Source organism: Platalea leucorodia (genome assembly GCF_965183815.1).
Source record: "Platalea leucorodia genome assembly, chromosome: 19".
In the NCBI taxonomy this organism is placed as follows: domain Eukaryota; kingdom Metazoa; phylum Chordata; class Aves; order Pelecaniformes; family Threskiornithidae; genus Platalea; species Platalea leucorodia.
In genome coordinates this window covers 2,421,226-2,490,364 of record NC_138841.1, presented here as the reverse complement: position 1 = coordinate 2,490,364, position 69,139 = coordinate 2,421,226, and the positions used below count along the sequence as shown (strand labels likewise).

At 48.6% G+C, this 69,139-nt stretch overlaps 3 protein-coding genes across 7 annotated transcripts in view; all 3 read left to right on the top strand.

Moving 5' to 3' along the window:
• The window catches only part of RAB29 (RAB29, member RAS oncogene family), a 9,532-nt gene extending 6,273 nt beyond the window's left edge, over window positions 1-3,259 (top strand). For both annotated transcript variants that reach the window (XM_082330215.1, XM_082330214.1), the window contains exon 5: window positions 1-3,259. This exon is cut by the window's left edge and continues 232 nt beyond it. The gene's annotated coding sequence lies outside the window, so the exon portion shown is untranslated.
• A 2,247-nt stretch (window positions 3,260-5,506) lies between these two features.
• Window positions 5,507-24,308, top strand: NUCKS1 (nuclear casein kinase and cyclin dependent kinase substrate 1). Of its 4 annotated transcripts, XR_014230196.1 has the most exons (9): window positions 5,507-5,780; window positions 13,817-13,866; window positions 14,910-15,015; window positions 17,052-17,107; window positions 17,423-17,575; window positions 17,825-17,977; window positions 18,756-18,905; window positions 19,609-22,862; window positions 23,111-24,307. XR_014230196.1 is itself a non-coding variant. In XM_082330283.1 (8 exons), the coding sequence occupies exons 1-8, from the start codon at window positions 5,764-5,766 to the stop codon at window positions 19,806-19,808; spliced, it is 885 nt and encodes a 294-aa protein (XP_082186409.1). In that variant the 5' UTR covers window positions 5,507-5,763; the 3' UTR covers window positions 19,809-24,308. The 4 variants fall into 4 exon arrangements, 3 of the variants coding, with proteins under 3 accessions (XP_082186409.1, XP_082186411.1, XP_082186410.1); XM_082330283.1 differs by having other exon boundaries at window positions 19,609-24,308; XM_082330284.1 differs by having other exon boundaries at window positions 5,508-5,780; window positions 18,759-18,905; window positions 19,609-24,308.
• A 16,671-nt stretch (window positions 24,309-40,979) lies between these two features.
• On the top strand, window positions 40,980-67,233 carry SLC45A3 (solute carrier family 45 member 3). Its single transcript, XM_082330121.1, has 5 exons — window positions 40,980-41,044; window positions 59,771-60,197; window positions 60,462-61,295; window positions 62,819-63,084; window positions 66,658-67,233. The coding sequence occupies exons 2-5, from the start codon at window positions 60,026-60,028 to the stop codon at window positions 67,114-67,116; spliced, it is 1,731 nt and encodes a 576-aa protein (XP_082186247.1). The 5' UTR covers window positions 40,980-41,044; window positions 59,771-60,025; the 3' UTR covers window positions 67,117-67,233.
• Window positions 67,234-69,139: the final 1,906 nt, after the last annotated feature.

The window sequence follows — 69,139 nt, the reverse complement described above, 5'->3', positions numbered from 1 at the left end:
CGTGAACTGTCTTCTGTTTAGTGCCTATTCGTTCTCAGTAGAGCATTGCTACAATGACTTGGAGTGAGGAGTGGACAGAAGAGAGGAGGGAGAAGATTCCTCTTTCTTCTAGTGTAGTAGCAACTGGGAGCTCTGCTGCCGGTAATGTAGCACAGTCCGTGTTCAAGCACATGCTTGGATTATTTTTTTTTTTAATTTTGAGCACTTCATCTTCTGACATGTGATGGCCTGTCTCGGGCAGGATGAAGGATGTCGAAGGTATATTTTTAATATTGTTGCACCTTTTATTCCCCACTGCCTGCACCCACCATACACAGAGGCACCAGTCCAACGTGTTACAGTGACCTTCATCTGATGCACGCAGAGTTCAAGCGGTCTCTCTGCGCCTGTGGATTCCCAGCGTGGGATTACAGCAAACTCTTTACTTCGTGCTCTGGAACTACATACCTCTGCTTACGTGTCCTGGAGGGACCAACACATCTCATCATTGCCACTAATTGTCCTTAAGATGCGAAGCCAGGTGTGGATTAGCACGGTGTCCCACATAACCAGACCTGTAAAATGATCAGTGTGAAGCTGAGAGACGGTGCAGCACAGCCCTGCCTTACGTCTGTACTGACTGCGGCGCTTGACAGCAGAGACCTCAGTGTTTTGTCAAGAATTGCCCAGTCGCTTTCTGCTCGTTCCTTCTCGCTCACCCTCTGCCTAGCACAATCCTATGTATTCTGTTCTGCTGCCACTTTATTAGGGCACCGAGAGCTGAATGAGGAGTAGGTTGTAAACTCCTTTGTACGACAGAACAACAGTCCTTTTCACTTTTAGAACACCCTGTATCCTACCATCTCAAATAGCTTTGCAACTGCTGCTGAATTGCCTTCCCACAATTATTCTGTAGCGATGAGTGAACTTGGTAGCAGGGATGGTGCAGGAACGGCGGCGCTCTGAAAGCCCACCTGCTGGGTTTAGTGGTGCAAGGGGGAAGCAACGGAGAAGACGTTGCAGGACAAAAGGAAACGAAGAGAACTGCTCCCCGCTTGCCTTTTGATGCCCGCTTTCCCTGACACGTCCCCAGGTACTCAGTGTTGCGAACAGTTCTTGCCAACAACAACAAAAAATGCGTAAAAGCAGACCGGATAGTTATCTCGGAAGAGTTAATCGGAAGCTGAGTCTGTAGGGCTGGAGGCGGAGAGCGTTGCGTGCATTTCACGGCAGCATGCGATGCTGTAGGATCGTCTTGCCCATCTTTTAGGGTAGGATTTGAACAAGCGGTCTTCAATAACGTTTTTTGCTTCTCAAGTGGTTTAATTTGAAAACAGGGCTATGAATTGGTTTGTCCTGATTCCTGCTGAATTAGGACTGCTTTTCTTTGGCAAAGTATTCCTTCTGTCTGCCTTTTCTTACTTTATATCCTCTGTGGAGGGAGAAGGACAGGAACTGATTGCCTTCGCTAAGCGCAAAAAATTCTGCGTTTTCCTTCTCTGGAGTTGAAAAGGATTGATCAGTAAACAGTAAGGGCTAAGAAATTTAGAACTAGTATTGTGTTCCACTGTTTTAAGTAAAAGCTAAAATGTCTGGGCTGGGATTCTGTTGTGCAAAGATTGCCAAATTTGGTTTTCTAGGTGCTTAAATATACCCTTTTCTGCGCCACTGGATTCACTGTAGAAACATGTGAAATGTAGAACTGGTTAGCAACAAAACTGAACTGTCTCGTTGAATTTTACTTCCTAAACGTTGTGTTAAAAAAAAGTAAAAGAAAAAAGTTGGTTTTTTTTAATCGTATAAATATTTCTAGTTCTTTACGGAACATGGGGAGAAGGGTCTAGTTTTTTAAAGGATCTGTCACAAAACCATTAAGATTCGTGTGTTATTTATTGATTTCTGTATATGCACCTGAAAGCGTTTCAGCAGAGGGCGAGCGCTAGAGCCGTCCTTACAGATGGAGAAACTGAGGCACGCGGTGGAAATTTCTGCCCAGGACCAAGCAACTGCTCAAGTCAGTAAGAGCTTGGCCCTGAAAGGAAAACGGCTAATTCCTGTTTCGATGGCCTGGCTGCCAGGCCACAAATCTTGCAGGAAGGGAGCTTTACACCTTTTGCATCTCAGTTTGCTATCTACCAGTGCCTGTTTGGTGCCTGGACCTCTTAATCTGGACCTCTTTTTCCTAAGTGCCTCTCAGAAACAAGCAAAAAGCCAAAGGAAGGTCTCTGAAGGTTTTCTTCTATTATACATCATTTCTGTTCTGCCCAGTGGTTTCCGGCACCGGTGTATGCCTTGGGTTTTTTTTTTCCACACTGCTTACTGCTCGTTAACATCTTAATAGACACAGTAGACAAGTGTCGAAAACCAAGCCTGCACAACAGAAACAGTCGTTGCCTGAGATCGGTATAAAAACCCAACCAGACAGGAAAACGATTTTACTGTGCAGATGTGTGTGTTTTTTCAGAGCTTGCTCTGTGGCACACAAGCTGCTTAAAAAAGCAAAACAACATTAAAAACCACCCTTGATTTAGTCCTGTAAACCAAACTGATTCAGTGTGTCAAGAACGGTTGCCTGTGAAATGGATTGTGCCCGGCTCGCGCTAGCCGAAGTCATTCTCGTTTTTAAAACAACTGAAAGGGAAAAGACAACTTGAGTGAAGCAGTTTCTAAGAAGTATTTTAAACAAAGTCAAGTCTCACTCAATCAGACCGATAAAAACTTGAATCTTTCAAATACCAATCAGAAAAGCCTTGTCTGTATTCTGACGAACTGCGCTTCACTGGTGCCCGTGTCAGGAATAACCTGGTTTGAGAATGAAGGCGCTTGGTTTTCCCTTCTGCAGTGGCGACTTTGTACTCTTTGTGTGACTCTGGGCCAACTGTACCTATTTCACTCTTCCACGTGTTGTTTCTCATTCCTCCAACTTTAATTTGTGGTCATGGGACTCAAAACCACAAGGGAGTTTAACAGTGTATTTTATATGTTGATGAGAGCACGCTGTGGGTCCACATAGCTGGAAATTTCTACTGCAATAGAATTTGAAATCATGAGGGCAGACTATAGTTCAGAAATAAGTCAACAATATCAAAACTTAGCTTTTTTTTTTTTAAAACCGCTTGCCGTTACACAGAAGTATTTTAGAGATGGGGTTCTGATTAACGTTGCAGTATTATGTTTATATAAAGAGAAGAAACTGCTGGGAGGTTTTCTCCATATCGATCGGTGACTAATGCAGTATTGCAAAAGTTTGAAATAAAAGTTTGACATTGCTTGTGTAGTAGTTGTGGTTGTTGTTTTCCTGTCTCAACAGCCCTAACAAATGGGTTCACAAGTTCAAACTAGAAACAGTCTTGCTGTCAATAATGGGCGATGTATAAAGCGTACAGTGTGAACTGCCCTGTTGCCAGCAAAACAAATTAGATCCTTTTCACCGAAACATCTTGCTGTCTCAATTATTGTAGTCTTGCTGACCTACAAGCGGGACGTAAGCATGCAAAACTTTCGCATGTGTGAGTCAGTCATAGTGGCTTTTAATCCAATATATCCAGCTAAGAGGAGAAAGAAAAGAATTCCTTGATGTGGTTGGTTGTTAATACGCCTTCCTCCTTATGGCTCATTAATTCACACAGTGTATTTTGGGGCTGGCTACGCAGGCAGGCAGTTGCTCTGAATGCCCCTCTTTCTTTCCTGATCGGCTTGATTTTCATGAGTATTGACTTGCACGAAGGACAGGGCACATCTGAATTGATCAGAAAAATGGCAGCAATTCCAAAGGAGACAAATTAAGCTCAAGCAAGGCATTAAATGAAAAACTACTCCTGTAATTAGGTAAAAAGCTGACCATATTTGTATTGTCAAACCAGTCTTCTCAGATAACCCAACATATAAAAAAAATGGTTTTAAGTACTGTTTTGAATAAAATGGAGTCTAAAGATTCAAGTGCAAAGCAAAAGCGACTTGCTGTTGCCGAAGCTGCCATTTTAATGGACTGTGAAATACATTTGATTTTCCCATGGCAAAAGCAGCTCCTTTTCTAAACCAAATGAGTGATTTTGGGTTTCTAGGGAATTTAAAGTCTAATGAACCAAACACCTTCCCTGGACTTTCTTGTGTCTTACAGAAGTTGTGCATGTTCTTTGTATCTGCTGGCTGGTAGAGGGAAAAGCGGTGGTAATGAAATCGGTACTGATAATGAAATCGGTACCGGTAATGAAATCAGTACTGATAACGAAATCTCCACCCGCTGAAATTAATTTTCTGTGTTTCTTCATAAGTATTTCAAACCGAATCTAGGGCTGACCAGTGTAACAAAAACAACCAAAAAAAAGTGATGTGCTGTAGAAACGTGAAAGCACGTAGATTTATTGCAAACCCCATCGCACAACACGACCTAACCCGGTGCGGGGGCTCCCTTCGGAGCACAGAGGTGCTGTCGGAGCGAGCGGGAATGAACGACGTGGGATTTCACCGCGTCCCTGTGTCAGGGGCTGGGTATAAACCGCCCCGGGCGCTCCCGTCCCTGGCAGCTCGGCGGCAGCCGCCGGGCCGGGCCCGTTTGTGTATTGCCCCCGGCAGCCCCCTCTGAAGTCCGGCCCTGAATGGCGGCTCCCTTACATGACAAAGGGGCCGTGCCCGGAGGAAGGGCGCCGGCATCGCCCTCTCGGGCCCTAACCTCCCTTCCTAAGCCCCGATAAGCACGGCGCGCCCCGGGGGCACGGCAGGCCCGCCGCCGGCCCCGCACACACCCCAGCCCCCCGGGGCCACCGTGGCGGCGGGGGAACCCTGCGCCGGGCCGCTCTGAGGGGAGCCGGCGGGGCCCTGTAGGCCCTGCCCGTGGGGCCGCCTGGGCCGGGCCCTGAGGCCACGGGGCTCCGCGGGCCCCCGTGGGGCGCCCAAGCGGGGCCGCCGGGGCCGGGCAGCCGCGGCAGGGCAGCGCCGGGGGAGCGGCGCTGCCGGGCGGGCCCGGGGGCTGCGCTGCGGGGCCCTCGACGCCCCCGGGGGCCGCTGCGAGGCGGCGGCGCCGCTTCCCCGCGTTTTCCCTCCAAAACCACGCCAGGCCCCGCGCGGCGAATCTGCGGGTCGGGCCCCGCCGCCCCGCCGGCCCCCGTGCGCCCCGGGGAAAATCCGGGCCGGGTACCGGCGGTGGCAGGTGGGCTCGGCGGGGCGGGACGGAGCGGCCCGGCGCGGGGCGGCGGCTGCGGGGGCACCGGGAGCCGGTGGCGAATCTGCCGGCAGCGCCGCGGCCCGCTCTGTCGCTCACAGCAGCTTGAGCGTGTGGGGCGTCCTCGCCCCCCTCCCCTCCCCGCGGGGAGAGTGGGCAGGGTCAGCCCCGCCGTGATGGTTCGAACTAGCCAATGGGGCGCGGCGAGCCGCCCGCCGCGGCCAATGAGCGGGGGAGGAGGTGGTGCCAGCGGGGTAGGCTGCACCGCCCCCCGCTCGCATCCTCTCGGCGGTGCGAACGCGACCATTTTGCGGGGGGGATCGGCGAGCGGCGGCGACCGCGGCGGCGGCGGAGCGGTGACCGGGGGCGGGGGGGGCCGCGCGGCCCACGCAGAGCAGCGGGCGTCTCCCGCGGCGGGGCGCGGGCCGGCGGCGGCGGCGGCAGCGCCTGAGGGGGAAGAGGCGGCTCCGGAGGCGCGGCCTGAGGCGCTGGGCCCAGGGCTCCCGCTCGCGCCGGGGAGGGGACGGGCGACGCCGAGCCCGCACCAGGCGACCGTTTTTTTTTCCTCCTTCCCCTCAGCGCTGGGCGACGTCCCCCGGGCCGGGCCCGAGCAGCCGGGGAAAATGTCCAGGCCTGTCAGGTGAGTCCTTGGCGGAGCGCGGAGGCCCCGCTCCCGCCTCTCCTCCCACCCGCGGCGCCAGCGCTGCCTCCCTCCCTCCCTCCCTCCCTCCTCCCGGGCCCGGCCCCCGCCGGCGGCCCGGCCGTGTAGGCCCTCCCGCCCGCCCCGCAGCAGCAGGCCTCGCCGCAGGCCGTGCCCGGGGCAGCGGCAGCCCGAGGCGGGCCGGGCCCGGCCGAGGCGCGGAGGGGCGGGGAGGACAGGACGGTGCAGGCTCGCTGGAGGGCAGGCGTGCGGCCGGGCTCCCGCGGGGCGAGGGGCGGCTGCGTGGCCGTGGGGAGGGGGCAGGGAGGCCGCGCGGATGCAGCATGGGCCGTTTTCTCGTCTATCCCCCCTCCCGCTTTTTTTTTTTTTCTTACAACTTTTTATATTTTTTTTTTTTTTAATTTGCTGGCCTGGCGTGGGGTGATGTGCATCGCCCCGGGCTTGCTGGCGGAGCGGGGAGGCGGCAGCGCCTTTCGCTGCGCCCTTACGGGGGTGCAAAGGAGGAGGCCTTGGGAGAGGCTGCGTGCGGCCGTCCCACATTTTGTAACGGGAAAAAAAAGTGAATCTTTGCCATCCCCCGTGACCCACTTGGTGCAGGGCGGGCGGGTGAGAGGCGGTGTTGGCCAGCAGGCCTCTGTCGCAGCCCCCCCGCACCCCCTTGCAGGAGAGGGGGAAGGGGGGGCAGAGCAGAGCACGCCGTGCGGGCTGGGGGAGGGGACACGCATGCAATACGCCGTGACCAGCGAGGGTCTGGAGGAGAGGGGCTGTACATACAAGTTAAACCACGTTTAGGGGAGGAGTTCGGAGGAGCCGCCCCCTCTGGTGGGAACAGCACTGAACACACGCCCTTTTCCTCCTGCCCGGTAGCTAACTGCTCTCCCCGGGTCGGTTTCCTACTGGTGTTTCCCCCCTTTCCTCCCCCCCACCCCGAGAGGGCTGATTTTAGGTCGTGGGGAGGAGGAAACCGTGGGCCATTTAGCTGAACGGGCTGTGCTCTCCCCAGCAGTATAGGAGGTATAGGAGGAGGTCGTGGTGTTTATGTCTTCAGTTAACCAGCGTTGGACCTGGAGTTGCAGGGGAATCTTAGCTACGTTGTTGAATCGTGATCACTTTGAAAATCCACAGCATAGAGAACTTGCCATGCATCTGGAAGTTTACTGAGGGGGGAGGTGTGTATTCTTTTTTATTTTTCTCTGGAAAGTACTCGGAGTGTGAACTTGTAATTTAAATTGTCTGTATAGAAAAGGTAAGAGGTTTCATAAAGTATTCTTAGAATGCCCTGAATTTTTTTCATTCTCAAGATTCTTTATGTAACTGGTTGTAGTTTTATTCCCAGTAAGCCTGATCTGGTGTGTGGATCCTAGGTATTTTGGATCTTTTGGAATAATAAATATGAAATTAATTGAGGCTATAAAAGTTACATATATACATTTATAGGTGATAGCCTTCATATTTAAGTAATATCTCTAGTACGTGACAGTTTAAAAAATAGATGGAAACTAGGACTACTTTGCTAAGTAGGGAGGACTGGCACAGTGATTAGTGAAACAGTTGGGTCTTCATAGGTCTTTTTTTGACCAGTAGTGTATTCCTGCATGCAAAGGTAAGGGTAAATAAAGCTCAAAGTTCCAGTCTTAGGGAATTGTCTCGGGTGCCAAAGGTGGGTTAACAGGAGTGGGTATCCCCTGCTCTGAAGCATCAGGCTTTGGCCTTTTGCAAGGCAGGATGTTGGACTAGAGGGACTAGTGGCCTGATCCTGAATGACAGTGCCTGCGCTCTGGAATACCGTGGTGATGTGACTTTGCTGCTCAGGGTGACACTTCAGTGTGTGTTCTGCTGGTGATTTACTTGCCAGCACTGGAGTCTTGCTACAGGTAAGGAAAGTGGTGTACCTTTAAAAGTATAGCTTCTAAGGTTTCTGGTATTAAGTAACTTCGTAAGCAATCATTTCTAAAAAATAATTTGAAAAAATCTGTAAAATCCTGCAGTGTTGTGAAAGATCTGATTTGTCTTACCCTCAGTTGACAGGCACTGGTCTGCAGGAAAATTAAGTGCCAAAGTCCAGCAGGCCGTTAGTAGCAGAAAACCTTTTGGCATGTGTCAGGAATAGATCCAGCAGTCCGCTATCTGGCTGTATTTAATAGCCCTTTCAGGGGGGAAAAAGTAAATATTCAGTGGCTAGTACATGATATTGCTCTACTTGGTAGTAACTGGAGAACTCTCCTAATAGATTTAAATCTAAAACTTTTAAAATTGTGTCATATTTTTTTTTTTACTGAATATCTTAGCTTTGTGTTGGTAATAGGGAAGTCTGGTGAAAGGTTCCTCATCTGAATAAGATTTAGTGTTGGAAAGGTTTTCCTCTATTCAGTGGTCTTTGAATTAATTTATTACATCTGCTAGTTTCTAGGGAATATATACGCACCTAAAACAATGAACTTTATAGAATCCAACAAATATCCCCAGTTTCTACTCTACTTGTCGGTGGAAGACTGCCTTAAGACTGAGTCTGGCTGTTGAAGTCAGTTTCTTAAAATTGTTGAGAAGTAGTAATAAAGTTCCAGTACTTACAGGCTTCATGTGCCTGGCACTCAGAGCCAAGGACTTTCTACGCAATTAAACTTCTCCTGGGTGGATAGTGATGGTATCTGCACTATTGTTAGAAAATGGCAAGAAGTAAAAAGTAAAGGAACCTGCAGTTATTGAACCTCTGCATCTTGTGGCTAACTCTTCTGAAGTACTGCAAAGAGCATTTGGAGTTGGTGGTTATATTATTATGTCCCTATTTATTCTTGAATGCAAATGAAATAAACCATGTTGAGCTACTATTTTTATATGCAGCATCAATTCTTGTGTTTTAAGAAAGAATTTTGACTTTAAATTTGATGGAGCTTGCTTCTGCTTTTCCTCTCTGGTCACTTTCACTTGCTGGTACTCCTCTCCTGCAGGCATTGCAAAATGAAAGAGTGCGTGCAGGTACGGAAATCACAGGGGTTTTTCGGTTGTTCATTTTCAGATTAAAGCCAGTTATTAATTGATCTATCTCAGTGCTTCGAGGCTTTACGTGCTTAGTTTTTCTTTATTGGCAACTCTTGAATCCCAGCCTTGCATTGACATTACAGTGGAAGGGTGGTCCTTTGAAATTTTAGTTGCAGGAAGAAATGTATTTATTAAATATAACGTGTCTTGTTGCCAGTGTTGTACCTGGACGATGCAAAGTACAAATATTGTGATTCTGGAAAACTTCCATGGGGTAGCAGGAAAGCAACACTTTGCTGGGGACTGGCATTTGACTTGAGTAATAGTGTGTGGTGGTGTCCAGAGATAAGCTATAGACACTTTCCAGATAAGTAAGAAGATATGATCCTTGCTCTGAAAACTTTCAATCTAAAGAGAAACAAAGAGCAAGGTAGAGGTACAATAAAAATCAAAATGCCAGGAACAACACAGGTTGCAGAACTGATTTGTGTGTGTGTGTGTGTTTTGGGGTTTGGTTTTTCCCCCCTGCTCTGCATCAGAACATTTCTATATTGTATTTTTAAACCTTCTCAATTGTAGTTAGGTTCAAATGGAGGATGGGCACAAGACTGCTTAAACTGTTGCTGCATAAATCATTTAATTGTTTTATGGAGTTTCAAGTCATGTGTATCCCTAAAAATTCTGCAGATACCATGAGCAGTGCCTAGTCGTTTGGAGTTACACCAAGTCCAGACCCAAACAATGACCTCTGTAATTGGGAACCTCTAGTCGGTGAGTCTTGTCTGAGTACAGTTGTGCCAATTTTTAAATAGACTAACACCATAGTGACGTGGTTTAGGTACATAACTGTCACGAGGCTTCGATGTTTCAACTTCTGATGCGTAATTGTAAGTGGATGTCTGTTCATTGAAGGCCTAAATCTAGCACTGCATATTTGTTTTGCACAACTTTGAAAATACCTATAAGAAATATTTCCTATCTGTCTTTTTTCCTGTCTGTGTATAAAAAAGGCACCAAAGGGGGGGCTTTTAATGGCAATATTTATTGATAATGTGTTGACCTCAAAGTGGGACACCTTTACCAACTGGAATGAGAACCAGAAAGTGAAACTGACCACTCTGTGCCAGACCTGCACCACGCCCTTCAGGTGAAGAAAGGTCCCTGACTTCTTTCGCCAGTGCTTAGTTTGATGGTTGTATTGGTTAAATGCTGTAGTTGTTAAAAAAACAAACAAACAAAAAAACCCCCTCAGTAACCATTTAATCTGTCCTTCATTTTACTTGCCATATTGTATGAGAGGATAGGTTGTGACTTCTGCTGGTAATCATTTGACCTAAACATTCCTCTTCAGTGCATGATGAGATCAGTTACTAGCTTTTTGAAGACTCCTCCTAGCATTGCTTTTCAGTAGTCTATGTATTTTTTTAAACTTGGACATTATCTGTGGATTTTAATGCCTGTGAAAATATCTGGGGATCTAAGCATTCCCTTTTAACAAAACAAAAGCTTTCTAACTGATTGTTAGTTTGTATTCTGACATGTTGACTTACAAAGACTGAGGGTTTAGGGACCTCACTAGCTGAAGACGTGGTATTACTATACAATCTTTATTCAGTTGTATAGGCATGTAGTGATCCTTTTAAATGTTAATATTGCTTTCCATGATTTCAACATTTCAGTTTGATAGGCCTTGAGTATGGGTTGTAAGAATTACTGAGTTCTTATTAAATTACTCAAGTATTACTTTGCTAAGTAAGTGCTTCCAACGTAACGTGCTGATGACTTACTCTTTATTCCAGAAATATTGGACTGACAGCTGTTACTAAAAAATTAGGCTATCGGGACCTCTCTATACCTTTCCTCCCCCAGTTCCTTCTCGCATGCACTTTAAATGTTAAGTTGAATTACCAAGTAAGTTATCTTCAAATTTCAGTGCATATTTTAAACCAGATTGAACAATATCCATCCCAGATGTCTACTAGACTGCCTTTTTATGCTCAGTCTAAGTGAATTTAACAAATAGTTTATTTTTATGTCTGGTTGCTTGCCTTAACATCTTCTAGTTTTTGCTAGTGGCAAAGAGATACTCTTCATTGACAACACCAGCAATATTTTTTTTCTGGCTCTTAACTCCAGTGAACTTATCTACTGTGTTTTATCACCTTGGTGTAATAAAAGATGCAGTCTCTCTTTGCAGACTCATAGTTATTAAGCATTGCACATCAGCGCTGTTGACAGTTCTAAAGAAAAACATAAGTTGATCTGAATGGGGTGAATGGTGAGCATAGAGTGAGGAGAATGGCAGATGCAAGAGCAGTTTGTTTGATGTCTCTGCTGTTGTGAGCTTCCCTAGTTCTGTTGGGAAGACTTGGAAGTTTCTATCTTCAGTAATATCAGTGTAGATATTCCTTCTTTCCTCCACCCTTCTCCTTGCCCTGCAAAATAACATAAAGCAAGCCAAACAGTCTTCTCTCGTTTTCTTGTGCCAAAGTGATTTTTTTTTTTTTGATACAAATATCACTACTCCTGTTCACCAGGTAATGAGAGCCTAGCAGGATTAACTTTCTAGCTGAAAACATAGGGTACAGTGCTTAGAAAGAGGAAGGAGATAGATAGACAATGTTTTCTGTTAATGTTTTATTTGACTGTCTTATGTTTTCACTACGTGATTTAATGTGGGTCTCTGACTGAAATAAGCAAGATGAAACTGTGTATGACCAGCTTACTACAAGGTGGCAATATTGCAATTTTTATCTTGCTGGTTAGATAAGTGATGTTAGAAACCATTTTTTTACAAAGCTGCTAGAACAGAATACGTGGCAATCCTACTTTTTTTTCCCTCTTTATGCTTTTAGAGGGAAGAAAACCCTAATACCTGATACTTACACCAAATCAAACATCTTATTTAGTAACTATTGTTCTTCAGATGCTAACCAGAATAAAATTAGTGTTTTCACCCATGTGAGATGGGTCAGGAGGCAATCTTCAGGAAGATTACCTGTTGGAACAGGCATTTGAGTCCCTGGACGGTACACCATAACAAACCTTGCCAATAGTTGTATCCCTAAATTGGTATTTTACCATATTTGGACTGCGAGTGAGTGAGCAGTGCGCTGTAGCACGTTGCTGTTGTACTTTGTTCCACTCACGCGTACTCTGAAGCTTGGATGGGATTCAGCCTGTAGAAATCTAATGACTGGTCTTGCCTTCCTTTTGCTTGTTTGTTTTTTTTGTTGAGGGGTTGGGGATTTTTTTTTTGGAGTTTTTTTTTTTAAGAAGCTTGGTGTAGGGTTGAAATAAAATAATTATGCTCCTTCGTCTTTTGAAGGCTGCTGCTGTAAGCCATGTATAGAGGTACATGTACAGGAGGGCGACTTATAATTGATTTCAAAAGGCTCAACAGCCAGAACACAACAATGACTTTTGGGGTATCTTTCAACTAAACAGTCTTCATCAGCAACACATGATGTTGATGACAAAGTGCAGCTCAGTTATGGGAACGGACTGTGAAATTCAACAGTCACGCTCTGCAGTGCAGGAGAGGGGAAGGGCAGTGTGGTTCGTGTGCTGGATGGGGCTTGTGCTGGCTTCTCTTTGCAGCAGTCCTCAAGTCTGCGATGCTGGGTAGGTCACTTACTCTATCGCTTGCCTGACTTCTCCAGCTGTAAAAGTGAGTTCACGTGATGATTGCTACAAAATCAAGTTCATCATTGGCTTTGGGTCAAAGGGATTGTAAGTGTGTGTGGAGGGGTGTCTGAATCTCTGGTGCCTTTTTCAGCTGTGCCTCCTCTTCCCATTGCATGTCAGCCCTAAGAGGTGGATGTTTGGAGTCTGAGTTTGGCTGAGGCGTTATCAGCTCAAACTCAAATATAATTCAGTTATGTAGCTGTCTTGGTTCCCTTCAGCAGCTGTATTACAGGGCAGTTCTGTCTCGTCAATACAGTAGTTGGGACAGGTGCTGAGAAAGTAGCCAGCAATTACTTATATTTCGGTTTTTTAGGTTTCGGTAAGTTAGAGAAACAGATCTAATTTTGTTGGCAAATGAGGCATTGGTTTCAGTAATAGCTGCTTGTGTAGTTAACTAATTTTGTCTAGAATTGGCCATTGCGTTTGCACTCTTAATGATGCCTCGTTACCTGCGCTACTTTCAGTTTGGTTAGAGAGCAGAGAAGGTGCTGATGAGGTGAAGACACTATGGGTCCGTGCTCACTTGCTGTCCAAAAGCATAGCTTGGGTGAAATGCATTTCTTCTTCGTTGTTCTGCCTAGTGATGCAATTAAGCATTGTAACCGCTCTCTTGCATCTTGTTAGAGCATCAAAGTAACTAATTGAGAAAGCTCCTAGAAGCCCCTGGTGAAAACTTAAAATGCTTTAAAAACAGGGATCACGTGGGAAAAAAAAATCTCGAGGGGAAAGGTGTGACAGCAAGCATGATTAGATAGAGCTGTGAGAAGCAGAAATTCAAAAAAGAGCAGTTAGGAAATGTTTATCTAATTCGTGATAATATTTGTGGACTTGTTTTATACCTGGAATCCTAGTCTTAAGTATCACAGCTTTGAGACAGGGAGTTAGGGGGAGCTCTGGCTTAAAGTTCAGGCTGATTCATTCTTTAAATGTGTCTTTAATCTCGGGGCACAGATACTGCTTTAAAATAGTGCTTTCACTAGTATAGTTGTAATAACGATAGATGTATAGTTTTAATAATGAAAGAACCACGTAGCGTAGGTTAAGATGGCTCTTCCTCACTGCGCTCGTGAGCCATAAGAGAGTGCTACCTATCAAAAAGCACTTTCAAATTCCGAGAATATAATCCAGGCTATGATAGTAACTCCTTAAGAAAATGCTAGAGTATACCGTGTGTTCCTATCTGACTTCAGAGGTATAGGTGGCTTATTTATGAGTTTTCTTGGGATGGTTTTGGGCTACAAATCCTGCACTGGAAGCAAGGATATGGAACTTTCTTGTTACTTGAAGAAAGCTTTTATGTCTCTGAGATTATGAATTGCTAATTTCCCCCCTCCCCTGCTTTTTAACAGGAACAGGAAGGTGGTCGATTACTCCCAGTTTCAGGAATCAGATGATGCTGGTAAATGACTTTTTTCTTAACAATATAATGTTCTTGGGCTAGAGCTGTTCATTTATTGCTTGGCATATTAATTGTTTTGCTTCTAGTCACATCTTTAACTTAAATTCTAAGGCGTTTCTGCTCTTCAGTCTCTGAACTGTTAATAAGTACTTGAAAATATAATGATTCTCATATGTTTTGTATTAAACAAACAATGGTGATAGAAATCTTATTATTTAACGCTTGTATTGTTGTAGTGCCTTGAGGCTGTTGGCAGCAACTGTCTTCTTCCTTGGTCTATGTTATGTTCTGTGGCAGAATCTCCCCGATGCCACTTTTTTCTACAGTAAAATATGTTTTCAATTTATTTTAGCGGACTCTAATTAATCCCATAATGTCAGGCATTTTTGTGAATTGCATCTAAAAAAAAAAAAAAAATCTTTGTATGTTCTGTGTGAATTAGTGAAATATTTCTGGAAGCCATATGGAATATGTTTTGTTTCCTTAGAAAATAGACATACTGCTACTGTTTGCTAAGTGAGGTTGCACTGATAATTAATGGAAACAAATATGCATAATTCTTAATTGTAGTCCTGTTACTCATATTGTATAAGGGATTGTGTAATAGTTGTAAAAAGTTACACTGTAAACTACTATAGAATGACATACTTTTTCTCATCATAGGACAGTAAATAAAGTGTTTGCTGTTAAAAGCCTGTAGAAATATGTATGGATGTTAACTTTTAATAACTGTTTCTGACTAGCTGTAAAATTAAGATACTGTGTCCTCTTGAGAGGTTTTTTGTATGTTTTCTAATACTCCTGTGTCAGACTTGATTGTACACGGCATTTTTATTGTGCTGTTGGCAGCACAAAAGGTAAATCACTAGTTTAAGACAGGACTTTGCTTCTATAAAGTTTTGTTTGAAGCTTTGTGATCTTTTTTTTTTTGAAGGGCTTCTTTTTGATGTGCATGAAATGGTCAGTTTAAGTTATAGCTGAGGAAGTCAGTTTGCTGGGAACTAGGAGTTTGATTCAAAACCATTTTGTACTGTCCCGTCCAGATGAAGATTATGGAAGAGATTCAGGTCCCCCATCCAAGAAAATCCGTTCGTCTCCCCGGGAGGCTAAAAATAAGAGGCGATCTGGGAAGAATTCTCAGGAGGACAGGTAAAAGAAGCACTGCGTCTGTTACAAACATGTCTCCAAACCTTGTCCTGTATGTGGGGAGCAGTATCTAAGAGGAATGATTGTAAGTGGAATTCAAGGTCTGCAGTGTAAGACAGAGAGCTCTTAATCGCAAAGCTTGCATAACCAGCTTGGACATTGAGGTGGTTCTTATTCGAGTAGACAGAGAAATCACGTATCAAGTACTTGTCACTAGTACTTTGTTATTAAAATAGCTTTCCAGAGCTAGACAGTTGGAATGGGAAGGAATAGGATCTGAGTTACAAAAATTGGCCACCAGTGCAATTATCCAGGTGAGTTAGTGTCAAGGTGCATTTCATTTTCCATGGTTTTTCGGTACGTTCAGAGCATTCCTGTGGTTAAAGATTAAATGGGACGGTACAGTGGCAGTTAGGAGCAGGGGCCATTTGTTAGTTTTGTGGTTCTTTGTTTCCCATTTCCTGTTTTGTCTAATTTGGAAACAAAGTAACTTGGTTTGATAATTGAGCTGCTCCAACATAGTGAAAGGACTGGGTTCTCAGTGATGCCCTACTGAACAGTGAAAGTCTGTCCTGTAGAGTGAAGGTATCTTCCCTTTTACAGTAACTGTGGTCAGCAAATGATTGCCATAAGAGCTATTAAGTCAATTGACTGCTTTCATGACAGCTTCAGGGATGGAGGTTCTGCCAGCTGGTTCTTATTCTGTAAGCCCGAGGTGTCTCTTTCTTCTGTCGCACTGTTTGCTGGAATATAGGTAACTCCCAGCAGGTACGCGTGAGAGGCTTCCCCATCACGCTCCTGTTCTATAAGGTGGAAGCTGAATGTAGGCATGGGCATATTTGCATGGTCCACCTGCTGTTGTGAACTGAGAGGGAGAGACTGTTTTCATGCTGGCAAATGCCTGTAACACCTGAAATCAAAGATTTAACGGGTATGACATGTAAAGAAATTGGGCTAGGCAGCTCCCAAAGCAACTAAATAGTTGACCTTCATGTCCTGTTAGCTTTGGGGATTTTTAAGTACGTAAGAACACTTCTATGTGCATCACAAACATTGCAGAGGGCTTGCATGTAAAACAAACTCACGTATTTAAGTGATTGAAATCCACGGTTGTCTGTGTAAGACTGAAGACACATGGGCCTGAGGGGCTGTAATGTGACAATTTATCTAAACTATTAGAGTCCTTGAGAAAAGTTGTGTGTCAGCTCCAACTGCCAAATTTGAAAGTAGCAAAGGTTTGATCTATTGTATTTCTTGACCGTGGCAAGCTCTGCAGTTCAGCCATTCCTGAAGCATATGCTGTACATCGGTGGCCCTCAACAGAGTATGCACCATTCCTGTTTAAAACACTGATTTACTCTCTGGTTGGAGTGCGTATTCTTACATGCTGGAAGGAAAACCCTCTCCGGACAGTGGTAATGCCTGATAGGGTTTGGATAAGAACAGAACATTGGTACCTGCCTGATAGGGATACCCTCTGAGGAGGACTGAAACCACTGGAAGGGAGTGGTGAAACTCCATCAGAGATGACATCATTTGGGAGCTTGTAGACCAAATATGTGCTAGTTAATGGCTACACGGCAATGTACACAGAGTGAAGGATTCCAGAGAAAACAATGACATAAAGACAAGCGATGACTATAAATCTATTGAGAATAAAACTTTATTCCATTTATAGACTCAGCCATGCATTAGCATATAAAACTTCAAAATTCTAACTGTAAAGTGGAAGACATCTGGATTATTGGTAGGTCTCAGAGCGAAGTGCGTGATTGATCTCAACCTTACTATTTCCTGGTTGGTTCACTTGACTCCGTGTAAGTTTGTAAGTGATTCAGAGTTTGAATGTTATCTTTCCAACCATGATAACCACATACACAGCTGAGTAACCCTGAAGTATAGCATGGTAATGTCCAGGAAAAATGCATATTCCCAGCCTAGAGATCAGTTTGCTTTCTGAAAATGGGTAATTTCCATATAGCAGTGACTGAAATCAGAGTTAAAACAGCAGTCAAACCCTGTCTTTCTCTCATTTTCAGTGAGGATTCAGAAGAAAAAGATGTGAAGACTAAGAAAGACGATTCACACTCGGCAGGTAACTAACTACATTGTACTGATAGTGTATCTTCAAAATAAAGACCAGTTTGTAAGAGTTAATAGGAGTAGGATTGGGCATAGGAAGGAAATTGTTCTCAGTAGAGAAGCATGCTCTTACCTTAAGCCAGATGCTGCCTCTACTGCTGTTACTTCTGGCCCTGGTTTGGGATAACAGATACTTTTTGTGTAATGTGATGCTGCTATAAAGTTTTTCTTCACAGGTAGATAGGTGTGTGTTAAACTCTTCCTTGTAGTTCTCATCCATATTTCAGAATGATACAAGAAACTTCATGCTCGTACCTTTTCCTTCCAGATGAAGATTTTGGCAGTGAAGATGATGACTTAGGAGCAGATGATGGCAAAGCTGACAGTGACTATGAGAGCTCTCAAAAAAGCAAAAAAGGAAAAAAGGCTAAACCAGAAAAGAATAAGAGAGCAGCCTCTAAATCCAGGAAAAGGCCTGCAGGTAAAAAAAATAAGGCTTGCTAGTCTTTGCAGAGAAAGATGCTGCACGTGGTCATTCTTGGGTGACTACAGAAACGTGCTTATTGGGTTGAATGTGACCGTGTTCTCCTCCCAGCTCAGTTATTCAGCGAGTGTCCTGATTAACTTTCTTATGAATGGCTTGACCTTTGTCTTGCCCACGTGCTACCTCAAGACAGTTAGGTGGTCTGTATTCTGTATCTTCATTATAACTTGGTGACTTTTGCTGCAGAGGACAGTGAGGACGAGAAAGAAGACCACAAAAATGTGCGTCAGCAGCGACAGGCAGCATCCAAAGCAGCTTCTAAACAACGAGAGATGCTTATGGATGATGTGGGGAGCGAGGAGGAAGAACAAGAGGATGATGAGGCACAATTCCAGGAGAGTGAGTAAATGAGATTGTAAAAAGTTAAAATCAATGTGACATGGGTATAGAACCAGCCATGAGTTTATGGGTCTGGCCAGACAGCAAAAGGAACGCAGTTTTTGACTGTGACAATGAAGACCTAAGTTGTCCTTCTCAGTAACTTATTTGATACTGCATATCTGTCCAACAGGCCAAGCTTGCGTTTTTCACATCTAGAATTTTTGTTCGAAGTTTGCAGCAAAGATACATGTCTTTACAATAATCCTTTAGGGCTGCTTATAAAGTTCGTAATGCTTTTTGCTGCTTCTTGCTATCCCATTGGTTTTGAGGCATTGATGCTACTTTCAGGTGATGTAAAAGTACTTTATCATTGATGGAACAAAGTAGGACAGTAGTACAGAAAGAGGTGGGTTCAGCTGGTAATGAACTGGAGTAAGTTCCTCAAATACTGAGTACAAACATGATTTCAGAATGGAGTGAGAGTACCATTGAAAAGATCGCTTTACTCCTCCCTGTCAAGAGATTCTCTTTATTTTGAGGGGGGTTACTTATTCAGGAGACGGAGCATATTTTGAGGACCTCAAAACACTTGCCTGTTTCATCATACTAGTGCTTTATCCCCACCAGTGTGAAATCATTGCTATGCACATTTCTTAAGCACAGCAGACAGGGGGAAGCTCGTAAGCTCGCAGAGTCCTAGTTTCCTGTCTCTGCAGTTTAACTGGCAGATTTCTCAACTGTATCTTCGGCTCCCTTTCCTTTTTTCCAAAAAACTTAAATTTCTGTGCGCTTTCAGCAGATTCAGGAAGTGATGAGGATTTCCTCATGGAAGATGATGATGATAGCGACTATGGCAGTTCAAAAAAGAAAAATAAAAAGGTCTCCAAGAAATCCAAGCCAGAGAGGAAAGAAAAGAAAATGCCCAAACCCAGGCTAAAGGCTACAGGTGAGTCTACGCAAAGAAAGTTATGCGGTTTGCTTTAGAGGCTAGTTATTTTCTTTTTCTGTTATAGAAGACGCAGTGGAAGTCTTGGGGTCAGTAAGCATTCACATATAATGTTGAAGGGCTAATTCATGTAGCTTGCCACGATTTAAAGCAGCGCTATGAAATAATAAGGTGGCCTTAATTCTTACTTAATTAAGAGATTGAATTAGTATCTATGTCTTGTTGGCAAAAACTGCACAGATTGCAAAACCTTCCCTACTGAGATGCTGCAGCCTGGCTTGCTGACTATCATAGCCAAATAATATAATTTGTGGCTTTGTTTGGGACTCACGGACTTCGTGATGTTTTCAGGGTGGAGGAAGGTGGAGAAATCTGAACCAAAGGAAAATTTGATGCATTTCTGCAGGAGGTCTAAAATCATAATAGCAACGTATGTACTGGTTTGACAAGAGGCTAGCTGTGTTAGTTTATGACGCCATATCCAGTAATTAGTCAGGACTGGCAATTGAATAGTTTTAAAATCTTGTTAGCTCACTTTTCAGTTCAGCTTTACTAATATGGAGTGCAAAAAACACCACGTGTGTGGTACGGTCAAAGCAAAATGAAACCTGCTATTGAAGTGTCTTGTAAATCCTGTTTGTGTAAAGCCATATGACTTTTTTTGTCTTTGATCATAACTTTTATAAGCTTTTTCTTTTTTCAGTGACCCCCAGTCCAGTGAAAGGCAAAGGGAAGGCAGGCCGCCCCACAGCTTCCAAGGCAACAAAAGAAAAGACCCCATCCCCCAAAGAAGAGGATGAAGAGCCTGAAAGTCCCCCAGAAAAGAAAAAATCAGCCAGCCCTCCACCAGAGAAGTCAGGGGATGAGGGATCTGAAGACGAAGCACCCTCTGGTGAAGATTAAATGGCAGTTGAGGAAATCTTTGTTTAAAAAAAAAAAAGAAAAAAAAGAAAAAGGAAAAGAAAACATACTTAGGGGTAGAACACGGTTTTGGCTGTGGCTTGACTCATGGGCTTTGAATGCTGTCTTTACTTTCAGCTGTTTAATACAGTGTATCCTTTTTTTAATGAGAGGAAACCCTTATACAGTAATATTTTGAAGTCAATGTTCTCTGTTGGCCATTCCGTTCTCCCTCCCCCACCAAATCTGAAAGCCATTTGAGGCAAATTAACAGACCGTTTAAATATATATTTTTTTCAAGGGATACTGCAGTTGTGAAGCAATAAGGTTTGAGACTGATACGTGGAAACCATACTTACAAATCGTTAAGTAGAATAGATTTCCCAGTGCTGGTAAGAGTTCTTTAAAACTATTATTCTGTATTTGAATATGTGGAAAAAATGAACCTATGCTTTAACAGACTTTTGTTGATACAAGTTCACTCTCAGAAAAAATGTAGTTGATATGAATTCCAATTGAGGAAGAGGAAACATGGGGAGAAAACCTGTGTTTCTTGGATTCAGGCATGTTTTTCATGGAAAGCAATCAAGAGACTTGTAGATGGTCCACTGTCTTTTATTTAGAAAAGACCCTCCAATTAGGTTGCGAGATCTTTTGTCTTTGCTGGATAGAATACTATTCTGCTTTAGGCAAATTGCAGTTCATTCTATACAAATTCAGATATACAACCTACAAGCTTCTCACATCCATTAACTCTATTTTGTTTCTTCCAAGGTTGGCTATAGGTGGGCAGAATAGGGAAGAGAAATTGAAAACAGTTTTTAAAACTCTGGTTTCCATTTGGTATTGTGGAAAATGTCTTTCAATTTTTTCCAAGGAAAAAAATTAATGGATAGTAAAACTAAATTCTTTAGCTTTTGGGGCGAGGGATGTCCTTTTATAAATGTGAAGCAAAGGATTCCTGTAATGCTCTGGTCAGTCTCGGATCCCATGAGTCACGCTTAAGTGTTTCTCTTCTCTCCCTCCATCTGTCCTCAGAAAGGCTACGTAGTCATACCTCTCAGCCTCTCCAGCTACAGTGTTGGACAGACTTCCATCGATAGCGAACATCTCCCCGATCCCACTTCCATTTCTTCATCCTTCCATCCTATAGCGTGGGAGGCTTTGCTCCCACATCGACATGTCTGCTTCTAACTGTTGGTCATCGTTCTGCTCCCTAAGCCTAAGAAGTGCTGAATAGGGAACGGTGTTAAAGGATGAAGCTGGGATGAAGCGGAGTTTGGAAGCAGTGTAGTAGGGCTATCATTTTATAATAAAAGCAGGATGTTCCTCTAAATGCGAGACACTTCAGATGTGTGTGGTGGCATTTTAATGTGTTTTTATCAAAGCAGCCATATCCTTTTTTAAACTTTAATTAAAATACACAAGCCTTGGTTTTCAAACCCTAATACAGAGGTTGCTGCCATGTTTTGTTGGTGGAAATATTGAAAACTGGACCTGCCGTTTTTCTTTCTTTTTTTTTTTTTCTTAAACCCTTTGTGCTTTCTGTATGTTGCTCACAGTTATAGCTGACAAGCTTTGCATCTTTTCTTTGTCACAGAAGTACACGTTTTGTAACCAGCCTCTCGAAGGTAACATAAGGCAGCTAATTAGTTGGATTTCTGGTGCACATGCTACCAGATTTTTAATCCTGTTTGGATTTTAGAGAGCTTTTAGATGTGATACACTAATATGACCAGGAAGGACACTTGGCTGAATGGCATAGGGAGTGTGAAGATGCTGAGCACAGTGTGGAGCCTAAAATGTGGAACGGAATATTAATATAACAGCCGAGTGATTGTCTTGTGTGATTCATAGCCATGGATTTTATTGAGGCTGGTAAATTACTTTACCTTGGCTTATAAAAATTTAAGTTCTCTAACATTCTTTACTATAATGAAACTACTGTTGCCGTTACAATAAAGATGATCAGTGTTTCCATTGTAAATCTTTTTTTTTTTTTAAAGTGGTTTAATTTTGCAGAACAGCTTAAGGCTGGAGGGAAGTATCAGTCTTGAAGCGAATGTAATCCCCTCTCCTCTCCCACACCTCTTCCCACCTTCCAGATCTCTGGGAGAGCGGAGTCTCTTGCATTCCCTCCACTCCTAGTCCAGTGCTTCTTGGGTAATATGGGAAAATAAATGGCCAAGTTTTAAAAAAGTTGGATTAAATTTGGGGGTAGCATACACTTTTGTGAATGTCTGGTCCACATAGTTGTTCCCCTTCAGTCCAGACTGATTCAAGCTTTCTTGTCTATTGGGTTCTTAGGGTTTTTTTGGTATTAAAATGTACAAGGATTACTTAAACATAGAATACCTCTGGCTGATCTGCTTAAACAGCTGTTTCTTTACCTGCTAGACCAGATTTTTTCTGACTAGTGTATTTTGTAAGTTCCACTTAATTTTTTTTTTTTTTTTTTCCCTCCTAACAGAGTTAACTAAAGTTACGGCTGTGAAAAATACCTTTCTGTTGTTCTCAGTTCAGGTTTTGGACTGGATTATTTTATGCCTGGCATTTTTGGCCCTTTATCTTACAAAACTGTTCTGCTTTCTCATGTGTTCATCTCTAATGGCTGTTACAGGCTGCACGATGCTTATCTTTGAGTTTGTCACAACCCAAACACTATATAAATCCTGTACTACTACTGGGATTTTGTAACTTTTTCTATATCTTACTGTTTTGCTGATTTGTGCAAACACTAAGCCCTAATGGTCTCTTGGTTACTCTATTAGAAATGCAGCAGTTTACATTTTTACAGATAGAAGAAAATTGTGAAGGTTAATATTTTTTTTTTTTAGTACACAACATTTTTCAGTAGCAGCAGACTTAACATTTTTAAATGTCCTTTTAAATTACTTTGCATTAAGCATTCTGATTTCTTGAAGGAAAGCTGTAAAAATGCCTTTCTTTAGGAGCATGAATAGTTCTTCACGGAGCAGAAAGTTTCATTCACAGAAGAAAGCTTTGAAAAGATTGTCTTCTGTTACACAGCTGTAGTTTTGGAGCCTTTGCAGAGAGGTAAATGGATTTATTCCCAAATTCAGTTAATCCAGTGCCCTGCCCTGGTCTTACTCTTAAAATGGTAGCTCATCACTAACTTCCATTGTATATCCTTTCATACGCTCTGTTTCTGAATCCACACCACCACGTTCAGTTTTGCAGTTATATGCCAATATTACTGCCTTTAACTGATGATCAGTAAAAATTTGCAACTTCAGTTGGAGTTTCATACTAAAGATTATTTGCTTTGGTTTCTGTTTCATCAGCATGAGAAAGCCAAACGTGTCAAGCTAAATGGGTTTCAGAATGGATCATGGGTGAGAGCAAGGCTTAGAAATGGGGCAGCCAAGAAGCTTTTAATTTTGTTGTTTTAACTTCGTCAAAGCAGAAGAGCGTGGGGAGAGAAGCAGCACACCTTGGGTGACTTCTGCTAGGGAACCTCACCGCCGCCAGGTAACGGTTCTGAGCGTGCTCAGCTCCTGTGCCACCGCTCGGCTGCATCCGCAGGTGATGGGCTGCCAGGGTAGCGGCAGAAGATGTGCTTGAATTCCTTTTTTTCTTTTTTTCTTTTTTTTTTTTTTTTTCTTCCCCTCTGCTGGTGATGGTCACAAAGGTACCATAGACACTGAGGCACCCAGGTTAAGGAGGGAGGGAAGTAAACTGTAACATGCTGGAAGCTTTTGAGCTGTAGAAACTGGTGCTTTGCTTTATGTAATTTGTTTGTGAAGTGTTTATTTTTATAACAGATCATATTGTTGAACACGTGGTTCTTAAAAACTACAAACTGATCCATGAGTTTAATATTTGAGAAGTGGATGTTCATCTGTTGGGGGAGGCAGGATATGGAAGTGTAAGCAGATGGATATTTAAAGGGACACTGTCACAAAATAGTTGCTGGCATATAGGATATGGTAGTTTGGGGGACTCACATCTATATGTAGAAATTATATATTCTATATGTATATGATCAAATAGAAAATTTTCCCTGAACTTTGAATATTTTCCTACAGTTTTGGGAGGCTTAAATATAAGTTCTGCTAATGAAGCTAGGAAGCAAAACTAACTGTTGTGTTCTTACTGTCCAAGATGACTTTTTGGGTTTGTTTAAAGTACGATGAGGAACACCAGAGCTCTGAAAGATGACAGTGTCCTTTCGAGACCTCCCCAAATCAAGTGTATCCTCGTTTTAGACTTCCCACTTCAGTAGATGACTGGCATTTGAATGTCTTTTCATTGAACTCTTTCTATTAAAAAGAACACAAATATTTCGAAGTCTAGTCAAGTTCTCACGATGTGCTGACTCTGTGTATCGACCACTATAGGAGGTGACTCTCTAGACTGCCTGCCCCCTTCAGCCGCGGTGAATCGAGTGGGTCCATCGGTCTGAGCATGCTCAGTGTGACTGCAAACACCATTGTGCATATGCTTTGTATATTGGGGCAAGGGTTTTTTATATATATATTTTGGGAGGGGTAGTGGGTGGGATGGAGAAATACTCAATCAGCTTAAGCCAGAATAATGTGTGTAAAAGCCCCTGAAGTATTTTGTGTGTGAGTGCGCGGGTGTGAGTGCGCGCATGGGAGTGTCTGACATCTTATTCCCTTTGTGTTCTGAAGATTTGTGAGTTTTACTTTTTTTTTTTTCTGCAGAAGCAATTGTTACAAAAAATTGTAAATAAGAGCTACATAATTTTTGTTTAACCATGAACATCATGTCACAGCAGACCCTGAATAATCTCTTTGAAGGTAGAGGAGGAGACTCCAGGTAGGGCCTTGGGCCTTTGGCTATCAGCAAGGCATCATTATATGGTATGCAATGACTATTTGTCTTGAGTATTTGCAATCCCCTGTTGAGCTTTTCTAAAAATCAGGCTCTTTGCAGTTCCCCTCCCCGTCCCATTTAATTTTTTTTTTAATCTCAAGAGCAGACAGAAGAAGGGGCAGCTGCAAACAGCGTTCAGTGCTGCTGGCCCGTGGCCGGGGTGTGTGCAGGCGTGGCTGTCCTCGCTGGGCCCGATAGGGTTGGCGGCTCTTGCAATGCCTTGACAATACTGAGATCTACCGCATGGTACTAGGAGTTAAGTCTGAATGTAACATTAATGCTTTATTTAAAATAAAAACAACACTTTTTTTTTTAAGGGGTTGAAGTGAACATGACTGTTGACCATGTTCGTGAATTTATAGATGCAACATACATTGGTAGAATTGTGTGATGGTCTTTTGTGCTACTTAATTTTACATATTCCAGTCTCTGTATGTACCTGCAAAGAAAGGAAAAAAAAAAAAATAACAAAACCCTGCTTTGCTTTTATTGAAGGGTTCCCAGGACTGCATACCTGCTCCTGAGCTCTGTTTTAAGTATGTGTATCCTTCGCTTGTATTTTGTATTAAAAAAAAACACAAGGAAAAAGAATCCTTTATTGTTCAGCATGTTGGAATTGTGTCCCCTCTTTTATTTTTCTCCTTTTTGGAATATATTAAGCAACTCATTCTTCTGTATCTTTTATTTTCTTTTGTAAACTTTTTGGTTTTGTTTAAAAATGGCTTTATAAAAGGGCTTTTATAACCCATAAACATGACTTGTGTAATTTTTCTGCTCTTCAAAGGTATTATTCTTCTGCGGTTGCTTTTTGTTTTGCGAATGTGAGATGTAAAAACGTGTTCATCTTTCACCGTGTCTGATAGTTTGGGGATTAATTCCTTTGCGGAGCTCCTGCTTTCTCTGGGGAGGATAGGTCAGGTTTTGGCCAGAGGAGTTCGGCCAGTATGACCTTCCCATTGCTACCTGTGAGTTGAGGGGAAGATCTAAAGACTTGAGTCATGTTGGCCGTAAAGAACGCAGTCCTGGGTTTCGCAGGCTGTTCCACGAGAGAGTTGTGAGTTGAGGTGGTCAGGTTCCAAACCAATTACAAAAATCAATGACGAGGAGAGACAAAGCCTTTTGCACGTCACGCTCGCCTCCGTCAGCTTTCCCTCAGCGATCGATAGCCTTTCTGCTTTGCCATGTGTGCCCCGGCAATGACAATACGTACACAGCCTGTTCTTTGCGGGTATCGCACGAGAGAGGACGCGGGTGCTCACCAGGAATGTGCGCGGAATCGTCGCCAGCTGGTGCTCATTTCCAACGCAGAGGAATTGGCAGAGGTTGCTTTCTCGACGCGTTCTCCCGTGCGCTTTGTTTGTGCTTTTAAGAAATGCATTGCAGCCCATTTCACCTACCCCCCCGCGGAATCGCCAGCTCCGCAGTTTTTTACCAGCCTTTGCTCGGTTTTGGGGTTCCCCGCGCGCTCCCCTCCCCGTCGCCCCCGGCTCGCTCCGCGCTGCGCCGCCAGGGGGCGCCCCTGCGGCGGGAGGGGCCTGGGCCCCCCCCCCGGCCGCGCCCGGCGAGCGCCGCGCCGCGGGGTCGGGCCGGTGTCGGCACGGTGAAACCCCAGCTCCCCTCGTTACCGGTGGCGTTTTGCTCGTGTGCGGGTCTGCGCCGAAAAGTGAGGTTATGGCTCTTCAGGCTGAACACCCGAAAGCGTTTGTTTCTAATGGGGTTTAGGATAAATCTTCTCGGATCCTAAGAGACCGTTCGGTACGGCAAAACGCGCTTGTGACCTTACTGAGCCAGGGATTTCGGCATGTCTTCTACTCGCCCCAGTTCAGCAGCACGCTCAACACTGGTCTCGGAGACATTTAGCGCTCGATGCAATTGGACAGAAGTCCAGGTTGCCATTGCGCCCAGCTGCAGCGCAGGACGGCCGATGTATTTGTTTGCAGAGGTTGTTTTGGGTACTTTGTGAAGTGCCATCGCTGTTGCCCAGCGCAAAATCCCGTACGCTTATTGACGGCTGGAAGCTGGTGCCTGGCTGCAGATTCTGCTTCCCTACCCGTTCTGCTTGTTTTGTTCCATAGTGCGGTAAATTGAGGTTATTGCGACATAGGCGTGTTTGGTGTCGGACAGCAATGCTCTTCTGGAACGGAGAGGTTTAATAATGCAGCTTATGGCATTCCTCCCTTTTCTTTTGAAACGCACCAGACAATTAACCTTGGCAGGCATTTCTGCGTCGCTACTACGGTATCTGCAGTTACATGCTGCAGTCTTGACATAGGTTCTTTATCTGGAGCAGCTGTAGAGTTACCTTCAGGTACTGCTACACTATTTCAGTTTTAGGACTGATTAGCACTTAGCAGGTGGGGCACTTCTTTTGTCCCCACAAATAAACACTATTTAAGAAATGGTGCAAGACGAGGATCTGTGAACTCTTTTTCAAGAGCTGCTGCTCTTCCCCACTGCCGCTACTCTTCGAACGTCCTGTGAGCATGCGCAGCCTTTGGCCGCTTTCCTCCTCAGTATTGATATTTTGAACCCAGTGTATTTACTGACCGCACAGTCCTGTAGGCAGATGCCCTGCCAACACAAGTTAAAAGTTCCCATTGGCTTTGTAGTAGTATTTACAGGGAATTAATACCAGAAACAAATTATTTGTGTTTCCATTTAATGGATGTGCGTTGGAGAAGTGGACACACATCGGCTTTTGTTACTACAGCGAGCGCTGCCAAACCGGGGGGATAAGATTCCCTTGGCAAAGAATACGAGCTGTCAAGTTTTAATCTGATAGAATTTTGCCTTAGGAATATCCTGTTTGTGTTTCTTTTGGTACTATTTGGTTACGGGATGAAAATAAAGTCAAAAGGTGGAGTTCAAGATTAGATCAGTTTTCTGCAGTACAGCTTGTTTTGGCTTTATAGGTGGCCTTGAAAGAGTAAGTAAATGGGACGAAGTTGATTTAAAGAGCTGCTGGTCTGTTCTTGCCCAACTTGCACATTGAAGGAAACCTGGAAAAATTGTGGAAATGGAAAGATTTCCTAGCAAATTCTCTGCACTTTAAAAGCGTGGTTTTAGGTATAGTTTTGATGCAGCAAACCACCAAGTGAACAGGGTTTGTTTGGTTTGGTTTTGGGTTTTTTTTTTTTTTACTTCTTTCACTGGTATTTGGGGTCTATGTACCATGCAATGTGATAGATCAAGTATAGAAGGGTATCACTGATCACCTGAACTCCTGCGGAGCTGGTACAAAGGCTGTCCCGGGGGTGCAGGGTGAGGAGAGCACAGAGCTCTGAAAGGCGCCTGTTCATCGTGCGTTGATTGAAAAGCACCAAACGCCTGTAGCGTGTGGTAAGTTAGACTTGAATTTGATCTGGGAGTGCTGCTTGTTAGCCCAGGTTGTGGTTAGGAACTAATACACACGTCTTCAGCTTCGGAGTTTTATGTAGACCAGGAAATGATTTTGTGTGTTTTGGGTTTTTTCCCTCTTTCCATAGATACAGGTCAAGTTCAAGTGCTGTTATCCCACTGTGGGCAGGCATCGGAATGGACTCTCCCCCTATGGATGAGAAAGACCAGTAAGGGATAGCTCCTTTTTAAGTCAATGCTGAATTAAAGTCCCTAGGTCAAATTCAGCCCTTGGCCTTAAACCGTGGTTTGGTCTCCTGCGTCTGCGTGTGTTTTGATGGACCACAAATGAAAACAATATCTTACACAAAGTCAAAGCCGTTTCCCGTTCTCTTCAATAATATTTCATTTACCCTTCAAAGTGATAAGTTTGGGTTTATATTCAAGGGTTTGCTTTATATTCGCTTGCAAATTCTGTAGCTCGAAAAGAGGCTGGTATTTTATTTGAATAATCTCTTGTCTTTCAGGTTGAATAACATTTGTGTTTTGAGCAGATAAGATAACAGTTCCACCAGCAATAAATTTCCTGTTGTCACACTATCTTTTTTCCTTAAGCATTTCTAACTAAGCAGTTGGCCCTCTTAGGAGGTTTTGGTTAGCTTTATCAATTAGTGGCTTTCCTTAACAGTGGGGTCTGTTAGCTTTGTTAATTACAAACATTTTCAAACATTTTTGATTAATTGGAGTGGTTTATGTCTGAGAACTTCTGTCCTCCTCTTCTTGTGAGCTGAAGTTAGTACTCATTTCTAAAAACAATTATCTCTTTCTGCTTGGATTTTTTTTTTTTTTTTTTAGCTAAATGGTCTTCTAAATGTTTTATAAAGAGGATTTTATTGTAGCCTCTCCCAAAGCATGCACTGTGTTTCTGCTTCACTTCCTGAGAAACGAATGAAGGGAAGGAATAGTTTGAGTATAGTCCTGTTTATTATATAGAGCCATCATTTCTTTTTCCCTAAAGTGGCTTTTTTTTTTATTTTACTTCACTGCTGATTATGATCACTGCATTTGAAACAGTTCTTTCTGTTGCCAGAAACAGTTCAGTACATTAGTTTCAAACGAATAGGTGACCTGTTTCTCAAAGGCAAACCTAGGTCTCGTATTTGGAGGTGACTCGGGTTCTTTCAGTCTCATTCACATTAAACTGGTTTTGCACCTTTAAATGCATAATCTCACTTAAGTGACTTTTTAAACATTTTTCCCATTTCCTTCTTTTGCTGAGCAAGGGTGCCAAAAGGAAAAAGAAAATATCCTTGGGTGCAGGTCCTTGTTCTCACTCTTGCATCTGCTTCTCCCCACATCACCAAGGGCTTTTAAGTGTAGAAGACCAAGTCACAGAGTTTAACAACTTGTGTTACCTCTTGTATTTCATTTTCCTAAGTCAGTTAAATGCAAACACAAATATTCTTGACATTAATAGATCACTTTGAAAGAGAGAGCTGTTGTATGAGTGCTAAATATTGCTCTCTTGGCTCAGATCTAAGGTGAGCTTGTTGGATATTTGTTTCTTTCCAGAAGTAAGTCTTCAGTCTGCTTTAAATTCACGGGCTCTGCCTTCCACTGGCCAGGTCTCTGCTGGGCGGCTGCGCCGAGTGTAGGTGAGGACAGAAGCTATGAAGTCTCCTGCAAGAGGGGCCCAAGCCATGTCACAGCTGGGACCCCAGGACGGTCTGGGGAGGAGCAGCCACCTCCCTTGACCCCTGGCGAATCTGACTGGCCGAAGGCTAACTCCTTCCCTCTTAGTATTGCTTCCCCAGGTGCGACTTTATGTAGATGCCCCTGAAGCAGTACTCCGTTTTGCTGGAAAGAGAGCAACTGGGACCAGTGTGCCCGACAAGCGCCGCGTGGGAAGTAGCCTGTAGGGAATTGCTCTCTTTGCACGTTCAGTCATTTTAGTTCAAACCCAACAAGGAAGAGACCGGTCCTCTGATCTGATGCTGAAACACTGTACTAATTAAAATAAACAAAAATTCCCAAGACTTTAAATGCTTGAAGGTGTTGCTGACACCAAAACAAATAACCAAGCTTTAAACATAAACCTGGTCTATCTGGCAGCATTGGCAGAATAGCTGTTGGCATAACACGCTTTTAAAAAAAAAAAAAAGCCACCACCTCCTTTTCCTCACTGATATTGCACCGTTTCTCAAAACTGACTTTGATCTCCAGGCTTTTCTCTGAAGTAGGTGGACCTACAGCAAGGAAGGGGTGGGAAATGCCATCGCTAGGTATGTGTGGTGTCTGCTCCAGGGGGCCACGCTTGCATAGCAGGTTAAAAACTTGTTAGTGTAGACGAAGTTTGTCCTGGTGTGTAGGGAGCCTCGATAATAAACTTGGACTCAACTTGCTGCTAGTTACAGCACATTCCTCATTGGAATATAGCTGACGTGACCCTGACCAAAAAAAAAAAAAAATCACCAAAAAAAGGGAAAGCCAGTTGAAACAAATTACTTGTGTTCTTGGGAATCTTCTCCATCTGAGGAGCAGACCTGATGCCAGATGCCTGCAGCCCTACAATGAGAGTGAAGCTGCTCTCTTTCTTTGTAACTGGGGGTCATGTGGTGGAAAGGCTGAGAAATGCTGTATAAAAGCCTGGAAAAGGAGAAGGGACCTCAAGGAGACGTGTCCTCGTGAGGCTGTCTCGGATGCTGTCTGAACCCTGTGCACCTCCCGGCGTGTGCCTTGTCTCTGTGCGCAGCTGCAGCACTTTGAGAGGTTCCTTCTGAATCTCGCGGAGAAGTGGCGGTGGCCTGTCAGCTGGGGACTTGCGAGCTGCCCCGCTGTAGAGGAGGCACGGTAACGAGCAGTCCCGTGCTAATTCTGGTGGCAAGCCTGGCTGATCTTTTCCAGCTCTCGTGTTTAGGCTTCTGCAAGAACAAAATTTCCCTATAAAAATCAAGGCAAGTGACAGTTAAATCCACTCCAGAAGAGGTTTCTCGGCTCCTTCAAAAAAAGAGAGTAAGGGGGGGATAATGGATCGTCCTCTGTAGTTGATCCCATTCTGACAGTGCTCATTACATCAAATTTGAGCACTCACTCTACCATATGGAAAAGGGGGGATGCTGTCTAGGACCACTGCTGGGGACAGTCTCCAGTGATGTTTGTGGCTCTCGACCCCAGGCGATCCTTCCGTTCTTCCTTTGTTAAAAAGTGATTTGCTGAATGCCAGTGACCCCTTAGTGAGTCTGAGCTGCTGGCGCTCGGAGTGACACAGAATTGTCAATCATAATAATAATATCTGGTAGGGTTCATCATGGAACAATTTTTAACATTCAGGTCAAAGTCATGCCTAGGATTTAAGGTAGTGAGGCTGATGAGGAGGTGAATTAATCACAAAGTTATCAATGCACGCTCGCTGTTAATATTTTTTATTTTGTTTGGGAATAGCAGAAGCAAAGGAGCTGATGCCTTGGCTGGTTCTAGAATACCTCCTTCCTGACTCCTGGCGCTGCAAATAGCAATAAAAATTCTAGAGAAGTGTGACACAGAAAGAAGAACAGCTTTTAGAGAGATTAAAGGGAGAGAAGGGCAAGACCTGTGTAGACACAGAAGCCTGGGATGATGGCAAGCAAATGAGATAGCCATGCTTGCCCTCTTCTGTCATTGCGAGAGGTGAATAGAAAAAATCTCTTATTATTCTTTTGATGATCCTTTTTTTTTTTTTCTTTAATGAAATAGAATCACGGTTCTCCCAGTCCTACAGGACCGCTTTCATGTTTCTCTGCAGACAGGTGTACGGCCTCGTTCTTCTCCATCTCTAGTATCTCGGTTCCCCTAAGGCGGGACTGATCACCCAGCAAAGACGCAGCTTATCCAGCAGCTGCTTCCAACCAGCGCTTTGGAAAGGAGCGCGGCTTGGTGTCTGTCCTCTGCCATCGCTTCCTGTCTGTGCAGGACAAGTATTTCAGCATAAACATGCTGGGAACTATTTGCTTTGCGTGCTATAAACAGGGTGCGTGTTGTTTACGTGAAGCGAATAGCAGCCTATCCATTGTAAAATAAAATAGTCAAAAAAAGGGAAATTTTAATCTTGCAAAGTTTCATAGATAATTACTCTTGATCAACTGGTTTGACAAGAAATTTCTTTTTCAGCAAATAATGGCTGGGGTGATTTCTGTAAATATTTTATTGTTGATTTTCTGTTTCGGGTTTCCTGCGTCATCCAATAATGATGAATTGTGGCAGTTCTCTGCCTTCTTTATTACCACTCTTAACAGCTGAGCTGCTGGAGCAAATACTGGAAATCCGTTCATTCCGGGAGTATCCACATCAGTGCATAGTTTTTTACCTCGTGGATGGAGTCTGATCTCAGTTTAGGCTGTAAAACATATATTTAGGCATACGTAACTTTCTCCAGCTCCTTCAAGCGGGGAGCTCAGGCCTCGTTCAGGATGGCAGGCTGAAAGGTAGCGAAGGGGTTTGTGACTGTTGGGGTTTGGCGTCCGCGTGGCTGCTGCGGGAACAGGCGGGATCCTGCAAGTCCGTTTGCAGCGATGAGAAGCGCGAGCGCCGTCTGACCGCGCCGGTCTGAACGTGGCAGCCTGACTTTCTTGGCCAGAAGATAACCTGTTCCTACCGGCGAGGCAATTCTTCCTCGCAGCCTGTGTGCCACCAGGTGGGCCGGGGATTTTACAAGGCTTGCGGAGGTTGGAAATCCGAGGTTTTGAGGGCTTTCCCTTTAGAAGCTGATGATGGTTCAGACCACATCAGCGGCTTTGCTTTAGAGTGGATGGGGCTTTCCTTCAAAATTAATTTCTCCCTCTTCACATTGCTGCCCTCCTCCCTTACTGCCTGGGATCGCTTGCCTTCAACATCTCCTGCTGCCCCACAGGGCGGCAGATGGGCAGCGTCTTACGGAGCGAGCGCTAACTCGCTCTCGAGACCCCCGACGCCGCGTCTCCAGCAACGACTCCCGTTCGCAGACCCCGCTGTGCACCCCGCAGCGGCAGACAGCGTCCCGCACAGGAGGCCCAGTGGTCCAATACACACCACGTACTGGGTGTGTATTGGACCACCGCATCCCAAACCGTTCTGGGGGTGCAAGGTAATTAACTTGCCCTCTTCTTCGTTTTACTCCCATCTGTCCTCTCTCCTCCTATGCTCCGACGGCAAGGTCTAGGCCTAGGACTGCCGTTTTGTTTTCTGTTAGGAAATCTGCTCCAGACGCGTGCGAGCCTGTGATGGAGCCAAAGAATTACTCTGATGGAACCAACTCCCAGTTCAGCACAAAACTCCCGGGCAAAGCTGAAAACTGTCCCGCAAGCAGCGTGATTCTTGCCGGTGCAGAAGCTAAGGACGTTGACTGGAGGAGCTGTGGCTGTGTGAGAGAAGCAGGGGTGGGAAGAAAAAAATTCGAGTGGGGCAGAAGAGCCGAGGGCGCTGTCAGAACGAGTCTTGGGACACCGCCGGTGTGAGCTGAGTGCTGTGGCATTAGGAGCTGCCTGGAGAAAGGGTTTGGATCTGTAACCAAGAAGGCATTCCTCGTTGTTTAGCCCCTGCTTTATGCAAGGAACTGGAACTTTTTATGTCCCTTTGCAAATAAGTAGAATTTCATTAAAGAAATGAGATGGCCCCCAACTGGACCAAACAGCAAGACCCGCCTTTTCATCTAGTTGTCCTTGCTCAAGAGGGACTTGTATTAGTAAGCGATTGTTCCGTCAAGGTCAGCAGCCTCTCGCATACCAGGGCCCCTGGTTTCAGCTGTTACCTACGGAAGGCCCAGGGCCCGCGGCCAGCGCTCCTCGCTGAAGCTGTCCTGGGAAATCGAGTGGATGGCTCATGGGGTGCATCGTTCGCAAGCGGCTGAGCAAACGTGCTGCAGGGAACGGCTTGGAGACTGAATGGGAGCTGACAGTTTCCTTGGCACCCGAACCAGAAAGAAATCCATTGCTTTGTTTCTAGCTTAGCAGAACTAAAGGGCGGCAAGGCAAAGAGGAGCTTTAAGTTTCAGGTACCAAACAGGCAGGGTGGGAAGGAGCTCAATCCATAGGCAGCTTTCTCTAACCAGATTTGAATCAAAATGGGCTGTTGCACAAGGAAGACCCTCAAATCTTACCCTCTGAGCTGGAAATTGTAAACTGGCACCAGAGCTGTCTGCTTTGCCCCATGGCTACGTGACTCTGGGCTGCAGTGAAATAAAATTTCCCCCCTTGGGGTAGGAGTGGGCAGGATGCAAGCAGTTGCCTAAAACTCTGATGAGGAAAGCTTGAGCTGCGTCAGAGGGCAGTGGGACCCTTCCTGACCCGGTGTCTACCAGGCTGTGGCCGAAGGCACTGCCCAGGAGATTCTTCCCTGCCTCATTTGTAGGGCCGAGGTGGTGAGGAGCGATGTACGAGGGGAGGAGAGGCAGGGTGGTACCCGAGCTGCACTGCGGGCTGGGGCATAAGGTGGTGCAAAGTGATGCTTGCCTTCACAGTGGCCTTCCTACGTGGTGCCTGGGGTGCGGAGGGTTAAAAAGCTGGCTGCGGGCAGGTGTGGGGGCAAGGCTGTGCGATGCTAAGGATTAAAGCTCGAAGCAGCCAGAGGGTCAGAGAGCTGGAGCCTGCACTCCTGGAGTCTGGGGCTGCTGTCAGGCAGGGCACCAAAACAGAGTTGTGCTTCCTTTTTACACAGGGGAAAGCTGGGCTTACCTGCACACCGGAGGTGACAGCGGGGGGAAAAAGGCAAAGCAAGAGCAGGGGAAGAGGATTGAGCAGAGCCGTTGTTGGGTTCCTCTCTAACTTCCCCCTAGTGAAGCTGTTTGGATTTTGTGCTGCTGTTGAGCTTGGCTGTTTCTCCTTGTACATTCGTAGCAAGGACATCCCTCCCTGCCAGGCTCTGCAGCGTCCTCCTGGCAGGGCAAGGGGCAACCACGGCTTGCTTGGCGGCTGGCAGAGGGTTCAAAACTCTGGCTGCATCCTGAAAGGCAGGGAAGGCAACTGAGCACACGATGCTGCGTACAGGGAAAGGAGGTTGGCTAGAAGAGGCAGAGGTTAAGAATGCAGCCCAGGGAACAGCGGGGGGAATGCTAAAATGTTTGTCCTGCACTCTGTAAATATAGCAGATACGCCCGGATTTCAAACCCGGTTTAGCAACACTCGCATACACACGGTTTCACGGACAGCTTCTCTCTTTCTGCATCGCCTGCAGGGACAGTAACGTTGACGCTAAGCGGCAAACAGTGGGAGCCGTTCCAGTATCAATAAGGATTTTGATGAGGAAGCAAGTTTGTTTGCTTGGCTGCAAAGGCCTTGGAACCCAGTAAGTGGTACGCAGTGACCCCATCTCCCTACCGAACAAGAAAATCGCTCTAACCAAATCCAGCCCTTCCCATATGAGACAGGCTTTGCAGACCCTCAAAAATCATGAGGTGGTTTAAGTCTTAAGACTCCCAATTAAAAAAAAAAAAAATTAATTGCCCTCTGGTTTTGGCAGTTTATGGGCAATAATGTTTCCAAGCTTTTTTCCACAATGAAAAGATGTGGAAATGGATCTTTTTAAAAAGAAAAAGCAAAAAAACAACAAAAAACCCCATCTCACTGAATCCATGACATGCATCAAGTGCTTTGAGACTAAATATCATGAAACTTATGGCAAAACTGGGAAAGCTAAAAATTGTGCCAAGGCAGCATCGTGCTGATGCAGTCTCCTCCCTGCAGTTTCACACAGAAAACCAGCTGCTTGCACCGTTAGCTGGGGATGACGGCGCTAGGCAAGGAGACAGTAAACCTGTGCGAGGTTGCAGGTTCGGTTTGCCGTCGGAGAGGAAGCAAGAACGTGTGCTGTCCCCTTCAGGAGCGCGCTCCCTCCAGCCTGGCACCGCTGCAGCCTTGCCTCTGCCAAGGAACCCCTACTGCCGCCCTGGTAAATGCAATTTCTGTAGTTTCCCTGCCCCAGATTCTCCCTCCTCAATTATGCTGACCATGGCGGTTTTTGCACGCAGAAGAGCTGATCTGGTAGCCCCGCTTACATCCCTTGATTTTCCTACAGCTGATGTGTTGGAGGACCAGCAGAGCTGGCCCTCCTGGCCCCGCGACGTTGCCCTCGTTGTGGTTAGAGGTGATACCCCTGCTGTTCTGGGTACCCACCGTGCCTCAGGTCTCACGCGGGAGTTGAAATGCTCATTTTTGGCACCCTACATTCTGAAAGTTTTAGCCTAGTGGCTTCTCCTGAAATGCTTGAGACAAAAATACATTTCCTGTTTAGAAAGAGAGCGAAGATAAGCCCTGAAGTGCAGCCGCCTGCTCTGGCTACCTTAGGTATAAACAGCCTCTGCAGCTGGGCGCTGCTTTTGTTTGTTCTAGCAGCTTTTTCTCTTTAAAGGTGCATTAGACGCAATTATACAAAGTCCATCTTCTGGCAGCATCGCTCCCGACTGGCAGGAGAGCTCTGGGGCCGTCGCCTTGTCAGGAAAGATCCTTCTAAAAGCCCTGAGTGTCCGGCATGAATTCCCACCCTCCTTCTGGAGGCAACAGCGCTAAGCCCCACCAAAGTATGTTTCTACTTTGCATTTCTCTGACACTTTTCCACCTTGGCATCTGAGTGCTCTGTAAACAGTCACTCCTAACCTCCCTGGGTGGGGTGCTGAGGACGGGTTTATTTTCTCGGCTCACAGAGAGCAAAAGGTTTGCATTGTGAGTCAGCAGACAGTCTGCAATCAAGTTCAGGACTCGGTTTTCTGTAATTAAGCACAAAATGGGCTTAAAGCTACCTTCGGCCGATCCGGGGCTGTTGTGGCTTCCAGAGTAAATCAGAGCATCCATGAAACCCCTCTGTGCAGCAAGATTAAGGTCTGTAGGGGGGATCAGGCTTGTGTGTTCTCTCTGCGTAGCTGCAGCAGAAGAATCTGAGCTGGCGCAGCGCGCCCTGCGCCCAGGGTGGAGCTGAGATGGTCTCCTCCTCTCTGGCTCCTTGTTTTATTCGCCACATGTGATGGTGCCTGACCCCTGTCAGTGTTCTAGCAGATACCATGAGCTCCGCTTGGCCGGGTGCATGAGATTTAGATAAGACCAGGGCAAATCTAGGCTATGATCTAATCAGGCACGAGCAGCTGAGATGACAGTTGACTCTGTATTTCCCCCTTTTGATAAATTAATCTAGTTTGCAGATATCCATAGTGGCTCAGTCCTGCAATGTTCTGAACCTTCTAGTCCTACTTCAGCAAAACGATTAGGTCCATTTATAAGCCCAGGACTGGATCTTCTGAAACCAGTGGTAGAAACAATGTCAGGCTCTTATGGCCATGTTTAGGTACCCAAGTATATGGTCTACATGTTCAGAGTTGCTGATCCCACAAAAGCTCCCGCTGGGCCCTTGCCAAAGTGCTTCTGGGAACCGGGGCTGGGATCCTCAGCATGGAGCCCTGCAACAGGAGAATGCATAGCATGCTCTGAAATCCTCGGTCGGTGGGTGGATGAGTTACAGGAACACAAAAGGCGGCCCAAGAAACATCTAGGCTTTCCACGCTCCCGTCTTGCTCAGCTGCGGGGAGCTGTCATCTGGTAGATGTGAGAGCTGTAAAGCTGTAGTGGAAGGACGGAGTACCTGAGCAGGGAGGAGTGGACGCTCCACCAGTGCGTGGCTGGATTTTACTTCCCGTGGCGAGATGCCTTTTTTCCCTCTGTTAACGTCAGGGACCGCGACACTCACGTCTGTGCTTGCTCACGGCTATGCAAGCGCTGTCCCTGACGTGCCGCCACCGTAGCCCCCGGCTGTAACGCCCAGTGCTTGTTCCTCCAGAGGCGAGTAATTTTTGCTCGTTTTCTGTTTTCTTCTTCATCTATGCAGGACTAATACCTTGCTGTCAGCCTAGAAAAAAGTGTTGTCCCAGAGAACTTGACCATCACGAGCAGGAGGCAGTAAAGGAAAGCAGTGGCGTTGTGGAGAGGAAGGGGCAAAAGTTGTGCAAAGAAAAACCACGCAGAAGAGCTCAGGGTTCCCCCTGCGTCCCTTGTACCGGGCACTAGTACAAGGCGTAGCCGTTCAGCACGGAGCTAGGCCTGTACAGGTGAGGTACAGGTGTGCTTTAAGCGAAGTGTGAAAATGCCTTGCTGAAGGGGGAGGAACTGGAGCTGTGTTTACCTGCAGCGAGCACTCACGAACGCTTTCCACGGAGGGGCAGAGTGTCTGGCTGGAATTTGAAGAGATTATTGCAATAAAGACACGCTGCACCAACTGGAGCCTTTATCAACGAGTTGCCAAGTGCTTGTCAGAGCGCGTAAATATTGCTATCGCTGCTTTAGTAAAGGGAAAATGAGATGAGAGATGGGAAGACTGGAATATTTGAGTAGCACCTAACTTTTATAGTGCATCAATTGAAGGGAAATTTTTCAGGCCTGCAGATCATATGCGCTAGTGTGTGAATTTAAGTGAAGCATGAATGAACTAGTATTTGGTGTAGCGGAGTATCAGTTGTCCTTAATCTGCTCTGTTGTGTCTCAGAATCTCATCTTCCACTAAGCTGTAATTAAAGCCACTTTCTGTCTGGTACATCTAGAAAACGTGATCTGCCCGTTAGCACCGCAAGCTCCCTGCCTCTGCTCTGGACCACGGCTCCTGAAGGCACAAACCCTGCCCGTCTCCAGGAGGTGCTGCCTCTTTCCTACCGGTACGGAACCGTAAATGTTAATCTTACGACTTTGGGGAGTAACAAGCAAGACTCCCTACGACCTGCCCTGTCCCCTGTTGTTAGTACAGATGAGACGTGGAGCTGCTGGTTTGCTCTCCGGCTCGTAAAGCTCCGCAGAACTCCCAGCCTGTCGGAACAGCGCCAGCACGCCGTGGCGTTCAGGGCAACGAGCAGAGCCTCCGCTTAGTGACGGGCCACAAGTATCCACCACCGCAGCCTGCAATTTCTTTTTTAAAACTGGCTGCTTGTGCCTGAACTAAGATCACACAGTGAGTCACAGCTGGAGCTGGGAATAGAAGATAGGAAGCTCAAGTTCGTGCTGGTCGTGTAACCCCCGAGCCCTGCAGTGCCGAGCTCCTCCGGCTCGGTGTAGGCGCAGCGTTTGGGAATCCACCGGGCGGGAGTCATACGCTCTGGTGCAAAAGAGGAGAAAACCAAAAAAAGCAGCGCTAATAGCTATTTAATTGCTTGTGAACTTCCTTGACTAGAAAACAGGGGCAGTTCTCCCCACCCGTGTTTGGACTCTGGCACTTTACCAACTTAAGTCATAGCCTAGCTCTTCAGCGTTTTTTGGTGGTGTTTTTGGTTGGGTTTTTGGGTTGCTGTTTTTTTTTTTTTTTTGTGAGCTCCTAGCTGCATCTGAAGTGCCAAAAAACTTTTTGCAGGAAACAGCAGTGTCGTTTCTCCTTCTCTGAGTTCTCATCAGTTCAAGTGACAACAAATGCAGGTGCCTCTCCGCTTTTTCCGTGTAGGCTGAGTCCTTTCAGCAAACTTTGGGAGGGAGCAGCTGCTCGCAGTGAAAACAAGACTATCCTGCTGATCCAAGCTGAAATGGGATTTTTGACCTTGAGAGGTACGAAGTTGCTCAAAGGAGGGACCCTGTGGACGTTAAAAATAACTAGATCTTTATAATGCTTCTGCAACTAGTAGAGCTGGATGAATATGTTGCAAAACAGAGGGCCAAATCTTTAAATAGTACAAACTAGCACAAGGCTTTTGATGACCTATCAGCTGAAGAACTGGCCCACGCGTTTGCAAACATTAATTTAAGAACAGCTGGTTTTGTCAACTGCATTCTTGTTTCATTTTCCCTATCCTCCGCTCATGAGCGTTCACACAAAAAACGATGCTTGTTGGTGCAGACGCTTAGGGAAGGCTGTTCCTTCTGAGGGTTCTCATCTCGAGGGCCGTATGGATGAATGAGAGCATTCATTTTTCCTCAGCTCGTGGTTCTGGTCAGCTATAGCTAGACAAGTTGGATACCGATATAATGTCTAGATCTCTCTGTATAAGCATCTATATTGTGTGTCTCTCTCCCCCTCTCACACACACACACACACACACACACGCCATGTGATTTCAAGCAGTCATCTACCATGAATAATGTCCAGGGGCCAGGTCACAAGCTTCCCATAGCGTGGAATCCATTTGCATACAATCCAAGCAATTACGAGTAATGAATAGATTAGTAAAACCAAACCAAACAAGAAACTATTCATGCTGTGGGTAATTCTCGAGGGGGGGGGGGGGGGGGGGGAGGAGGGATTTTTTTAAAACGCGAGTTATTTGCGTGGAGTGGCTCGCCCCCGCAGTGCCCGAGCCAGGAGCCGATGGCAGCGGGACTCGCCCCGGGCGGGGTGAGCGGCCGGGCGGAGCGCGGCTCCGGGCCCCCAGGGCGAGCGCTGGCCCCGGCGGGGCGGGGGGTGGCCCGGGGCGGCCGAGCCCCCCCCGCTCCGCCCGCGGCAGCGCATGCTCCCTGCCGGGCCCCAACCTGCCCATTTAAACGGCGGCGGAGGCGCGGGCGCTGCAGCGGGGCCGGGCGCCGGGGGAGCCCCGGCCGCCGCCGAGGTAGGGCCGGTACCGGTACCGGTAGCGGGGGGGACCGCGGCGCCGCGGGGAGCCCGGGGCGCAGCGGGCGGGGATGCGGCCGCCGAAAGTTTGCGTTCCCGGGGAGCGGGAGCGGGTCCCCCCGCGGCGGGGGGGCGGCGGGGGGGCTCGGAGGGCTCCGGGCAGCGCTGGTGCTCGCAGCCGGGGGCGGCTGCCGCGCTCGGGGGCGGCGGTGGCGGACGCCCCCGCGGTGCCGCCGATGCGATGCGCTTTGCGAGCGAGGGAAAACGGCACCAACACAATAAAATGGGCGCATCGGGGGGCAGAGCCCGGGCGGCGCAGGTGGGGCTGCCGAGCGGTGCCCGCCGCCCCTCGCCAGGCCTCCCCCAGCCCGGTCCCTGCCTGGATGCGGCATGAGGTTTTTTCCGTACTTTTCGTTGTTACAGAGACATCTGCTGCGACCGAGTTCGCTTTAAAGGTTACTGAAGAGGAGAAGAGTTTGGGCAGCGTGATGTGACCGTGGATTTGCAGAAATCCCGAAGGCTTGTGGGGACAGGTCAGTGAATCCTCAGGCGCAAAGGAAGCCAGCACTTGACAAAGGGAAGTTTTCATTGCACCTAATTGTAGGCTCTGCCTAGATTTGCTGCCAGGTTCACCTGTCTCCCCGCTTCAGCTGTCGTGGGAGCTGAGGAGGCTGCCTGCTAAAAGTGGTACCTAAATGTCCTAACCTGGGTGTTCCATAGATGACTGACTGTGGCATGGCTAGAGACTTTGGTGGTAAAATGCCTTAGTTGTTTATGGTAAACATAAACTAAAAGACTAATTTGTCTTCCCGCGGATGACAGCTTTAGGCGGAAGAGAAAAGCACTAGAATAAACTAATAGTTTTACGCTGGTGATGGCCAGACTTGGCAAGACGCTTGATTTTCATGCTTATGTTTAAAAAAAAAAAAAAAATTTGAAGGGAAATGTATTGGGAACGGCTTTCCTGGTCCTCGTCTGGATCAGCCAGGCTCGTGAGCAGGACAGAGAAAGCGGCCAGGCTCAAACCGTTTCCCATGCTGGCACTGTTCTGGTTCTAGATGTGGGTTGAAGAGAGCAGCGTTTGTACGTGTAACGTGAGAATAACTGGAAATTTATAGAAGTAGAGTATGAGTAAGAACTTCAAAAGTACCCAAATGACCTGGGCATTGAAGTCATGCAGGCACTCCTGAAAAACGTGTACCAGCCCTTAAACATTTTCTATTACTCATCCCACCTGCAATTTTCTTTCTTTTTTTTTTTCTTTTTTAATGTGTGATGCTACCTGGACTTTCTTGCATCATCCGTAGCTTCTGCCCTTCCACTCGGCGGGGAGTGGCTGTGGTGGCGGAGCCAGGAATGCCAGATTCCCAGCCCTGTGCTTGGATTCCAGGCAGTGCCTTAAACTCTGGAACTTATTGCCACAAAACATCGTGGAAGCCAAGAGTGCTTGGCTTATGGGATTTGAAAAAAGGATTAGAAATTTGATATGGAGAACAAGAATCTCCAGAATTAATAGCAAATTAAATGAGAGCTTTACAAGGGATATAAATCCCTGTATTTCAGGGCATAAACTAATCTTGGGATTTAGTAGGAAACTTCTCCTTGTAGGGAGGTTTTTCTTGCGCTGTCTGGTGGTGGGTGTATTCCCCTACAGCTTGTTACGTACGTAGTCTGCGCCGTGTCTTCTGTGAGAGCGCCTTGTCTTCTTGAAGAGGTTCCAGTTAAAGTACCTGAACCTGAAGGTGTTGCCCAACATCGAGCTGTTGCTAGCGGGCCCGAGGCACGCGGCTCTGGGTAGAAGCTGCTTGGAGATAACGGTAACGTTATCTGTGAAGAAAGCAGTAGTCTTACAGACTCGAAGATTATCATCGCTGTAATGTAATAGAGTAACGGTAGATACTGCAGTGTACTCCAGACGTACTCCACCGGCAGCGTCTTTTTGAAGGTGCGCAGTCAATTTTTGTCGGCAGTGAGAAACGCTATATCCATAGGGTGAGAAGCTGAAATCACCGGACTGCTCGCTGAGTTGGAAAACACAGCCTTTGGTCTGCTTTATCTTTGCCAGAGTCCCTAGAAAACGTGGGTGTCTAGTGTAAATTCTTGCTAACCTTTTTGCCAAACTGTTCGTTTTGCTGGAGCGCTCAAGTGGCAGTGTTCGTGGGGTGGGTTGTTGGTTTTGTTCCCCCCCCCCCCGAGTTACACATCTCTGCGCTTTGTCTAAAGCCTCCGTATGGAGTTTAGAGTGATGGCTGGACTCTTATGGCTGACGGCATTGTGAGTGCACGCTCTTACAAATAAAAGAAAATAACCTTAGCTGCCCAGTTTTGTAATGAAGGTGCTAGTAGAAGCTTTGTTCAGAGTATGGACCAAAAAAGCTGGTCCTAAAAGCATCAAATCCATTGTACGATGAAGTGACAGGGCAAAAACTGCTCTTCGAACATAACTGCGTGGGTCTCCTTGCGTGCCTTTTTGCAAAGCCTCTTTGGAAATATTAGCCTGTCCGCAGAGTGCCTGCATCGCTCTGAAAATCTTAATGCAGAGCCTTTTGTGTGGGATCCACAAGAAGCTCTGAGGGTTTGCAAATTACTTCTGAGGAATGTACAAAAGCAAAGGAAGACAAACATCGATGCTCTGTAAAAGTAGTCTTTGTACGGTATTTCTAATCTACTAGGTTATGTTAGTCTCAATCTCTGGCTTCCATGGTTTTACACCGACAAAAAACAGCGTGAAAAGTTCTGCCTGTGGCAGTTTCCTGACGGCTCCCTTTCTAAGGAGGCGACGTGGCCGAGAGCTTCAGGATGCTGCTGGGTTTCTGTACCCTTCCCTGGACATGACTGGTGAACAAGGTGGTTTGGTTCAAGCTGCCCATTAGTCTGTCAGGTCTGGTACCAGGCGAGACCGGTGCTAGGAGCTTGCTTAAATGACAAGAAAAACCACGTAACAGACGTTACAAAGCGATTTGCTGATGGTCTCTCTTTTTCTCAACGGCTATATATTCTCGGGCAATTTAAGCACGTTGCATACACAGCAGTGGATGTAGTACTACCGCGCTCCTCTGACTTTAGCCTCTTCAGAGGTTTATACCGCTTTTGTCACGGTGGGATCGTAGAGCTTTTCAGACGAGCTGTAAGCGGTGTGAGTAACGTCTGTTTGTGTTTATCCTCCACCTTTCTCTACGGTGGAGCAGTTCATCCAAGGAGCGTCTTGTTTTGGTAGTTGACTGTTTTGGGTTTTCTTTAATGTGTGTGTTGCTATCTCCTTATCTTGGCTAAGGCAACATCAAAGCAAAACACCTGACCCGTTGGGTGAAAGCTGTGGAGGTTTGCGATGGGTTCAAGGCTACGAGGGAGCAGAAGCAAAAGGACCAGAGGGATGGGAGGAAAGCAGCTGCCGGCAGTGGTAGGGGTGACCAGGCAATAGGAGTCGTAAAGCCTTGTACCTCAAGAGAAGTTAAGTATGGCTGGGGAGAGGTAAGATGGTACAGAGAGGGAGACACGGATGCCAAGAAGAGTTATATCTGGCAAATCTCCATTCACTTCTGCTGTTGCAAATAATTCCGTGATATGATTGTGCTCTGCGGCTTCTGCAGGAGCTGGGAGGCAGTCAGCGTAAGACAGCTACTTTTAACTAAAACTAGCCCTAGACGGCCAGCCTGCGGTGTCTTGTGATCCTTCAGCTGTGCAGTTAAACTCATGATCGAGGTTGTGCTATGAGTGGAGCAAGGGAGTCACGAGAGGCTCGCGAGCAGCTGTCAACTATTTTCAATGTTGACTTGATTTCTGAATACAGAAAATGTCTGATATCAGACATCAAAGCCATCCATGTGAAAACAGGAACCTTAGGGCTCAGCTAAGAAAGGGGAGAGAGACGCTCACGGAGGAATCCTTGCTTTTAAAAAGCAGGGGGAAACTTAAAGCAGTCTCGGCAAGGTAGCCAAGCAATGTGTGTGCTCACAGAAGGCTGCCTGTATGCATGGATCTGCATAACGTAAAGGAAATCTTGCACTCACCGCAAACAAAGGAATAGGAAGATCGTAAACCAAAGCATTGGTTTTGCAGTTCTGTGTCTCGATGCTTGTATTGTTCAGTCAAACCACATTTATCTCTATCTAAGCCTAGCAATACCTTGAATCCCTGTAGCCCTTGAAACCTGTTCTGGGTCTTGTGCTGCTGTTGCTCTTCACTGCTGTAAGAATCCGAGTCTGATCTTGTATTACAGAACTGCAGAAAGTCGTTGCTGTGTCCACCAACTAAGTTATCGAGTTGCTTGTTCAAAAAACATAACTAGGTGGGACTATAAAGTCACCATTTTATTATTATTATTGTTTTGTATGCATGCTCTTCCTTGGAGGTCCTCAAATTTGTGCCCTTCTTCCTTGTTTTCATATCCTAAAATGTCAGTTCCTCTTGCAGTTCAAAAATATTTGTTTAACATTTTGCCAGCCTGCATAAGAGGAGAAACAGACCCCCGTGAATATTGTCTGGCAAAATAAGAAATGTGATGTAGGAATGTGGTCCGAATGGCTTCTTTGTCTCCGTGCTGGAGGGCGGCTGGAACCCACACAGCAATAAGCAGGTGCTTGATTTGCAGCTCTGAACAGTTTTTCTTTCTCTGTGTACACACAGTAAAAGAAACTGCTGCTAGTCCAGCTCGTAAGGACCTGGCCCTGTCTTACATCCAGGGCAACCTTTGAGTAACACACGAGATCAGCTCTGCCGATTGCAGAAAGAACCAACTTCTGGCGACTTGCAGATGAATTCTCATAATTGCCAGGTTTTTAGTACTCAGAAGGTGTAAGGATGGCCTCTGGCAAAACAATGAGGTTTATTTGAAAAAAGAAACTTAAAACGATGACAGGCGTTGGGTTTGGTTTGTGAGGTCTAAGGTTTTTCTCTTCAATCAAGGGAGCGGATTTTTTTTCCACCTTCGTTTTGTTGGAAGCTGAAGTTCTCCATGGTGGTTTGTCTCCAGGAGCTAGGACTTCAAGAAAAATGCAAATATAATGAGTGCAGTGACTCAAATCCATGCAAGTTGTCGGCACTCAAAAAACATTAATGTTCTTGCAGAGCTGGCTAGAGCCGACTTCAGGGATGATGTGTACATAGTTGTGGATAACATCTAAATCCTGCTTTAGATTTATGGGTTAAGACTTTTGGTGAAATGGCGCAGGCAATAAAATCTGTGGATCACACTTTCTTTACCAAACATTAGGAGTGATTCCTGCTGGGATCTGACCGGCTACATCAAAGAAACCGAGGGGGTGGTCAGAGCTCAAACCCAACGCTATTCTGCCATCACCTCCCAATTGCCTGCTTCTAATTTAGGAGCAATGGGCAGAGCTGGCTCTTCAGTTAGATTTGAAGTGGACGTAAGCGTACTCGGTTCTCTGTCCTCTCTGCACAGAGACCAAAAGCCTCTCTGTTGCTCTGGAACCTATGCGTGAGTTCCCCACTGGTGATGCGATGTTTTTTTCCATCAGCAAGGCTCTGTCTGGAAATGTTGGGCTGTACTCTGCCTCTGGAGAAGCATCTGCCACCGGTCCGGGACGTTATGCTGTTCTCTTTCCCCTCTGCCCAGGGCTGTAGTGCCACTTCTCTTGCCATCCTCTGTTTGGAGAGGGGGTACCCAAAGCGTTTTGGTGATCTACGAGACCTGAGCTGACGCTGCTGTTGCTGGGTGTCCTCTGTTAGCGCTCTCCCTGCCCGCGTGCTGTGCTGGTCATCGCCGTGCTGCCTCGGTCTGGATTCTGGGAAAAATTCTCCCTTTGCTTAGAGCTGTGCAAACAGAATAAAGGATTGTTCTGGTGACAGAGAGAGCTTCCTTGTGGGCCTGTGGCGAGAGGCAGTTCATAAATACAAAGAGATGGAGCACAAAGGAACAACGAGAGGACAGTGGCTTTCCGAGGCGGCGGTCTGTGCGTACCAGGTACTGGCTCGTGGCGTGACAGGGGAGGGCTTTGTGCGGGCGCTGTTGCTGTTGGACTCCAGAGGTGCGTTTGGGAATGTTTATGACAAGCGACTCCTGTGTGCGAGGGGCGGTGGGAGCAGCTGGAGCAACGCTGGAACAAAAGGCTGCTGTGCTACAGCCAAGGCCGACTGAGCAATTAATGGGCCTGGAAGGGTGGCTTTTCATGAGAATTGACTAAAGCTAGGTTTAGGAGAGTGGCTAAATGTAGTCTGGAGAGGGGTCTGACCATGCATATAAAAAGGAGAGCACAGGAATTACACAGGGGATAACTGGAGGGAGGGAGGGAAGGAAGGAAGGGCGCTTCCCAGCTATTAAATCTCTTAGCCCATGGATATTGTTTCAGGGGAAATTCTTGCAACCTCCGTGCTCGAGATCCATCCATCCAGGCTGGACAAATCACTGGAGAATGCGCTGTTGGGAGCAGTCCTGCGGCAGCCCCGGGGAAGATGATTCAACAGGGCCCCTTTCATCTTTGATTTCTGTGAACACAGTCTACATTTGTGCTGCCCCCAGATACTCCCATTCATCACTGTCTGTGGCCAATGTTGATAGCAGCATATAAGCCTTTTGGGCAAGAGCAGGGAATGCTAGCTATCCCCTCTGCTAACAGAAGACCGTAGCCGAGGCTAGTTAGCACATGCTGATGCACAGCCAGAATGACCCGGGACGGTGCTGGTGATAAGCCCGTTCCTGGCTCTTTCGGGGCGAAGCCAGCACTGTGCCTGCCCGAGGTGCCCTGGCTGTTTGCCCAAGGCAGCCCAGAGCATGTTGCAGGAATATCAGAGGTCTTTCTGCTTCATTTGTAGCTCGCTGAACTTTACTCCAGTAAATACGGGCAAGAGAGAGCCCAGCGTGGAGAGCAAATCCTGCCTCTGCTCGGAGTCTGAAAGGCACAAACTTTCATTTATCCTCTGCCACTACAGCAGAGCTTTTCAGCAAGCGCTAAGTAACTTCAGCGCTCAGACCACTTTCCTGTCCTCCTTGATAGATGCATCTGTGCTCTGCAGCAGAGCAAGAAGCTAACCATGTGCAATGAAAAGCCTGAGCACCCCTGCTCAGAGGGCTCTGCAAAATCCAGGGAGCTTTGAACTTGAACTCCATGCTTAATTACTAAAAAGCTAATCATTTAGGGCTGATACTCTTTAAAGGGCTCAAAATAGAAGTTAGGTTCCTGTTTGTAAGGAGAGGCGGGGTGAGGAGTGAGGGGGGTGGTAAAAATGCCTTGCTCTGTTCACCTCCTGTAGACGCGGCAGGTCTGAGCCTTGTTTCAAAAGCGGAAAACTCCCCTTCCAAATACTCCGTGCTGCTGTGTGTTCTGTGTGAACGGCTACAGCTTAATGTTAAATCCCCGCGTGTTCGGAGTCCATAACGTGTTAAACTGATAGTGAGAATGGGGAAAGGAAAAGGCTTCTTAAGTTTCCCATAAAGATCTTCCAGTGAAACTTATCTGTCTTAAAAAATACAATCTGATTGCTTCTTATCTTTGCAATTATCCAGGCAGTTTCAGACAGAAGTAAAATCATAGAATCTCATGTTTTCAGACCCAGGCCTCGTGACCGGTCTATCATGATAAGGAAAAGACTCTGCTCCGGCAGTGATCCGAGGGCCCTCGTTAACCCAGAGAAGCCCGTGTGCTGCAGGCAGGAGCCGGGGCTTGTGCACAGCTTTTCCTACCCCAGGCACAGAAAATTGCTGTTCTTATTAGAAGGATCTCAGGACGCTGACAGGTGATCTTTGACCTTAACGCGCCCCAGAGAAATCCTGTTATTCCCTGCACGCGTGCTCGTCGCCTGTTCCTTTGGCAGAGGGTGCTGGCCCGTGGCTGGTGTGGCAGAAGGTGCCTTGCTGACAGGCTGGCGTATCAGCATCAGCATCAGCTCAGCTCCTCCGGCCGCTGAAGCCGAGAGGGTGGACGGGGAACGCGGGTGGCGGGGGAGCCAGCAAGCAGGGTGGAAATGGTAACTCCGCCAGAGGGACGGGCGGCGGGGACAGCAGTATCTTACAGCAGCTCCCAGTCCAAATTATTTGGAGAGTTTTGCTTTATTCCCTCCCTCTTTAAATTTGTCCACCATGGGTGGCTGCCTGTCCCACATCTGTTCTTGCACCGGCTCCGATACCAGAAGTTGCACGATCTCTGCTCAGAGCAGGGGGGTAAAACCCAGCGGTTCCCGGGAGAGCTGTGGGCTGCTGCCCAGCTCGCTTGCCTCTCGTGCGCTCGGGGTCTGCTGTGACGGATGGGGGTTCTGTACTCACAGCTGTCTTGGGGCTATTCCTCACGCTGCAAAGGCTCTTTGTCTCGTTCAAAGCCATGACCTCATTTTAGAGACAGAAAACAGAGAGGGAGAAACCCACCAACCTGCCAGCGGAGGTCAAAGGGCTTGCTGAGAGATATGTTAGCATCAAACTTCTCCGGCAGGGACACAAATAACTGGAATTGCAGACCAGAAAATTACCATGAAAAAATGGACTAACTACCCTGTGATTACAAAAGAGCCCATTAGTTCCCTGTGTGTCTAGGATTCAAAGTATATCCTTTGAGGAAGAGCACGAGGTCATGCTCCCAAAACTTTAAGCAAAGGGGACTGTATGAGTCTGTGCCTGTTGCTCTCCGAGGACTGCCACGTGCGGAGGTTCAGCTGGTTGCTCTCGGAGCTCCCGCTTTCCTAGGCGCAGACCTTGGCAAACATGACTCCTGGCACAATGAGGAAGGTTAGATTTCAGTGTTGGGTGGCAGCGGCTCCCGCTGTGGTTAAATTTGTCAGACCCCTCACTGCTACTTTACAATCAGGCTGTTGGGGTACTGTTTGGGCTAACGAACGCCCCTTTGGCCCTCCTGCCGGGGCTCGGCAGTGTCTTTCTGCAGAGCTCCTGGCCTGGGATCCGTGGCTGATGGTCTGGATTTGCAGTCTCACACGTCAGTGCCAGCCATGGCCTTTGCTCTGGCCCCTGGCTTTTGCTAGTACAGCAAAACTGTCCGCTCCACCCCAAGGCTGGTCCTGAGACTCAGCTGGCCCCATGACTGTCACAGCTTTCCAAATAAAGCCAGAGATAATGAAGCTCTATCATGGGGTAGAAGTCCTAGAGCTGCCTTGGAGGCAGGAGGAGCCGAAGTATGGCATTGGCTTGCTGAGGACTCGGACGTCCCATTACGCAGCATTTGTGCTTTGGTTGGAAACAAGAAGTTCCAATTTCACTTCCCATTTTCCCAGCCCTGTGAACAGGCATTGCAAAGTGGACACGATAAAGCAGCTAGGGTTTCTGCCTTCCCATCTCTTCTCTGTAACAGACAGGGAAATTATTCTCCTTCTACTCAGCAGCAGCAATTAAAACTCAGAATTGCGTGTCGCTGTTTTCGGTGCTAAGGTGAGCTGCGTAGCGTGCAGTGGGACAGCCCTGTGTTCTCTGTGCGCGCTAACAGCCTTCTACCAGAACTGGTTTGCTCCCTCTTTGCCAGTTCCAGTGTGTTGGGGTAAATGCTTTACTCTCCGCTTTCCCTGTTTCACTCCCGGTGATCATTTCTCCCTAAGAAGGATTACACTCACGCAAACCTATGAAATCCCACGTGCAGGGCTGGTGGACGGAGGACATCATGCTTCAGAATGGGGTGGTGATGACCAGCACAAAAGTTCATGTGCAGTTTAGATAGCTGCAGTGGAAGAAAATACAGATTCAACGTCCGAGTCCAAGAGTTTTGGTGAGTGTGGTCTTTCTTTGGCTTTGCTTTGCCTGTGGCGGCACCGGTGAAGATGCCGTGAGCCTTAGACAAACCTGTTGTCTGTATTGGGTGTTCTGCAGGGGTTTTGAAGGACTGTCTGGCTGCAGGGCTCTGGGGGCTGCGTAGGCAGCGTGGGGTGACAGTGCTACAGCCTGTGGTCAGGGGCGCTGCCGGACCCCAGCCCTGATCCTCGGCAGGAGAGGGTCGGGCGCTTCTCCGTGGCTGGGTGCAGACTCTGCCGTTGCAAGTCTCGCCTCTGACGAGGACATGTCCCTGGGTCCGTCCGGGCACGGCGGACGCATCCCAGAGCCTCCCTCCGCAGGGGAGCGCGGGGGGCGGGAGGTGCGGCCCGGCGCTGTCGGGGCCGGCTCTGCTGCGGGGTCCCGGGAGCGGGGCTCGGAGCCACCTGTTGGAGTTTGGCCCATGGGGAGGCTGCTGCCCTTTTCAGCAGCGTCCGTCTCGTTTTCCTCGCCCCTCGCTTCCCGATATTCCCTTTACAACCAGCCCATTGTGCTGTGGGCTGCAGCAGCTGGGTGGAGTGTTTCAGGCTCAAGTGTAATTTCAGTGCCTTTAAAAGCCTTTGGAGGGCTTTTTTTTTTTTTTCTCTGAAGAGGACAGCAACGCCAACAAGGGATAATTTGATGGATTACTCTGCGGGGCTGAGGGGCTCTCCTTAATCCCCTTTGTGGGCCTGTTTGACTAGACGCGTAGCAGAAGCCCCCAGCCTCAGGCAGAGAAAAGGCGGCTCAGCAGGGTGGGTTTTACACACTGACATATAAATACGGGCCCTGGTCATGTGGTGCCGGATATAATCTGTGCCCGTTACCGTGATGCAGAGAAGGGGGGCACCTGGAGGGGGCTTATTTTTTCCTTTCCAGTTCAATTTACATTTTCATTCTTCTGCTAAAAATAATAAAAAAAGAAGAGGGGGTGGGGGAGACACTGACTCAGACCAAACGCCAGGGTGATGGGCACAGTATTTAAACACCAAAAATGAACTCAAGTGAAAAGCAGAACCAGATCGTCTCTCATTTCCCCTCCCGCTCCAAAACAGGGGCTCCTTTCATGAATAAAAGCAAGATCTTGGGTCATGCGGTAGCAAAACAAAGCTGTTGCGCTGATGTGGAGCCAGCCAACCTTGTCTGGAGGTCTTGAGTTGTTTATAGCAGACCTGGTGCCGACTCAGGAAAGGCTGACCCGAGTGAGGCTCTTGAGAGTGGAGGCTGAAAATGCTGCTGCTTTGGTTGCGTTTCGTGTGTTTAGGAGTGTGCGAGGCTTCTGTGCGCTTAATGAAGTTGGGCGATTAGATGCCAGCCCTGAGCAGGTAAAACGCTGCGAGACCATCCTACGGTGTGGCAGGCACACCAGTCCCGTTGCGGTTCCTTCAGTGCAGTCTGAAGATCCCGCTGCAGCTGAGCTCAGCTACGGGATGTTTATCAGGGCACTCAGTCCTTCATCGCAGCTGAACTCGGCCCTCCAGTGCAGTCGTCTGTTGCGGCGTCCCTGATGGAAATGGGGCTGAGCTACAGACCGGCAAGGCAAGGTTTCAGCCCGTCAGCCTTGGCCCCTGCTTGTCTGCAGCAAGCGCAGTGCCCAGCTCCTCTCTGCACCCTGTCTTATGTTGGCCACGCTCCTCCTGGCGTGGACTGCGCCAGGGTCTCCAGGCAGCCTGAAGCCTGTTGCTGCCGCCGGGTTAACGCGGCAACGACGCCTGCCAACTGCCGGGGAGTTAACGACGGCTGCCGGCATCGCGGTGTGCCTGGGCTGATGTCTGTCCCTTTGAGAAGCACGGCGAGCGCCGAAAGTGTCAGCGTGGCCTCCGCTGAGTCAGCGACCTCGTTAGTCAGACAGACGGTTCCTGTTTGTAACGGCGAGGAGAGGAGGAGGAGGAGGAGGAAGGGCTGGAACTGGCCACTCTTTGCCGCTGTATCTTTTCCGCTGGTCAAACAGGCGAGCGCGGGAGCTAAGGCAGCCAAAGCCTGGGAGAAAGCCTCCTGCCAGGAGCAATTCCTTTGTCTGCCAGAGGAAGAAGCAGGTTGTGGGACAGGAGGTCAGTGGAGCCTGTGGGCTGCCCTGCTGCCTGTTTGATGGTCGTGTTGCAGGGTGAGGATAAAGAGTCCATAGAGCTATTGGCACGGCTCCTGAAAGGAGCGTGAGATACCGGAGACCTGCAGGGTGAAGGGTAAGCGGGACGGATCTTCCTCCACCCTGGAAATCATCCTCTCTGTATGATAGGCAGAGCGAGGACAGTGCTGTTAGCCTGCTGGGCTGGGAAAGCATCCTTCCCTAGTGCCCGTTCTTAACAAATATTTTGACCTTCTCATCTGTCTTATAGGGACCTTGCTGTCCATAGGTTTTTCCTGGTGCCTTTGCTGTATTCAGATGATCAAAAGGGGACAAAATGACCTGTTTCACATGCCCTTGCTGCTTATCGTAAAACACGGAAGACACTCAACAGTCACTTGCCCTGACAGATGCACCTTTACCTGAAGGAACCACTGATACCAGAAAAACGAATGCCTCCCAAAGCTTCTGCAAACATAAGCCAGTCCCTTGGGCTTCTCTGGAACAGCCCAACCCTGCTAACCGTCAGGACCAACCAGCCTCCCGGGTGAGCAGGGCCAAAGGTAGAAGGAAGGTCACCGGGTGGCTCGTGCCCCACCTCTGCTCTCCGGCAGTCGCGGACGTGTCCTGGTAGCTCTGAAATGACTTGCGCGCTGTGGTCGAGGCAGCAGGAACCTGGCAGGGCCTGAGATTGCATCTCAAACTCCATCTCGGTGAGCCCCAGCCGTCTGCAGGGAAGGTGAGTGGCTTGGTGGTTATGGGAGACCAGAGCTCAGCATCTGGATGGGTACAGTCTGGTTTAGTGGCCCACCGAAAGTGGGAGATGCAGCCCCCTGAAAATCGGATGCTAAGCTGCAGGTGATTAAAACTTGGCCCCTTCTTCTCTCTTTGGCTTCTTACTTTTAATTCACAAAATGGAGATGGTCCTGAACTGCCTTCAGTCTCAGTGCGTGTGTCTGTCGGGCCAGGGATCGGTCTGTGCGTCAGGAGAGCAGCGAGCACAAAAGGGCCTGAACTCAGCTCTGGCTTTTAGATAGCCCTGAAAGCGGGATGATCGCGTCGTGGCTGCTGCAAGGAAGCAATTGCAGCGAGGCAGGGAAGAACCGACCTCCAGTCCTGACAAATTCCAGTGTCTCCCTTTGAACCAAACTGCGTGGAAGGTCTGCGGAGCTGTCGTGGGGACCTGCCCCATCCTGTAACCGGGGGTGCATCTGTAGCATCTAGCATTCGTCCTGGGTTAATGTATCCTGGCGTCTGGGCTGCTGGATGCTGCGCCGAGGGGTGAAGGAGGGAATTTCAAATGGGCTGGGGCGCCCGGCTCTTCCTTGTTCTCGTTTGAGGGGATTTCCACCCGCTGCTCCTCTTTGCCTAAGCCGAGCTGCCGAGGCCGATATAATGGAGCCCCTGAGCTCAAAGGAAACGCAGAGTTAATTCAGGGAGACTAAATAAATCGCCGTTCTCCCATCCCTGCTTAATGACCACTCCCCTCTCCCCACACTGTGAATGGGGTCAAGGAGATTTGGGGGGGGAGAAGGGGAGAGGGTCAGGAGAGGTCGGGGGGTTTCCATTGCAGCCCCGCGAGCCTGCCAGAGCTATTCTCCATGGTGTATTTCACATTCAGCCGCAGTGAATGGACACTGATAGCTGTGAAAGGACCTGGCGCTGTATGAACAGCCCTTCCCTAAGCACTCGCTCTTGTGCTCTCTCCCACCCTTTCTTCCAAAGGGCTTGCCAGGAGCGGGGAATTAATCACATTCATAAAGAGCCCCTCGGAAGGTTGGAAATGTAACGTTGTGGTTGTGAATGGAAACCCGATGGCTAGCGGTACCCTTCGCCCTCCCCTCCCTCTGCTGCTCATTGGGAATAGGTTTCTGCACCAAAGCTGCCGTGCCGCGGGGAGCGAGGGCGCGGGCCCGTATCACCTGGGGACCGCTGGGCTGGAGCAGCCCCCGCCTCAGCTCCCCGCCTGGCACCATCTCCTGCCTCCGGCGCTGGCCCGTACCAGCTGCCTCGGACGCTTCTCCCAAAAGCCAAGGCTTTTCCCTTTCTTTTGCTAAGGCAGAGGCTTTTGTGGGGTAATGTTTTCCCATATAAGACAGGGCTCAGGCTATTACAGAGCCCTGACAGGTCACAAATACTTGATGACTCTAATTCTCTGCTGTCGGATCATTACCGTGGCTGTTTGTTGAACTGCAGAGTAGGTGCACAACCGTCTTAAATCAGAGAGGCTGCTACCACATTTAATAACATCTCTTGGCCCTTCTGCACCCGTGTGAGAGACTGGAAGGATTACGGAGTAGCAGGATATGGATTCTTCTGAGGAATAAATGAGTTTTTCTCTGCCACGTAACTACACCCAAATTTTAGTTTTAAAATGTCCGTCCCTCAATCTTCATTCTGTCAAAGCACTGTTTAGATGCGACTACTTGTAAGATCCTATGTTGAAAAGATTTGAGGAGACGGGGAGGAGGAGGAGAGACTCCTTTCAGTCTTTGCTCGTGCGTGTCCGTCAGCGCCCTGCACGTAGTCTGCTTTCTTCAGGTGTCTCGGGGTTTGTTTCTCCTAAAAGCGAGAGGCGCGGCTCGAAGTCCGTCAGCGAGGGCACACAAAGCAGCGTCTGCGCCGGCTGAGGGGAAGGAAGCGGGAAGTGAACTTCTGCTGGCGATGGCGTTGCTTTGTGTGAATGCGTCCGTACGTCTGACATCACCAGCAGATTCAGTCCTGTTTCCGCGTGCGTGCCCGTGCGCTTGCTGCTGCTTTTCTCAAGTTCAGACCGTGGGTTCCCTCAAGCAGGGCCTTGCTACGCCTCCGTACCACATCGGGCGCGGGGAGACGTTGGTCAAAACTTTTTCTGTAGCACGTGAGCAGGGAACAAACTCTGAATAGGAGAAATGCACGAATGCAATCTGCTGGCCCACGGCCTTTAGAGAAATGGGCTCTCGGAAGCCGCTTTCCCTGGCTTCATCCCTTCTCCTTGCTCCCTGTTCGTGCTGCTGGGTGAGCTGCACCCTACAGGGGCAGACTGCCTGGCTTCCTCCCTGTCCGTCTGGGTGCTGAAGCCGGAGAGGGGGCAGGAGACACTGCAGGAGCTGCAGTCCTTTCTGCTTTGGTTGCGGTTGCTGAGAAGGCTGCTCTGTCCAGGCGGGTGGCAGGGAGCCCGCTGCGGGTTGCCGTTGTCCTGCAGTGCTGCCTTGCTCCTGCCCCCAGGACCCGCCCTCCTACCTGGCTGCCAGGTGAACCAGCCTCTCCGCGTTGATCTGTTGTTTCTCTGCAGAGAAAGGAAAGGGAAGAGTTTGGTTTGCAAGCTTAAAAGTAAAACAGAAACCCTGGGTTTAAAGATGCTTTTCTTCTCCTTGGGGAGGGAGAGGAAGAGCCGTAATGCCCAGCAGCAGATGATGTCCCCGCGGCACGACAGCTCGGTGAGCAGCTGTGAAAAAGCCCCGCATGTGGCTCCCTTCTGCTTCTGCGTGCAGGAAACCTTAGACAGAAGGGCTGGTATGCCCCTTTTGGGGGGCCTGGCTGTTATCCTTGTCAAGGTGCTCGGCATTGTGCTCCCCTGGGAAAGACAAATGCTGTCCCTCTTGTAGAAATTTGGGGAAACTGAGGCCAGAGGGCAAGAAGTGCCTGCTGTCACGCAGCTTTTTGGACCAGCCACCCCCCGCCTGACTGTGAAGGGTCTCCCCATCACAAGATGCCGGATCCCACTGGGCTGGAGAGGCTGCTGCCAGCTCCCTTGGGGGTGATGTGTAACTGCTGCTGTTAGACCAGGATCTCCCAGCTAGGAGCTGGTTTGCCTAAGTGACTCCTTCCATGTCAGGACAAAGTTCTAGAGCACCAGGCTCAAACCAGTCGTCCTCCATAGTCTGCCAGATAAATTGCCCTAAGAGATGAGTGGTTTAAATTAAATGCTTGGTCTTGCTGCTGGGACTGTTATTTAGAGCCAGACTGTTACCTGCAAAACTGCAGGGAACGTCTCATTGTCTTTAAAAAGAAAATAATAATCCCATGTGCTAAATCCCTCTCTGCTGGCTATTTGTGACGTACCAGCAGATCAGCAAGGGAAGGTGACAAACGTTAAGGCAGGGCTTTGGGCAAAGTTCAGATGCGAGTCCACACCTGCAGTTTCTGTCGTGGTTCAGGTGTGAGTCCAGTTTCCTTCTGAGCTGGTTTGGGGCTGGTGTTTGCTCAGCACCTTGCAAGAGGGGCCCAGGCGCCGGTGTGGTTGCGGTGCTAATAACACACCGCGTTATCAGGAGGCAGGGAGGGCCCTGAAACCAAACCCGCCTGTGTACCTGCAGCTGGGTTCCACCTCTGCTTGCCTGCGAGCTGCTTCAGCAGCTTGTGCCGGGCTGGGCTGGCTGCAGGGAGCCGGCGGCAGAGCCGCAGGGATCACCGGGATCACCGGGATCGCCCGTCACCGCTCTGCCTGCGGGAGGTGAGTCCTGGCTTCTGGCTCGCTTTCAGCCTGGCTCCTGCGAGCCTCCCAACTCTTCCTTTTCCATCCCTCTGCCCCCGTCCTTACAGATCAACAGTTCAGATGATTTTCCTACTCTGCACTGGCATTTCTTTCCAGCTAAGCCAATCCGTCTCTCTGTATTCTCTGAATGAAATAAAAAAGAGTAATTGATGGGTACTGGGACAAAATGCAGTTTAAACAGAAAAGGGTTCGTAATCTGTTGCAACTGTGTCTACGACTTGATTGCTGTTGACAACTTCTCATCTCTGGCTGTGCATGGGTATTGTCTCTGGGGTTTTTTTTTTTTTGTTAAAGCCCTCTGAGAGCGTGGAAGGGGGAAGAGACAGATCTTCTCTTGCCTGCTGGTAAGAAATTCAGCCTCTCTGCCTCAACCTGAAATTCTCAGGCAATCGGGGAGATGTACAGATTCCTGCTTCCTCCCCAGTGCTAGAGATGTCGCTGCGATAAAAGGGAAGAAAACCATTTTTTTCCTATCTGTGTGTGTGAGGCACCTTTTACTTAATGTTTGGGGTTTACCTTGGGATAAGTCCCCCTCTGTAATCCCTCCAGAGCCTGGACCGCAGCAGACAGTGGACATTACATCTCCCTTCCCGGTCTAGCTCAGAGTGGCTCAGTTAATTTTGGCTTGTGAGTCTGCTTCCTCTAGCTCACAGCACCCAGGCTTGTGCTGCCGGAGCTGGAGGGCTACAGCTTAAATTCCTATCGCAAGGCTGTCAGCCAGCTGGGCACCCATCGTAAACGAGCAAGGCTGAGACATCCTGTGTCTAGCCCACATCTAAGAAAGGTGGTTGCTGCCCCCAGTCGCTTCCTTGCAGATAGAGTGCATCTGAAGTAACGCTGAGCATTTCTGGGGCCTCTGAGTATTCCTTTGAAGCCACGTCTAGTGATTAAAGGAAAACTGTTGCTGTTCCCCCTCTGCCGTTAGCTTGCTGTTTGACCTTGGGCAAGTCATTTAAATGTTCACGGTTGTTAAAAGGAGGTATCTCTTGTGACAGCCGAGGTGTGAGTGAGTGTGGAGGGGGAAGGTGAGGGATCCTGGAAGGAAAATAATCAGTACTTATTGTGTGTAACTGGCAGCCTGTCAACTCCCCAGCTGAGGAGTGGTGCCTCTCCTCTGCAGCAGTGAGAGGCGGAGAGCGATGCTTGCGTCTTGGTAAAAACCTCATCGCCGCACTTCCAGCTCCACCCAGCCATCTCCGTGTGGGTTACCTGGCCGATGGCAAGAGGGGAAGAGAAAAGGGAGAAGGCAGAAACTGTCCCAGCTGTCTACTAACACTCGTGCAGCCATGGAGGTCAAATGCATGTGCTCTGTGAAGTTAGGGAACGCTAATTTGCACCATGTTTGGTGATAACGTGGAGTTTTATCTCTGCCCAGTGTAGCCGTGGCAGGGGTATGGTCCAGCGCGCTGCTGGTTCAGCGGCTCCTCCTGCGTACACGCTTTGCATCCCGCTTCTCCCTCTGCCAAGCAGCCGTTGCGGCTCTGCGAGGTCTGACCCGCTCCGCCAAGCACGGCCTCCAGCACCGGTTGCCTCAGCGTGCTGAGGAGGGAGGCGAGTGTTGGCCTGGAGATGTTCCCTGGAGGAGTCTTTTCCTCTCCCCTGTCATCGAGGCAAAGAATTCAGAGGGAGACCAGGCTGCAAAATGGGATTTTTACCCCATTTCTTCTGATGGGTTCACTCTCTGCAGCTAAGTAAGGGAAACTCTGTACCAGCTAGCAGCTCTGGCATGGAGGGGGCGTACGGGCAGGCAGGTACGCAGTTACAGCTTCCCCCCAGCCAGGGAGGGAGCAAGTGGAGACAAACTCCTCCGCCTGCATGTCTCGCATTCTGTTCAGCCTCCTTCATCCGAAGGACCCAAAGCATCTGGGGGCCGCACTGCAGTGGGACAGGAGGCAGAAGCTTCTGTGCAGATTGGGAGCACGCTGCACGGTCCAGAAATGGGTGATGAAGCACGTTCAGGCTAGCGGGACCTGTTATGCCTTGTCTCCACAGAGAAACTCAGTGGTGGCTCATTTAGGGTGAGAAGTTAGACCACGTGAATCCTGAGAGTTAGGCTGCAGTTTGTTTTACTTCTAAATCGATGTCTGTGCAGGAGCTTAATGTCACCCGTCTTGCTAACCCCTTCTACCTTTCCCAGCATGACTACAGACCATCTTCCCCAGATGCTTTTAGGAAAACAGCAGTTTGGTGGACTAGCCGAGATGCTGGTAACCTTGCAGGAGTTCTTGTATTTGTAGACTGACATAGTGGCAAGCCCCTAACAGGTTACTACAAGGGATCTGCTTACTCTTGCCTTTGCTGCTTAGCCCCTGTCCTGATCCGGTGGCCTCTCCCCGCTGAAGAAGGCTGGAGAGAGGGAGCATGTTACAGGGCAAATAAATGACTCAGACTAATGAGTAAGATAATTGCCGTTCACTGTTAGATGAGGCTAAAGTGGGTCAGGTTTGTTTGTGAAACTCCGTGGAAGCACCATCTGTTCTCTCTGCCCCGTCTCGGGGACAGGAGACAGGATTTGGGTGAAACTGCTTCTCTGGGAGCCTGCGGAGCAGCACGGAGGATGCCCCGGTCATTAGGCAGTGGCGTGGGTCTCTAGAGATGACCCTGTGTGACTGCAGGCGAGTGCCTGCAGCCCTGATCCTCGAAGGGGACTCTTAATTGATTTCACTGGGAGAGGGGACCCCAAATCCTTTGTCTCTCTGCTACAGCTGTCCGTCTATAAGATGAGACTGGACAGGACACTGAGAGGTCATTAGACCGCCCTTAGCCCAAAGGCGGGATTGGATTTTCCCAAACCACATCTGGCAGGTGCCCATCTCGCCAGTCCCAAGCCCTCGGAGAGAAACCTGGCACCAGCGTAGGTCGTGTCTTTTAACCCTGCCGCTCTCCCAGACGTCCTCTCTTCATCCTCCCGTGCCTGCAGGCCTCTTGGGATGGGGACTGTCTCTTTCGGCGATGATGTGTCTGTGTGGTACCTGGTTTTAGCCCTGTCTGCTGCCCTGGACCCCGCTGTGTCTAACAAGCTCTCTCTTCTCTCAGACCGCAGCATGTGAGCAGAAGGGGAAGCCTGGAGTGGGATCCCTGCCCGCCCACGCCTGGACTCGACATTGCCGGGGCCACATCTTGCAATAAGAGGAAGAGGAAAAGACGGTTCGTTCACCGTTGCTGAAAATGGGAGAAAGCATCTGTCCAGCAGACCAGGAAGGGAAGCTCCAGACCTTGCCTGTGGGGCATCGCTGGGAGTGCCGCAGCCGGAGCGACACAGCCCTCTGTCAGTAAGGGGGTCTGGGCAGCATGGCCCAGAGAGCCTGGGGCAGCATGCTCTTCCACAACCGCAAGACCCAGCTCCTGCTGGTCAACTCCCTGACGTTCGGCCTGGAGGTCTGCCTGGCTGCAGGGATAACCTATGTGCCTCCGCTGCTGCTGGAAGTGGGTGTGGAGGAGAAGTTCATGACCATGGTTTTGGGTAGGCAGTTTTTTTTCTCGTCTTTGCGGTGCTTGTTTCCCCTTCGAGTCTGGAGGGCGGGGGCAAATAAGGGCAGGAGGGTTGTCTCTGCGGGGAGGTTGCAGGGCTGCTGTTATATCAAGAGCAGCCTTGTGTGTGGAGGAGAGGGCTGTGACCCAGTGAAGCTTACTGAGTTCCCGAAACACCCCACGCTTTTGTTACAGTGCACACAGACCAGTGTCCTCCAGGTCTGTCCCCCTACCACCACCTCTTTCTCTTTTCCAGGGATAGGACCTGTCCTTGGCTTGGTTTTTGTCCCGCTGATCGGATCCGCCAGCGACCACTGGCACAGCAGCTATGGCCGAAGGCGACCTTTCATCTGGATGCTTTGCCTGGGGGTCCTGCTGAGCCTCTTCGTGATCCCGCACGCCAGCAGCCTGGCCAGCCTGTTTGCCCTCAACACTCGCCCGCTGGAGATTGCCTTCCTCATCCTGGGCATCGGCTTACTGGATTTCTGCGGCCAGGTCTGCTTCACTCCGCTGGAGGCCCTGCTCTCAGACCTCTTCCAGGAGCCAGACAACTGCCGCCAGGCCTTCTCCTTGTATGCCTTCATGATCAGCCTGGGGGGCTGCATTGGCTACCTGCTTCCAGCCATTGACTGGGGCGCCAGCTTTCTGGCCCCGTACCTGGGAGGGCAGGAGACGTGCCTCTTCAGCCTCCTTGCCATCATTTTCCTCGGCTGTGTGCTGGCCACGCTCTTTGTGACGGAGGAGGCAGCCACCCAGGCAGATGTTCTGGATGGTCCAGCGCTGAAGGATGCTCCCCCTAAGCCCTCGCCTCCTGCCTGCTGCTCTTGCCAGCTCTCCAGGAGCTCGTGTCTCCTGCAGGCCAGGCACATGATGCAGGCCCTGAGAAACCTCTGCACGCTGGTGCCACGGCTTCACAGGCTCTACTGCCGCATCCCCAAGGTCATCCGGCGCCTGTTCGTGGCAGAGCTCTGCAGCTGGATGGCACTCATGACTTTCATGCTGTTCTACACAGACTTTGTTGGGGAAGGGCTGTACCACGGCATCCCCAGAGCCAAGCCGGGCACGGATGCCAGACGCCGCTATGATGAAGGTGAGAAGTGCAGCATGTGTTCCCTAGGACAGGAGCGTTTAGTGGGAGCTGGGAATGGGCTCAGCTCTTCTAGTAATGCAAAAAAATGTTAGAGGAAACTAGGCTTTCTGCAGATGGGTCAGGAAAAAACATTCCTCTGTGGGCCCCAGGGCATTGCACAGTGGACCAAATAGGGAAACGCCTCTTTGTCCTCCAAGCTACCCAGCACAGAACTCGATCTGGCAGCGCAGCCCTGGCCTGGGGCTGAATTGTTCAGTGGCAGAACGGTCTGGCAGGTTGCACGCTGAACAGGACGTATCCAGCTCTGTCCGCAGGCTGTGGTTGCTGCTGCCAGGTCCTTTCACTGCTCTTCCCTCCTTTTTAAATGAGGGGTGACGGTGCTCCCCATCTCTTGGAGAGCAGGGGTTGGAAAGCCAGGACATGCCCAGTAGCAGTGAGGTGGGCTTTGCTGCGTCTTCCTTTCGTGCTACTGTGAGATTCCCATCTCACATCTGTATCTGGGAGCCCTCGAGCAGCTTCCCCAGTTCTCACCCCGCTCTCCAGTGCTTTCTGGTAGTGCTCACCGCTGCAGTCACAGCTGCCACGTCCACACCGTGGGATGCTGCTCACTGCAGCACGTTACCCGCTTACTGCTGTTGCCTGCTGTCCCGTTTTGCCTGCTGTGTTGTGCCAGAGTCTTGACTTGCTGCCCAGCCCTTCTTTTCATCTCCCTGATCTAAGTCTTTTATTCTTGGAGGCACCTCCCCGGCCCTCCTTTTCCAGCTGTATATCTTTCCCTCTGAGTTTTCCACTCACTGCTTCCGTGAGCTCTGCAGTACACTGCCTCTTTGTGCTGTGTCTGTTTGACTTAGGGGGAGCTTAATTATTATTTAACACTTGCACTGTATAGCTTCCAGCAGGTCAGGGCTCCATTGTGCTAGCTGTCATAGAAACATGTGTTGAGTAATGATCCTTGCTTCAAAGCATTAATGGTTTTAATTCCTTGAAATCTGATAGATCTTTGCAAAGAGTAAGGTCCGGATTGCTACCGGATACTGCAGCCGTTTAGTGGGTTGTGTTCTTTACCTTGGCTTAAGCACAATTCCTTGTTCCTTTTGTTCTGTTGCTGGTTTTGGCATCAGATAACAAGAGATCCTCGTTCGTGAGCAGGTGGCCGATCCCGAGTCAAGAGTAGGAAGGTGTGAACAACGACTTCCAAAGACAGGAATGGCATTTGGATTCCTATCTCCCATTGCCCCTGTAGTTAGACTGGGGTGCCCAGGAGCACGCGTAGGAAACGCTCGCTGCTGGTGGAGGTGGGTGCTGCAGTCTGGCTGGTGCGGCCCTGGGATGTGTTAGGTGATGCTGCTCTGCTTTCCTGACTCAGCCCAGGTTGCCAGGGCTGCTGGCGGCTGTGCCACACGCTGCGTGGACCGTGCTGAGTTGGGCACCGGAGGAGAGGGAAGGAGGCCGAAAGGTTTTTGGCTGTGTGAAGCCCGGGTGCAGTCAGGGCAGTGTCTGTCACCACCTCTGCTTACCTGCAGGTGTCCGGATGGGTAGTTTGGGCCTTTTCCTGCAATGCGTCACATCCATCTTCTTTTCGACAATCATGGACCGGATGGTGAAGCAGTTTGGGACGCGGGCGGTCTACCTGGCCAGCGTGGTGTTCTTCCCCGTGGCTGCCTTCGTCATGTGCCTTTCCCGCAGTGTCATCGTTGTTACCATCTCAGCTGCCCTGACGGGCTTCACCTTCTCTGCGCTCCAGATCCTGCCATACACACTGGCATCACTGTATCATCATGAAAAACAGGTAGGGATCTGCTCCAGAGGGCAGTGTGCCAGGTAGCTGTGAGGGCAGCTTGGCCAGCCTCTTTTGCCACTTGTAGCTGGTGCAGTCAGTTCAGCCCATGGAAGAGAAACACATGCCTGCGTGCAAAGGTTTTCCACAGGTGCCTTTTCTCTCCAGACAGTGTCTTCTCGAAGATTCATCTGAAATGGAGGAGATAAGAGAATTTAGCATCTCCTTCCTTAGGCATCCCCTGCTCACAACAAGCATTATGCAATTTTAGAAAGTGGGGAGTGAGTAAGATGGGAGAAATCAGCTAGGATTGGTCTGTCAACAGGGATGTCCTGTGTTCCTCTGTGTTCTGCATATTATTAGGGAAACTGGTGCAGGTTAGTTACACCTGTGTGCGTTCTGCAACCAAGTCACACCTGCAGCACTGCTAACCTGAGGTGCTAAAACACTCAAGAATTTTCAGCCCTTAGAGGCCCTGCATTCCAATTTTTGTCCATAGCATGAAGATGAGTAGAATGAAAACTGAGGTTCTTCCTATTCCCCTAGCTCCAAGAAAAATAAACGTTGTGAAACTTTTGACACCAACACAAAAGCTAGTAATGCTGTCCCACAGATGTTATCTTTGTGGAGAAGTCCTAGGAGGTTCCTGAGTTGCACACTGGATTAATAGGAGTTTCTCTTGTGCTGCAAATGCAAAATTAATTTGTGGTTTGAGAGCAGCTCTTTCATCCCAGTGGCAGGCGGTTCACTGTGCAGTGAAATAAGTAGGAGTTTTTACCACAGGCATCCAGATGTTCACATTGAACAAATACTTCTGACCAACCCATCCCCATTTGCACCAGGCACCCTGTCAAAATAGGGGTGTGAGGCTGTGTTCTGCTTTGCAAAAACTTCAGTTTGGCTGGGATCTCCCACGGACATAATATCAACAGAAGGAAACCCAAACTCCACAGGCTGGGGATGCGAGGGCCACATGCCCAACCGTTTGCCAAAGGCTTGACGGGGAAATGCTCTTAGTACAGTGAGGTGTGGGGTGTAGCTGGGTTTGGTCTCAATGTTGCCCTAACTCAAAAGTTCCTCCTCCCTTTACCAGCGACTTTGCAGCAGGCTGCAGGGAGACCCCACAAGAAGTAGTCCCTAAAATGCCTTTTGCAGAAAATTCTTCATCTTCCCCATTTCTGTTCTCTTGTTTTTTCTTACTGTTGAAATCTGTCATCGTTTTTGTTTGCCTTCCCTCGTTCCTGCTTCCTCTCTTCCCTCTCTTTTTTTGCTTTTTTTTTTTGACTTTAAACGCTCCTCCCGAGGCGAATCGGCAGAAGGGGCGTGCAAAGTGGCTGTCGCTTCCACCCTGTGCGGGATCGTTGGCGAAAGCCTGCGAGGCCACCTCAGCTGGAGCTCCTTGCTTTGCACAGGCTGTGTAAGTCGCTCTGTTCTCCTGCATGCCCTCTCGTCTTCGCATGGCCACTAAACCTTGTCTAGAGCAGGAAGAAAAGATCTGCATGTTCTAACAGCGCCTGAAAGCTCGGTAGAGGCGAGATGCATGGTGGGCATCCACACCTTCTGCAGGAGACTAGGGACAGCTAGGTTCCTCGTTCCCACCACTCCCCATCAACTATAGAGGGAGATGAAGCTGTTGATTGAGGCACCAGTGACTCCTCTGGTTGTATCCTGGGTTACAAGGGGTGATTTTAAAGCACAAGTTCTCACTAAGCTCATTCCTGTATGTAAGTCATTTTCTTTAGATTTAAATTAATTCTCCATGCTAGGTATTCAAACAACCCCGCCAGAACTCGTATCTCTGAAGTCCTAGCCTGGTATAGAAACCAAGAAAATGTGGCGTGGGCCTTCAGGGCAGCTGAGCAGGCTTCTGGGAATGTCAGGGTCAAATATGAAGGGCTGGAACTGTGGGGGACATCCTAGTTTGGCTCACACAATGCCCTTTCTGTGCTGGGTTTTGAGTTGCTTTGAAGTCTGATGGCAATAGGAGGCACGTCAGAGGATTTTTAAGCTCCATATAAGATAAGTGACGGTCCTGGATTGATGCATTTAAGCGTAAATTCATGAGTCTAGGCAGAATTGAGGAGTTGAAGGGTACAGTGAGCAGCTGAGCAGAGCCCAGGTAAAGCTTTTGGAAGATGATTGCTGTTTAGTGAAGTTCTTCTCATCTGGTTTCTCTTCTCCGATTGAATCTGGAACTGTTTGTGCTACAGATCTGCAGCCATGGCCTGGGGCAGCATGAACAGAGGCTGGCTGGTGCTGGCATACGCTAGGGCAGGGCTGGGTGTAGCTGCGTGGGTGCCAAGGCTGCTGAAAGCGTTGGGATGGCCTGCAACAGGGCTGGAGTGCCCACGCTCCTGCACCGGCGGTTCCCTCCCCTTGACCTGGGTCCGGGTCCCTCCTGCAAAAGCAAGGATGGTTCAGGCAAGCCCCTCTGAGCCCTGCAGCTGGGTACAGTGCTCTTTGCTCTCAAACAGGTGCTATTTTTTCCTTTTTATTTTCTTTCTTTGTTCAGTCTCGCCATGCGGGTAATGGATTAACACGTCCTTCGTTATCTGCTATACCCCATGCAGACCAGTGGTTGTGCATAATTGCAAATGCCCTGGAGTTTTAAAGCTGGAGCTCTGCAGCATTTTCACTGTCTGCACATGACTGCCCATTATTTGTTGGCGTTAACGTGGAGAGCTTTGTGATCCAAGTCCTCTGTGTGAATGCTGCTGGAGTGAGCCATGCCCCAGAGATCTCACAGCTTGAGCAGAGCAAGGCAAAAAAGGGTGAGAAGAAAAAGGTTTTCTTCCCCCCGTCCCCCTTTTCTAGCCTGAGTGAGGAGGCTCAGGTCAGGCAGATGAAGCAACTCAGTGGAGGTCATGCATGCACGGTCTGTTGCAGAGCTGAGAAAAGAGCTCTTCCCGGAGTTCCCAGCACTGTGCCATCTCAGCTGGCCTCACTTTCAAGTATCCCAGATACTAAGAAGTGGCCACGCATCCAGGGCTCTGAACTGTTCGTCTGCCCTTTGGGCTCTTCTGCAGGAAGGTTTTGGGTTCCTAGGCAGCCACTTTATAAACGCTTGTGTTTGCACTGGAGCGCGCTGGCTCTGTGATATGTCCAGAGCGGGCTCTGGCCCTTCCCTCCTGTCCTGCAAGCGTGCATCAGCCGATTCCAGGACGGGGTGAGCGGTAGCTGGTGCCTGGATTCCCTTGGCACCCAGTGAGGAGGTGACAGCCCATGGCTCAGCGCAGAACGTCCCCAGGTGCAGAGCCTGGGCTGGCTTTGGGCTGCAGCCCTCTGCTGAGCCCCAGAGCTTCAGCACAACGAAGGCACCACTTGGCCAGATTCCCCCGGGGAGTCAGGGTTGCTTTGAATCCCATGCCAGTCGGGAAAAGCCGGGCTGGCTCCTGGAGGCCATCTCACGGGGGCCAGGCTCACTGCAGGCACTCCCCACCTCTAACAGCCTGACCCAGTGCACACAAAGCACAGAGTGGTTTTGCTGTCTTGCACAAAAAAACGGGGTCCCCTCTGCCCCCCGCCTCGCTTGCTGGCCTCCACCCTACCTACTCATTCCTCATGTGCCCTCCTTCTTTCCCCTAGGTATTTCTGCATAAATATAAGAGCAAAGAGGAGGAAGACGCGGCTCGATCGGACAAGAAATCAGCCTTCTCTAAAGGCCACCTTTCCAGCCAGAAGCTGCCTTACCAGAATGGACATGCTGGGAGCCTCTTCTCTTCTTCTTCTTCCTCCTCCTCCTCTCCTCCGGCCGCCGGCTCGGCTCTGTGCGTCAGCTCCTCCTGCGACGTCTCCCTCATGATGATGGTGGGAGAACCGGACTCGGTGGCTCCTGGCCGGGGGATCTGCCTGGACCTGGCTATTTTGGACAGTGCTTTCCTCCTCTCTCAGGTTGTCCCGTCCCTCTTCATGGGGTCCATCGTCCAGTTTACGCAGTCAGTGACTGCCTACATGGTGTCAGCTGCCGGCTTTGGCCTGGTAGCCATTTACTTTGCAACCAAAGTTGTCTTTGATAAGAGTGACATGGCGAAGTATTCGGTGTGACGTGGGAGGCACGAGGGCAGCACGTGGGTGCCTGCACGTGGCGAAATAAGATGTGTGTGCGTGTTCACGCGGCCGCTTGTGGGGGCCTCGTGTGGCACCCGCTCCCCCCCGCTGTTGCTGCGGCCCTGGGGGGTCGGGGCTGGGGGCAGGAGGGGTGCAACAGGGCTAATCTCAGGTGTAAATACGAGGCGTCGGGGCATTGTGCTTCGGGCCAGCAGTGCTTTCCAAAGGTGCCTTTATCGAAAGAAAGCATTGCACAGCCAGCACCAAAGGGGGTTATACAGGGGAGAGAAGGGAATTGGACTTTTCCTTTAATAACGGGTCATGTTTCTGAGCAGGAGAGGCAGTGGTACGGGGAGGGAAGGGAAGAAATCATTGGCTCTCCTGTTTTCCAGTTACAGCTGTATCCTCTTCCCCTGCTTCTTGTAGTTTTACTGAACTTCTTGAGCAATACTGCTGCAAATAGGACACTGGGAGGAGATTTCCTTGGGGAAAAAAAGATGGGTGGCTAAGGTTTGGCCATGGAGCAAAGGGAGTGCATCTGTGTGCACGCACGCTTCAGTCCTTCCCCACCTCTGTTCTGGCTGGGAGAAACCATTTAGGAGAAAAGTTACTATGTCTTGTTTTGGAAAAACAAGTAACGTTTCATTAGGAGCAATTCCAAAAGGTGACTTATCTTTTACCTATGTACCCAGTTGCATCAGATGGAAAGGACTTCTTAACGTTGGTTTTTTTTTTTTTAAATGGTTGTTTTTAGCTTTCCTCACACAGTTCTCAGTAACTCTGACCTCACTCAGCGCTTAGAACTGCCGCCTGCTCTCTCCCCCAACGGATCGAGACTGTTGTGCCTCTTGCACACCTCGCCCCTAAAAGATGCTGCCATATCATAAGGAAAATCTGTTCTCAGAGGGTTTTCAGTCCTGAGACAATGAAGTAGAACAGGGAGAGCTCTCCTGGAAAGCTGCCTGAGAACAAGCGTACCGGGCCTGAGGAAGCTGGAGGAGTCGCTTGTCTGCTGACAGCTGGTTGAACTCGGCAGCGGCCACTGCTGTAGTTGGTACCTGGAGCTGGTCGCTGGCTCTGTCTGTTTTCCCTCGAAGACATGTCCCCAAAGCAACCTTCTAGACCAGACTGTTCTTCCCAGAGAGAAAGGCTTTCGGCTGTGCTTGCAGGCTGGCCGAGCGCACCTTGCAGCGCACGCCGCATCCCAGGACCCAGCACGGTGGCTGAGTTAACACGCTGCCAGCACGCCCGGAGAGGCTGCTGGAAACAGCACCGTGAGCAGGAGGTGGGTAGGATGAAATGTGCTGCGGCCGCGCTGGCAGCTGCGTACAGGGCAGGGTAAGCCTAGTTCTTGGTGTGTTGGACAAAAGAGGGAGCAGGACAGAAGCTCTTGATGCTGTTTGTGCCTGTGGTTTGCCGATCCAGATTACATACTTACTATGTTATACTTGTTTGGGCTTTTTAAAATTTATTTTATTGTATTTCCAGGCAGGAGTCAAGATTCTTATTGAGGCACAGCATAACCAGTCACCTGCTAGAGTAAGGGAAGGTGCCTTTGCTGCCATAGCCCTGGGGCCAAGTGCCCCGGGACTGTTCAGGCTGTGTAGCTCCCAGGTGTGAGTCGTCTTCCTCTGGCAAAGAGTGGCTGCAGCTGTGTGTCCTTCTGGCCAGTCCCATTCCCCATACGAGTGGACCAGCTGGAATAATTACGCTGGTGGCAGATTTCTACCACTCAAAGTCGACCCGTACACCGAGTAGGAGTCAAGGTCCTGGCCCACAGTCAGCACTTAGACTTTGAAATGATCCAAACTACCTACAACGCGTAGAGGAGAGCACGCAGTGGTCCTTTGGAGGCTAGGCGGTGAGTATGCAGGGCAAGTTCAGCAGCCCTTAACTTCGGCTGGTCTAAACAAAGTGTTCGTGACTAATTTTCTGCGGAGGTGTGTGGGCAGCAAGGCGCACTTGCGAGGTTCGGGTGAAGGGCAAAATGCTGCTATTTTTGCAAGGTCTTGTCAGACTA

Bases quoted from the DNA above. Each gene is read 5' to 3' on its own strand.
- NUCKS1 (XM_082330283.1), top strand. The intron at 15,016-17,051 runs GTAAAAGAAGCA...TCTCATTTTCAG, and splicing joins AAGAATTCTCAGGAGGACAG to TGAGGATTCAGAAGAAAAAG. The intron at 17,108-17,422 runs GTAACTAACTAC...TTTTCCTTCCAG, and splicing joins AGACGATTCACACTCGGCAG to ATGAAGATTTTGGCAGTGAA.
- SLC45A3 (XM_082330121.1), top strand. From the start codon at position 60,026: ATGGCCCAGAGAGCCTGGGGCAGCATGCTCTTCCACAACCGCAAGACC. The intron at 61,296-62,818 runs GTGAGAAGTGCA...GCTTACCTGCAG, and splicing joins CAGACGCCGCTATGATGAAG to GTGTCCGGATGGGTAGTTTG. The intron at 63,085-66,657 runs GTAGGGATCTGC...TCTTTCCCCTAG, and splicing joins TGTATCATCATGAAAAACAG to GTATTTCTGCATAAATATAA.